At 39.0% G+C, this 68,375-nt stretch overlaps 3 protein-coding genes and 4 non-coding genes across 10 annotated transcripts in view; 4 read left to right on the top strand and 3 right to left on the bottom strand.

Moving 5' to 3' along the window:
* Positions 1-8,425: 8,425 nt before the first annotated feature.
* Positions 8,426-8,498, top strand: Trnar-acg (transfer RNA arginine (anticodon ACG)). The gene has a single exon. It is a non-coding gene; the product is annotated as a tRNA-Arg (tRNA).
* Positions 8,499-8,983: 485 nt separating this feature from the next.
* Positions 8,984-9,056, top strand: Trnar-acg (transfer RNA arginine (anticodon ACG)). Its single transcript has one exon. It is a non-coding gene; the product is annotated as a tRNA-Arg (tRNA).
* A 498-nt stretch (positions 9,057-9,554) lies between these two features.
* Positions 9,555-9,627, top strand: Trnar-acg (transfer RNA arginine (anticodon ACG)). The gene has a single exon. It is a non-coding gene; the product is annotated as a tRNA-Arg (tRNA).
* A 1,001-nt stretch (positions 9,628-10,628) lies between these two features.
* On the bottom strand, positions 10,629-29,625 carry LOC144655532 (aldehyde dehydrogenase, mitochondrial-like). The gene is made up of 14 exons (XM_078515773.1): positions 29,494-29,625; positions 28,877-29,005; positions 26,382-26,420; positions 25,135-25,239; positions 20,185-20,325; positions 19,273-19,402; positions 18,332-18,522; positions 16,755-16,868; positions 14,406-14,693; positions 13,138-13,302; positions 12,322-12,479; positions 11,999-12,073; positions 11,462-11,501; positions 10,629-10,879 (listed from the first exon to the last, which is right to left on the bottom strand). Exons 2-14 carry the CDS (start codon positions 28,979-28,981, stop codon positions 10,847-10,849), a joined length of 1,584 nt encoding a protein of 527 aa, XP_078371899.1. The 5' UTR covers positions 28,982-29,005; positions 29,494-29,625; the 3' UTR covers positions 10,629-10,846.
* A 1,406-nt stretch (positions 29,626-31,031) lies between these two features.
* On the bottom strand, positions 31,032-48,896 carry LOC144655531 (aldehyde dehydrogenase, mitochondrial-like). 2 transcript variants are annotated; one of them, XM_078515771.1, is made up of 14 exons: positions 48,874-48,896; positions 45,755-45,883; positions 43,021-43,059; positions 42,330-42,434; positions 41,441-41,581; positions 40,218-40,347; positions 38,542-38,732; positions 37,667-37,780; positions 36,744-37,031; positions 36,233-36,397; positions 35,574-35,731; positions 34,503-34,577; positions 32,636-32,675; positions 31,032-31,791 (listed from the first exon to the last, which is right to left on the bottom strand). In XM_078515771.1, the coding sequence occupies exons 2-14, from the start codon at positions 45,857-45,859 to the stop codon at positions 31,759-31,761; spliced, it is 1,584 nt and encodes a 527-aa protein (XP_078371897.1). In that variant the 5' UTR covers positions 45,860-45,883; positions 48,874-48,896; the 3' UTR covers positions 31,032-31,758. The 2 variants fall into 2 exon arrangements, with proteins under 2 accessions (XP_078371897.1, XP_078371896.1); XM_078515770.1 differs by lacking the exon at positions 48,874-48,896 and adding an exon at positions 46,370-46,445.
* Positions 32,367-32,440, top strand: Trnas-acu (transfer RNA serine (anticodon ACU)). The gene has a single exon. It is a non-coding gene; the product is annotated as a tRNA-Ser (tRNA).
* A 1,429-nt stretch (positions 48,897-50,325) lies between the features above and the next one.
* The window catches only part of LOC144655533 (coadhesin-like), a 22,428-nt gene continuing 4,378 nt past the window's right edge, over positions 50,326-68,375 (bottom strand). For all 3 annotated transcript variants that reach the window (XM_078515774.1, XM_078515775.1, XM_078515776.1), the window contains 8 exons: positions 66,664-66,956; positions 64,362-64,532; positions 60,331-60,501; positions 59,703-59,873; positions 58,073-58,240; positions 57,402-57,572; positions 54,345-54,518; positions 50,326-52,030 (listed from right to left, as the gene is read on the bottom strand). In XM_078515774.1, the coding sequence (XP_078371900.1) occupies positions 51,753-52,030; positions 54,345-54,518; positions 57,402-57,572; positions 58,073-58,240; positions 59,703-59,873; positions 60,331-60,501; positions 64,362-64,532; positions 66,664-66,937 (1,578 nt within the window). In that variant the 5' untranslated portion in view covers positions 66,938-66,956 and the 3' untranslated portion in view covers positions 50,326-51,752. The remainder of the gene's footprint in view (positions 52,031-54,344; positions 54,519-57,401; positions 57,573-58,072; positions 58,241-59,702; positions 59,874-60,330; positions 60,502-64,361; positions 64,533-66,663; positions 66,957-68,375) is intronic.

Below are 68,375 nucleotides of genomic sequence, written 5' to 3'. Positions count from 1 at the left end.
ATCAGGGTAATGAAAAGAAGAGATGTCTTGTTTAGTTGTTCAAACTGTAAATCATGTTAATAATAAGGCAAAATGGCACTGCTGGCGAATGGGAAAGATTGCGCCAAAAAACGTCTGATATTTAAACAAAAAACTCTGTTGAAAACGTTTTCCAAGCAAATTCGTCAAAAAGAAAATGGTCCATTGAACTACATTAATTATTTAGAATTGTCTTTTCTTGTGCAAAGCAGCGTGTGCCTTGGCCTGCCTTCAAGGGGAGGACTGGGTAAGTTCCCGCGATACTACAATTCTACACTGAAAGCAACGCGCCTGGTTTAGTGAGTTCTGTGCGACCAGCAGACATCCGGCAACAGTTATTTTATTCAGATAGAATTATAGTCCATCGGACCACCTAGCAGATTAAGGAAGCTGTATCATGATAAATTGACAAAGAAGCAAGGATACCCGTGAAGTTTGCCTGCAAGCACTACCATTTCGCCCAGCATTTGCTTATGCACCCTGACTGCTGAAAAGGGAATGCCACTAAAACAGGCATGCCACTAAAACAGAGGGAACAAATATTCTAAATGAACATAATGTGGTTTAAAATCACAATTGCAACTGCGTGACCGGGGATTTGTACTCGGGTCGCGCCGCCGCGATAACAAATCCGGTAATGGCAGGGTAGAGGGCTTGAACCCGGAACCTCATGGGAATAAGTCTGTCTATGCGTACAACCGTGTTACTGATTACGAAAAGCACGTGTAGGAAGACCTGTTCACATTAAACACGCGAAGGGCGTCTCGGGCTTGGCCGGCTTATTCGAGGAAGGAATCGACTTGGCATAAGCATTAACATAAGGAGGGGTTGAATAGGGTTGAGCAAATCGGCCGATCGAAGTTATTTTTTGCCAGATCCGTCAATTCGCCACTATTTTCGTTAATTCAAATCCGAATCTGCATTATAATTACATGAGAACTTTATCTCGAATAGTTTCACTGTAAGGGACAGTATGATCCGAACTTCGTTAAGTATTCACAATCCGAACTTCCTGACTCGAAGATTCCAGAATCCGAGGCAAAATTCCCAGCTAATCCGCGATCAGCTGCATTTTCGAAATCCGCAAATCCGCTCAAAAACGTGCGGAGGATCTTCATTTTTTTTAGGTTGTTTCATATCAACATCCTCCAACAAACCAATCCCTGCTCTGTCAGTTGAGGGATACTTAAGTCCCATCCATTTTCACCTTCTTGGGGGTTGGTCCCAAAGGAACTCAAACTGATAATATTTCAAGATCGATTCCTTTGGGTGCTGATAACAATTCAATTCAATATCAGCTAAACTTGCTAAAGCTGGCGATGACAACTGAAAGGCTGTTAGGTTGTTAGGCTAACAAAAAAACAAGCAGTCAAACGGATGACCGTCCAAATAGTTAAAACACTTTATTCTTATGTTTTCTTGTCCCTTCCAAAAGGATCGTAAGCTTTGATTTTATAATCTTCAAACGTAACGTTTTACGCTTTTTTATCTCATCAATATTGTCTTGATGTTTAAAGCACACGAGAGACCCCAGTTCTGCGGAACAACAATCGCGATCAACGTACAGATTTTCGTGTGTAAAGTATCTTCCGGGCAATGGTTGATCAACTGAAAAGAAGTGCAATACAAGAACAGTGTTTGGACAAAATTTCAACTTGAATCGTACATGCAAGTTTATTTCTTCGTCGTGGACGCAAGCCTTCCTTTGGATGCGATAAGGAAGCGAAGCCATGAGGAACAATGGAAATATGGCACACCAAACGAGCCATCGGTTTGTTTGCAAAAACTGGTTTGGCCTGCAGTGATTGGTGATGTAAAACTCAGTATTCAGCCAGTAAACATGTTTTTTAAACATGTTCCATGTCAGTCTGTCTAGAAGGTCTGAGAAGTTGATTTTCAAGCAAAACTTTTGGCCTACGTTTAGTCTTTCTTCGACTTGACCAACAATTTTGTTAATCTGTTTGGCAATTTCAGGGTCGCTCGGATCCAACAAGAGTACAAAGTCAGTGTCAAAACCGTCGATCAATGCTTCGCCTTGTTGTCGCCTTGATGCACAAAACACTATTGGCTTGGCCAGCATGTCCTTCAAGTCTTCCAGATCGTCTTCGCACTTGATTTTGAAGACTTGTTTGTCTTGCTTCCAAATCGAATTCAAATCGTATACGGGCTGGAACATTTGGTTGCAAGACAGAACAGTCACTACGTTGGGGTTGTAAACAATCCAACCTGGTCTGACTTCAAAATCCAAAAGGAAGCATTCTTGCAATTCCGGTCTGGTGTTCAAAATGTATGGAAACGATGTTATGGGAAACATTAATACTTCCGGTGCGAGAGAATCCATGTCTAACTTGATATGCAGTGGTACTAGATGGACAGCAAGTGGTGCTGGTGCGTGTGGTCTCTTTGACTTGTAAATACCACTGGTATGCAAGGCGTTTTGTAGCAACGGAAATGAATGCCTATAATGGGCTGTGAATGAATGGCCGCATTAGACGCTATTCAAAAACACAGGACAATGACATAAAGTACTTAAGTAATTAAATGCAAACCGTGTGGTCTAATTGATTTTTTAAGTACAGTAATGTAAAGTATACCGTTTTATAAGGACCGTAATGTACTGTGTTTGTATGCGCACAAATTAACCAGATATTTTCGAGGCTTGAATTTTTTTCTTGCAATCAGTATGAATAAGAAATCTACCTCCTTGAAGGTTGCACAAAAGGAAGATTTAAAGGAGAACAATCGAATTTAAAACGTAACAGGCCCTGATTTTACCACAAAAAGACCTTCCCTAATCTTAAGCGCCGCGCCTGAATAAGAACGTATTTGAAGCGACAGAGTGCCGCATAATCGAAAACACTTTCGCCCCGTAGTTTCTTGATTCCGAGGAAACAGAGGGAGGACACACTGACATCTACATTTTAAACTGAGTTTTTTTTTAATTTTGCCATGGCTTTTAGACATGTTAAAAAGAGCCGTTGTGTTTGATTCAAGATGTAGTTTTAAATAAATCTTAACAGCTGTCTTCCCCAAGAAAACGCCGTCCCTTAATCAGTGCACCCATCAAAAAAAGTCGTTCAATCTTACAACAGCGCAATGCCTTCACAAATGAAAAAATGGTTTTGTATAATGTTGGTTTCATCAGAGATAATGCACTTTTCTAGAAAAACCCACTTTGTATGGATATGTATGGATATTGCTAACCATTTGTTTGATTGTCTGACCGTAGATTGATGTCACGATAGATTTTACCGCTGAATCCATTCTTGAAATAGTTACATGTAACAGACCTCAATAAAGAATTTGTCACTTCAGCTGAAGCATTTCTCAAAATATTTTCGAACTTATTGCACAAAAAGAGGTGATCTTGTCACTTGCGAAATCCAAGCCACCCATCTTTGAAGACCATATCGTGATTGCAAATCTGTTGCGAAATTTCATAAAAATGCAAGTCACATACTTCACGTTAGTTCAGTTGACACTACTGCGTGACTATCGAGTCCACAAGCCGTGGAACGCGTGCCAAAATGCCAACCACTTTCTGTTTGCATGTGACTCCATAATCCGCTGACCTGTGGACGCGTGCCAAAGTAGCACCCGGACTCCGACGCGCCATCGAAGAAAGGACTGGGGATGATAGAGTAGCGCTACTGAAACACACTACCAAAGTCAAAAGGTGAGACATTCAGCTCTCTTGCATGCAAAGAAAAGTTCCAAACTCGCGATTTCCAAAGGTCCAATTACTATGACATCTTTTCATTAGCGTTTGTTTAAGTTTTATTTTGTGATGGTTCAACACGTTTTTTCTTTTTTCTTTTTTTTTTTTGGGGGGGGGGGGGGCGAAATCGTGGAATTTAAGTCTCGCGAAATTAAGTTCCCACGAAAATAAGTAACAACGATGCTACACTAAAAACAACGTGCCTGGGATAGTGAGTTCTGTGCGACTAGCTTAGGGCACAACAGTTATTTTTTCAGATAGAATTATAGTCCATCGGACCAAATAGCAGATTTAGGGAGCTGTATCATGATATAGTGAAAAAAAAGCAAGGAGAACAGTGAGGTTTGTCCGCAAGCACTACCATTTCGCCTGGCATTTGCTTATGCACCCTGAATGCTGAAAAGGGAACAAAATAAGAGAAGTAGAAAGTTGCCGTTCCGGCAAAGTGTAAAACAACAAGGGTTTTAAGGTTATTGACCCGAAATAGAACTGAACGTAGATTTTCAATCAAACTTTGCCTACTTGTTGATTACCTGAAGGGGACTTAAATTTTGAAATAGGAAAGTAGGGTCCCCATAAATTATTCGTTTAGGAGCAGGAAGGCCTTTTAAATATCGCATAATTCCTTAAAAGTTCCCTTGCGAGTACTGGCAAAGTACCCAATTCCAGTGATAATTTATTTTTCAAACATAAGAATTGGTCTGTTTTCGTTTCACAGAAAGACCTTGATCGCTACACCCAAAATTTAAGAAAAATTGATAGGTCAGCATACTCGGTTACGAGAAAGAGACGATTGATTTTTCTCGCGGACTAAGCCGCATCGAAAAGAGCCGCCATTTTGTTTATGTACGCGCGTCAGTTACGCGTAAAATTTTGCGCAGTAAGGATGTGCAATGCAATACAGGGCAATGACCTTAAGGTGCACAGTTATTTCTCTGAAACCAAACGAAACAAGTGGTCCCATGCGACCAGACCAGGTCTAGACAAGTGTTTTATTCAACCGACACAATTACCTGTCAAACCGAGCACACACTTAACTGCTAGAAACTTGTTTTTTGTTTGGTTATTTCTAAACACACAATATCTGACAAACTAGCCTAAATTGCAAACTATGCTTTGAGTGAAATGGAAGCAAATCTCAATTCGGTAACAGATTCAGCTTAGAGTGCCAATTTCACTTCACGATCCCTTAGAAATTCGTCAGCAAAACTCTGAAAGTGAAATGAAGAATGAGTCTTGGAAAAAACTGCAACCGTTCAATCTTATATATTTCGTGTTTATCTAATTCGTCTTGCTTTTGAGTTCATAGAAGTACCTCTCGAAACTACGGAATTGTGTTTAACATTATAGCAAAGATATCGTTGACGTCACCTATAGTAATGTGCCAACCAGAGAATATTGGCTAGTAAAACAAAGAGTTCTTTTGTTTAACTTGTTGAACATTTAAATAACAAAGACAATGTCTGTAAACAAATATCTTACCTATAAGGAGCTACGTAACGGACAACACAGTGAATGAATAATACTATTTGCATGAAAATACTAAGCCTTTTGCCAACAATTAACAGTTATTGGACGAAGTTGAACACAGTCTGAAACCCTGAAAGCTTTTAAAAATTGTCGTTCAAATGTTGTCTTAATCTGTATCAGTTGGAACCATTCTTGTTTATTTTTCCCTTTTCTAATACTTCTTTGTTGTTTTTCTATGTTAGAAAACTATTATTTTAAGGTTTCCTTTAATTTGAAAGGAATCAGAAAAATGACTTAATTTACCGCGACATTGTTCCTTTAATTCCAAAAAATTATGGACTGCATCCTGGAAAGGTAGCGCTAACAGTTTTTGTCCAATCAACTCAGGAGATTACTTAACAGTTCATAAGGTAGAGTAAAGACTTGAGTTCTGTTCGTGGACAAGCTCGCAAATTATATTTATGACTTTGCGTCCGATAACGACCAGGCAGTGGCGGACGTCCGGAGAAGAAATGAAGTGCTAAAGGTGCAGAATCTGTCGCTTCCAAGCAAAACTGGATGTTCAAGTCCATTGTTTTGTCCGCACAACGCAGTTTCCTGCAGAGTCGGTAAGGCAGTGCGATCGCGATGCAACATGGGAGAAGAACGCACCACAAGTAAAAAATATCCAGAGTCAAAACAGGATTAGGCGCATGGAAATTAGTCACATGGAAAACGCAATTTAGCCACAAGATGTGCTTCCTGTAATCCAATGGCGAAATTTCGTCAAGCCTTTCTGAAAAGTCTATCGTGAGGAAGAATTTCTTGCGCTTTCGAAGTTGCTTTTCGACGTACTCGGTGATTCTCGAAAGTTCTGCTGCAACTGAGGGATCTGATGGGCTGAAACCGACAATGAAATCCATGTCAAATCCATTTATCATGGCTTCGTCCTCTTGCCTCCTTGTAACGCACATGATTATTGGTTTCGTAAACATCGTTACCAAGCTTTCGTAATCAGCTTTTGTGTCTATTTTGATCGTCTGTTCTTGAGTTCGGCAGATGTGCGGCACCGGATAGATTGAGTCAAACATTTCGTTGCACGATAATACGGTCACTTCGTTGGGATTATAATGAATCCAGCCTGGATTCACTTCGACGTCGAACGCCAGGCTATCTGCGAGGCCAGGTAGTTTTCCTTTATCTACAAGATCGGGCAAAGAAGAGATCGGACAGAAAAACAAGCCAGCGTTACTTGTGTTCATCTTGACAAAAACAATTCCAGTGTAATTTGGTTCTGTTTATGAAATGCATCTTTAGTCATTAGCAATGCTTAGTTTTCCCAGTAGACTCGACCGAACGAATTAAGGATTGCACACAATGGCTGTTTACTACATAACATAATGTGACGTTTTAAAAACCGTTTGATGACAGTTAACGGCTACTCTAAGCGACAATGGCCGTTTGTCTCTCTGTCTGAAGGCATCGAAATTTCTATTTGAAACTTTTCTGATCAGTTATTTCCGCTGATAAAATTGCATCGCAACCAGCTGTTTTTCTGTTTGTGAAATGTAATTATAGTTTCTAGAAGAATACTATTTTCCCAGTGGAGGATAAAGCATTTAAAGACGACAAAAGAAAAATAAGACAAAAGACTTATCGATAAATAACTTTTATACTTGTCTGGTTGAAAAATAAAACGCTCCATAACAAAGGATGTCTACAGACTTTGCGAAAACACACACAAAAGGGTTTCCTTTACAAGGCCTCACAAGGATTCCAAATTCACACTGAGAGACATCGAAACACTCTATGGGCTAAGATGCAGTTGAGTAGTTAAAAAAAATGAAGCTGATCAGAACAGAAAGATTATTGTCATTGTGGTCGTGATAACAATTGTACACTACAAAGCATTTCTTTGTATTGTGTTTTGTAATATTAATCTATTTTAAACACACACGCAAGATGCCAAGATGCTTCGTAATCACCGAAGTGCAAGCATTAACGTAAGTACAAGAAAAAAAAGCCTTTCCTTTTCTCGGTCTTTTCATCAAGCTTCTCGCCGGCCTATGAAAACTGTTTTATTTTTGTTTTATGTAGGACCCAACAATAATAAACATAAAAGCGATGATGACTTATTTAATTTCAGACACTGCTCCTGCATGTGTTACCTTATGCTTAATGATTGTCGATATTTAGTATATACACATTCAGTGATCTTGGTGTTTCAGGCAATCTGATTGGTTCGCTATCTCGGGCTAATGAGCATTATTTACTCCCTACGGAGTGAATAATGCTTGATCCAAACTGAAACAAAATGGCCGGCGTAAACTCGCGTTTCGTCGGCGTTTCTGAATCGCAAATACTAAGAATACAAGAAGATGCTGAACCAAAAAAGACAAAAAAGGCTAAGAAATTTGGCCTGATGGTTTTCAAAGTAAGAGAAGACTACATATTTCGCAATTTGCAGCACAATTTCCACACAACTCGAGTACTAAAACGATAAACAATTGCTTACCGTCAAGTCGCTCTTCGCCCGGAATCGGCAGAAATGAATACCGCAGATTTATCGGCAGCAACATCAAGTGTTATTCAATCAAGATCCTCCACAAATATTCAGGAAAAAGTCTTTGTGCAAGAAAACATCCAGTTTTCACCACAGTTCTGCAGACATTCAGTAAGCTTATAATCCAAACTTTCAGGTGGATCCTTCGCCAACTGCTCTTTCAATTTTCAATTCAAGTGAACTTCAAAAGCTTTGATTCAACGGTCAAAATGTTTTGCAAGCAGGTTTTTGATCAGATTGCAGGTTTGAGTGGTGTTAAAGGACCATTGTGCTAGATTGTGACGAGGATTTTATCGAAGATTAACTAGATCTGCCATGTTTGAAGATTCTGTAAACTGTTTCGCGCATGTCGGTTAGTGCCGCTTATATGTACGTTTTCCACGCATGAATCGAGAGGTCAATTAAATCGACTTTAAATGGTTTCCATCTGAAAACTTTGAGATCGCTTGTTGTTGAGATCACTTCGTGTGTATATACTAAAACAATTATTCTTTGAAATCTCGGTGAATAGCGGCAGAATATTCACCTCGATTTCAAAGAATAATTGTTAAGTATGCTTATGCGTGTGCTAATTAACACCCTGGTGCTAATAATGCTTGGGTCTTGCGCGAAATTCAGGCATAAATGACCCCGTAAATAATAACTGTACAAAATAAAAATTTTGTTGACTCAGCGAAGGCCCCGTGGCCCAATGGATAAGGCATCTGACTACGAATCAGGGGATTCCAGGTTCGAGTCCTGGCGGGGTCGCTAACCTTTTTGACTCTTTATTTGTAAAAGAGCCCATATTGATAGCCGTTTTTCAACAATAAAAAAAAATGGATGAAGCTTGTCTCTGTTGCTTTGTTCGAAATAATAAAGGCGACTGAGGGACATGAAAGCTTTACCACTAGTACAGCCAGATAAGTTGGTAGTTTATCCAAAATTATTTTTTAAATGTATTGTTTGATTCAACCAGCATAAGATTTATACGCTAAAGTTAAACCTGAAACTCAAAAAAAGATCCTAAAAGTTTTGTTTCTTAAGTATTTGTATGGAAAAAATAAACTAAGTTACACATATATATTATACGCAAACTTCTGATTTCGCATTCTCAATTAAAAACCTCACATCCTCCTCTGATCTATGAGAGCAACGATCTCTGTAACCTTCAGACATCGTTACTTTATTCGAGTAGGAAATGTTAGGCTTTCTTTAACGATGGGGACTTTAATATTATGGCGGTTATCAAGAAAGGCCCCGTGGCCCAATGGATAAGGCATCTGACTACGAATCAGGGGATTCCAGGTTCGAGTCCTGGCGGGGTCGCTAACCTTTTTGACTTATAAATTTCGAAAAACGTCAATAGGCCATTTCCGAGTTACCCCTTGCCTCTGCTTCAACACCAGTCTAAGTGAGAAACCATTCATATGAAAATGAGTTTCACCTACAGGGCCATTTTCATGCACGTAGACTCGTTCTGAAACAGAGGGAAGGGTAATTCGGAAATGGCCTATTTATCGCCGTTTTTTCAGCATTTCGAAAAAAGGAGATGAAACTTGTCTTTTTTTGAAAAAAATGTAGGGCGACTGGGACATAAAAACTCAACCACTGGTAGAACCAGATAAGAGGGGAGTGAATAAGTTCGCAGATCGACGGATTTGGTCTTAAAAAGCGAACCGATTGTACATTTTTGAGATACACTGAACGGATTCACGGATTTTGGAAATACAACGGGATAAGTCCGGATTCCGTACTATCTTTAACGAGGGGGGCTTTACCATCTTCAATGATATGGGCTTTAATATCATCGTAGCTATCAAGGAAGGCCCCGTGGCCCAATGGATAAGGCATCTGACTACGAATCAGGGGATTCCAGGTTCGAGTCCTGGCGGGGTCGTGAATTTTTAATCAATTTTAAATGTAAGGGACGGACCATTATTTTCTTGGAGGGGGGGGGATGAAAATTTTTCCTCTGCAAACTTTTTTTTTTAGTTTATGAATCTCTGCCAACTTTTTTTTCGAAATTCTTACTATTTTTTGTTATACATATCGTGTTTGCAAACAATTTATTTTGCCTTTCCAGGCCCTGCAAACAATTTTTTTCAATATTTTTCATCCCCCCCCCCCCTCCAAAAACATAATGGTCCGTCCCTAAGCATATAAAGCCCACCGTTACTTTCGGTCGGTCAAAACTACAGACATTTTTTTCAACAACTTTGATTGCGAAACAAGACTTAAAACGGGATTGCCCAAATCATCTTTACCTTTTCTTTGCCCACCGACTACGAGTGAATTTTCAATTGTTACTTTGAAAGTAGTAAAAATAAAAAAAGAACCACATTGACGTTCTGGTCATTAGATTTCATATAAATGGAAACAGTGTTCACTGCCACTATCTTCTGAGATCGATGAACACGCAAAAATGAACCGCGAGTGTACAGGAAGAGAGCGTGGGTCGAAGGGAAAAAAGGGGGGGGGGGGTGTCTCAATACCCCACCCCTTCCCCATTTCCCTCAAGCTCCACGCTTGCTTCGCTTGCGTCTTCATTTCCATGCCTAGTTCCTATGCCTCTATTTTCGTCGCGGTCAGTCTGTTTCGGGTCACGTGATTCGGGTATGTCACCAAAACGAGTAGTGATGTCTACGATACCGAGAAGGCCTGGGAAAAACGCTGTACAGGAACTACGCAAGCATTGACCCAGGCGAGTGATGAAACCTTGAATGGCAGATAAGAAACCTAGAAAAGGACCCAAAAGCTGAGAACAACTGTTACGTATTACTTTGAGGATCGACTCCGGGGGTAAAAGGATAAACTGCAAAGGTACGTTAATTTTCCTCATTCGAGACTTCATGGGTTCCAATAAACTTCATTAACATGGCGTCACTAATCAAACAAAGATTATCAAAGTTTGCATTTATTGAGTTATTTATTGGGATCCATTTACTGCCTTTTCTTTTAAATCTATACTTAGGTTTGAGTAACTTGAAGTTCCAAGACTGTAATCAAGTATCAATGGCTTTCCTAGTAATGTTGTTTATGAGCACGCAATAACAGGTCTATACCACTACTTGGAAGCTTGTTATTCACCCATGAGTCTTTACTAAGAATGTCACGATCTAAGAGTTCTTTTGCGGCAGCTTGATGGTTATCTGACAAGACAAAAGAAAAAAAAATGTTAAGTCACACGCCTTGTGACATGTAAACTGCGTACAAGACGCGCAATACTTGAGTTGTTTTCTGCACAGGGTTCGTACCCTTTTTTGGATCAAAAATTCAAGTTTTTCAAAGACTTTCAAGCCATAAATTCACTTTTGCAAGGACAGTATACACGATAAACATTTTCTTTCGTGGCGCGACATTTTGCGATATTCTGTTTTGAGTGGCATGCCTGGAAACTAGCAGTATCGAGGCTTAGTTCATGACCACTATAAACATATTTTTCTAATTATTTTTCTTCATCATTATCAACATTTTTGGCTGCTTTTTTCTCTATATTTCTATATGGTAGGGACGATGGGGTGGGGGGGGGGGGGGGTTGTTGACCTTGAAAGGCTCCAATTTTTTTTTTCTCTCTCTCTCTCTGAGTATACTTTTTTAATTCAAGATGCAAATATTCTGAGGGTCTTTTACTGACTTTTCTTGTTTTGATTGTCGGTAAAAGAAAGCAAACAATATTTGGCAACGTATAAAGATAATCATTTGTTACGTGCAACTCCAAGTTTGTCACTTACCGTCTTCACCTCAGAATACTGCTTCAAACCATATTCACCCCTAGTGAAAGATATCAAAAATATTTCAATAAGCTTATGAAGATATCGATGTACCTTGTAACCAACATGATGGAGGTACAGAAGGATTATATTCTGGACATTAGAACAGTCGTTGCTAACAAAACAACGATCACTGTTGTTGTTTGTTTTTTTAATGAAGGAATTCAACAACTGTACATTACAAGTGGCAACAGTATAGTAAAGTGGAAGCCGGTATAAAAAGAGCACTTCATTACTACTGCTACTGCTACTGCTTCTGCTACTGCTACTGCTACTGCTACTGCTACTGCTACTGCTACTGCTACTGCTACTGCTACTGCTACTGCTACTGCTACTGATACTGCTACTGCTACTGCTACTGCTACTGCTACTGCTACTACTGCTGGTGCTACTGCTACTGCTACTGCTACTGCTACTGCTACTGCTACTGCTACTGCTGTTGCTGCTGTTGCTGCTGCTGCTGCTACCGCTACTGCTACTGCTACTGCTACTACTCACTGTTCCCTTCCTGATCCAGACATTTTGAAGCCGCCGAACGGAGCCTGGGAATACAAAACGTCGTAGCAGTTGACCCTAATAAAAGACGAATCAACCAAAAAAAAAATGAATAAATCATCCACTAATTTAAACCGTGTGAAGTGGTAGAGCGTCCGACCGGTGTTCGGAAGGTCTTGGGCTCGACATCTGTTTGGAGAACTCGGAAGTTTTCTTCGAGTAGCTTGTGTTACTGGCAAAATAATATGTTTCATTAACTTTTCCACAAACCACATTTGAAAGATAATTCAAATCAATCTAACTTTCGTAGACAATTCTTCACTCACCATACAGTGCCAGCGCGGATACTCGAGGTGATTGTATTCGCCTTGTCGATATCCTTGGTGAACACAGACGCTGCCAAGCCATATATGGTGTTGTTGGCTCTTTCGATCAGTTCATTCATGTCGTTGAATTTCATGATCTGCATCACAGGTCCGAAAATCTATCGCAAGAAAAGTGAGAACAGTAGAATAAGCACACAACTGTTTATTTTGCAGTAGTCAGAACTGTGTAGCTTTTAGGTTCCTGCACGTTTACGGTCTTGCCTCCTCAACAAGGCACATTTACTTCATGTTCACTCAAACGTCCCGTCTTCCTTGGGAACTTTTTTGCAGCGCTACTTGTTTGAAACCTTTTTAAACACGGCACAGGAAGCACACGTAGTAGTAGTAATCGCTGCCATTTTCTTGTAGTAAACAAGGAAAAGTGAAAGAGGAATATATTGGGGAGGATAAATTGGTGACCAATTCTTTTCACTGAGTATGAAGTCATTAGCGACCTTCAGATCGGAGTACGAGTACGAGATTGAGTACGAGTATGACTTTTCAAACCTAGTACTTATGCTATCGATTGTTACATTTCACGCCAATCTCGTACCGATAGTCTACCGTTTCACCTGGTCAGCAACAGGGCGGATTGAGGGCTCTGGGACGTAACTGGACTGAATTTGAAAGTCGTACTTGTACTCCGATTTGATGGTCCTTTTATTCACTGCCCCGATCCGCCCCTCCCCTTCCTCCTACCTCGCCCTTTCTAGTGGAGTAAGACTACTCTATGGACTGGATGGTTTTTAAAGTCAAATTAAACTGCTGTGGACGTACCTCTTCCTTGGCAATTCTCATGTTATCCTGAACATCAGAGAACACAGTGGGCTGTACGAAGAACCCCTTGTCACCGTGCTGTCCGCCCCCACACACCAGATTAGCTCCCTCCTTGTTTCCACTGTCTATCAGCGACATAACCTTTCCGAACTGCTCCTTGTCCACCTTTGAAAAAACGATAATACTAAAATCCTACAGCGAAAAGATTCCACTTGACAACCACTACAATCAAGCAATACGAAGAAACTGACCGTAGGTGGGCATGAAATAAGGTTAGAAGGGGGAGAAGGGGGCAAGCAGATCCCACAGGAGATTCCAAGGAATAACAAAGTAAGTAGTTTATCCGTTCAAAATTTCGCCACAATAATTTATTCATCCTAGTCCACAACATGCAATTTGCCAAAAAAAGCACTTGTTTCACTAACTACTGGTCCCATACAACGACTCTATGACAACTCTTGAAATATTCTGATCAAATATCTTAATTTGACGATAGGGATTAAAACCTTTTGGGGTTACTCCAACTTAAAAACACAAACGAAATTAAGCTTGAAGGCCCTTCAATAGACGCAGTCAGGTGGAGGGGGGTTGGGGTACGTTAGTTACCTTTTTATAACATGAAATTTTCGCGACAGGTTTAAAATTTCGCGAATGTCGCGATTCCAAAAAAATCGTGTCGCGAACATAACATGACGAAAATTCAGTGACTCACGCTATGTCAATTATCAAGAAATAATAAGTTTAGTACAACTAAAATCAATGTGAATGAATGTTGTCGTCCGAATTGACTCAAGAACAATTCTTCATGTAGGTACAAGCATGACCTACCTGTAGACAGGGTGAGAACTGCTCTGTCGTTGCTTTTGCCGAGATTTAATCCCTTCCTTGCGTTTTTGTTAATTTTGAAGTTATCGTTCCTTTGATGAAGTCGTTTTATGTATTTCAAGGGCATGTTAAATAATATTAGCAAGGAAATGTAAATTGTGTCTTACTAAAAAACGCGAAATTAAAGTGATTCAAAATACAAAATCAGTTTTCGCAAAATCGCGAAATTTAAGTGTCGCGAAATATGCGCACCTCAAAATCGCGAAATTAACGTGTCGCGAAAATTTCATGTAATAAGGTGCTTGTTTAACAAATCCTGAATTATAGGCCCATCTACCTACAGGCAAAAATACATCAAATTATGACCACTGTTAAGTACTGTTATACCGTCTACTGATTCTCTCTCTTATAATAAAATCCGATCAATTATTGATTATAGTCACCTGTGGTCCTTGCTCTGTCTTGAGATCAAAAGGGTTACCAACCACACGGTTCTTGGCCATCTCTGCGCTTCTTTTGACAAACTCATCATAAATCGGTTCTTCCACAAAAATGCGGCTCCCGGCGCAACAACACTGGCCCTGATTGAAGAAAAGGCCAAAGTGACTCATGTTGATAGCATGGTCGAGATCAGAATCGGCAAAGACAATGTTTGGGCTCTTTCCTCCAAGCTCCAAGGTGACGTTCTTTAAGTTGCTTCTGCCCGCTGCTTGTTGGATCAAACGTCCAACCTGTGAACAGAAGCAAATAATAACACAAGGGTCTAAGAAACCGTCCATGCTAATGCTCATAAGCAATGTAGACTCAGTTGCAAATAATTAGTAACCCTACATTAGATCTAAGCACGAGTTAGCAGGACGCAGGAGTGGCGCAGTGGTGAGAGCACTCGCCTCCCACCAATGTGGACTGGGTTTCGATTCCCGTACCTGGAATCATGCTGGGGTTAGGTAGGTAGGTAGGTAGGTAGGTAGGTAGGTAGGTAGGTAGGTAGGTAGGTAGGTAGGTAGGTAGGTAGGTAGGTAGGTAGGTAGGTAGGTATTTTATTTAAAGTCGGTAACGTTGGGAGTGGTCGGGGAGTGGTTGCCCAATCTCCCGAGCTAGGGGCTCGTGTTAAAAACGCACGACTACCAATGTGGACTGGGTTTCGATTCGCGTACCTGGAATCATGCTGGGGTTAGGTAGGTAGGTAGGTAGGTAGGTAGGTAGGTAGGTAGGTAGGTAGGTAGATAGGTAGGTAGGTAGGTAGGTAGGTAGGTAGGTAGGTAGGTAGGTAGGTAGGTAGGTAGGTAGGTAGGTAGGTAGGTAGGTAGGTAGGTATTTTATTTAAAGTCGGTAACGTTGGGAGTGGTCGGGGAGTGGTTGCCCAATCTCCCGAGCTAGGGGCTCGTGTTAAAAACGCACGACTACCAATGTGGACTGGGTTTCGATTCGCGTACCTGGAATCATGCTGGGGTTAGGTAGGTAGGTAGGTAGGTAGGTAGGTAGGTAGGTAGGTAGGTAGGTAGGTAGGTAGGTAGGTAGGTAGGTAGGTAGGTAGGTAGGTAGGTATTTTATTTAAAGTCGGTAACGTTGGGAGTGGTCGGGGAGTGGTTGCCCAATCTCCCGAGCTAGGGGCTCGTGTTAAAAACGCACGACTACCAATGTGGACTGGGTTTCGATTCGCGTACCTGGAATCATGCTGGGGTTAGGTAGGTAGGTAGGTAGGTAGGTAGGTAGGTAGGTAGGTAGGTAGGTAGGTAGGTAGGTAGGTAGGTAGGTAGGTAGGTAGGTATTTTATTTAAAGTCGGTAACGTTGGGAGTGGTTGCCCAATCTCCCGAGCTAGGGGCTCGTGTTAAAAACGCACGACTATTTACAATAAAATTAGTAACATTACTATTACATTAAAATTGAGTTTGTTCTGCTTTGCGTACTTGCTCCAAGGGTTTTCTCTGAGTTCTCTTGTTTTCTTTCCTTCACAGAAGCTAACACTTCTCAATTCCAATTTGATCTAGATCAAAAACCACACTGTGGAAAGGCCATGACAAATTCCCATCCCATCCATCCCATCCCATTCTATTCCGTAAGTTAGCCTCCCACATAATTATAAACTTGAGAGGTAACTGAATGTGTCCTTGATGAGCGCAGAGTGTTTGCGTAGGGTAAGAATGAGTGCGACTAAAAAGGGTTAAAATGGAACGAAATTTAAGGCGAAGAAACCAATTTAACGCTTTCTCCTTTTAAAAACTCGTTGTAACATGCTGTTTCCTTCAACCATGGACTTTTCTAAGAATAAAAGTGTTACGAGTTCTCTTCGATTTCTGTGACTGGTAGGGTCGTTTTGGAGACAGCTTTGATCAAATTAAGCTTTAAGGCCAAACATTAAAGCGCAGTTAATGGAGCGAGACGCTCGTGGCCCCTGCGGGGTCGTTAATGTTTATTTTGATTGTGTAATGTAACGCAATGAAACTGTACGCTTTTCTTGTCTCAAAAGGGCAATGATTACAATGGCCGTTTAGATATAAATGTTGCAACACTGTCTAGCACAATTATATCATGCATTTTGTATGGCTATTCTTGTGAATATCTCTATTCGTGTCTCATTTAAGCCTGCATGAGATCCTTGCTTTCTATGGTACACTATTTGCCATTGGCCTAAATCCAGACAACTGTCTGGCTATAAAAGTTTATGGAATGAACTTTAGCATCATTTGCTAGTTGTATCGCTTTCTTGTGTTACTGTAACCTAGTTCGAAATTTGTAATACCCACCCTCCCTCCCTTTGGAGGCTTGATTGTAATCTACCCAAAGTTACCTCCGTGGAACCCGTAAAAGCAATCTTGTCAACATCCATGTGTTCAGCGACTGCCATTCCAGCTGTAGGTCCATAACCAGGTACAATGTTTACAACACCAGGAGGGAAACCAGCCTGAAAAATAAATACACAGGACATGTTATAAAGCTAGGCAGTTATAATAAACGCTGTTGTCTTTAGGAGTAAAATACCGGTTAAATCCTTTGTGTTGCTGCAAGGTCAGACTCACATTTGCATGAATCAACTATTTGTTAGCCATTTAATTATATAGCTGTCAGTTAATCCTATATTGTCCGCGCAGCTATTTTTCCTTAATTTCTGAGAACTGTCCAATTTGGGATTCAATTTGGATAGTTTCAATTAGGACTTTCAGGTACAATGCACAAACTGTCCAATATAAGAAAAATTGGACAGTTTTGTCCCAGCCAATCAAATTGAAGAAAAAACAACATAAGCAAAAAGCATAGCGTCAGCCCTGTAAACTTGTCGCATTGTTAGTCGACAATGGCGTAATTTTATAAGGCAAGTTTGCTACGTTTTTCCATTCCTTTTGAGCTTTTCAGCAATAGTTACAACAAAGAAAAATTTTCTATGTTTTCAGAAGAGGAGCTAGCTACACTAAGAAGCAAAAACCAAGAGGAAAAACCTCCAATAGTACAAAACTTGGGTAAACGTAAGTCCAGCGAAGCGAAGCAAGAAATCTGTCAGATATTCATCGCCATGAGCTCATGCAATTCTCTGTCATTTTATGCTGAAATTCGAAAAGGAAAAGACGGCGATGAAGTACGAACGAGATAGTGGAAAGGAGTATGTCAGATTCAAGAAGTTGTAAAGCTCTTCGGACACTTTGTTTACGACTTTCATTGAATGATGTAGTGTTTTCACTCACTTTGTAGCAAGCTTCGCAAACTCAGGTGAAAAAAATTGCACTGTTTTGTTTAAGTTTTTGTTGTAAAGACAATGCTTTGAGTGAGTTGCATGTGCTGTGATATGCCTACTATTTTTGAATGTTTTTCCTGTTCTGGACATAAGTTTATTGTTTAACGCTGGACTGACTGACTACAAGCTATATAATTAATATGTAACCGGACTACATGCTTGTCCAATTTGGAAATAATAAGATTCAAAAAATTCCTCTGACAGCCAAATTGGCTGCCCTCGGAATTTTTTCATCAACTTATTTTCAAATTGGACAGCATATAGTCCAATTACGTATACAAATACACACTGCACATAAAGAGGGCATGTTTGATTTAACTTTGAAATTAACTTTTATAGTAAATGGTTTGAACTCAGGAGTATCAGTAGGTCGTATAGTGGGATCGTCCAGGTAAGAGTAGTTCTGAGAAGAACTGTTGTTGGTGGCTGATCATGACGTTTTAACAACCTCAGCGGAAGTCATCTTTAGAGTCAAGATGACTTTTTCTCTGAAGATGACTTCAGTCTGCTCAGGTTGTCGAAACGTCAGTCACCAACAACAGTTATTCTCAGAACTACTCTCACCCGGACGATCACACTATACAACCTACCAAATTAACATTTATTGGGTCGACTGAATGTATTTTTCAGTATTCTACCTCAGCAACGAGTGATGCAACATACAAGGCAGTGAGTGGTGTTTGCTCTGCAGGTTTCATTACTACCACGTTACCAGTAGCGAGGGCGGGGCCAAGCTTCCACGCTTGCATCAAGAGTGGAAAGTTCCAAGGAATAACTTGCCCAACAATACCGATAGGTTCATGGCGGGTATAACATAAGAAATCACCATCTAAAAGAATCATCGCATTAAATCATTGATTAAACTATAATTTGTACAAAAGGTCACAATTAAAACGGTTCAGAGATGCTAACAAAATTAATCGGATTGATTCATTATTCTCCCGCTGTTTTCTGCTCACTCAGCGGCGGATCCAGACCTTCCGGTAACTGGGGATCGATAATCCAGACTCCAAGAATAAGAGGGGGCCCGCTCTCGAAAATATTTTTTTCTCAGCCCTACACGCCTTGGTTTGGCCTGAAAATAAGGTGGGGGCCGGGCCCACCGGACCCTTCCCCTAGCACCGCCACTGTCACTGACAGATTATCAAGAGCATTGCTTTGAAAAGAACTTCGGTAATTTCCAAGACGAGGCTGAGATTTCAGCGAAATTTATAGCAGTAAACAGAGATTTTTTTAATATTTTAACTCCAAAATCGTGCGTTCAAAGAATAGCAAAGACAGAGAATGTCAAGAAATTACCGAAGTTTATCTAATTCTTTAATCGCTTCGACGAAAGAACTTTCTGAAGCATGCTTTGAAAAGAAAACAAATTATTCCTGATTTCTGGATTGCATGTACGTGAAACGGTACATTTTATTGCAATCCTTAAGAGTGACTACTAAAACAATAACGTTAAAGTCAACTCAGCCGTTGCGCCTTTTTGAATTAATGTTTGCTCATAGAAAACCCGGGCTCATAGTATAAAGTAAAAAATGGTACACACAGTACTGATCCAATCACAACAAGAGTCTGCACTAACCTATGGGAATTGTCTTGCCGTGAATTTTGTCAGCCCAGCCAGCATAATAACGGAGGGACTTCTTTGACATTTCCAAGTCAATTGAGAAAGAATCACTGAACGGCTTGCCATTATCCAAAGTCTCCAAACTCTGCAGCCAAAAAAGGAAATAGTATATTGAAGATCTTTGACTACATGTGTATCAGGGCTGTCCAGTCAAGTACTCTGTCAGTTGGAATGTGAGCATGAGCTGTCAGTAGCATATTTTGTATCAGCTAGCCTTAAGATACAGATCCTCTATACTGTTATTTAAACTTTTTTTTTTTGTGCAGCTGGAAGAATCTGACTTCATCTTTATTTCCACTCGGAGATCAGTTCATCTGCGTCATTACATTACCACGACATCACACAACTCCGGAAAATTGACAACAATCATATATCTAAAAACAAATGCTACAATCTGACTTTAAAAAAAGCAGCACATGCAGTTCGGTAGCCTGCAAATACAGCTGCCTCTCCGCGCTCCGACCGCTTGTTCCATAGCGGCCGGAGCACAAAGATGCCGTTGCATTCACAGGCTAGCAAATCAGATTTTCATTCATCGAAACATTTTAACAAACTTTACAATAAAACTGATATGACAAAATACTAATTGAGTTACATGTAGGTTAAGAAGGTATCTAGCCTTGTTCACATGAGCGATGCAAACACAAACGCAGGCCCAATGAAAGCGCATTAGTGGACACTTGTCTGCCATCATGAAAAAAAAAAAAAATGCATGCCGCCCTTTATTTCTTTGGTCTTACTTCACATGTGTAAACATGGCATCTAAGCCCTTGAATTTGCATTTGTGTTTGTGTCATGCGTATGTACATGTGTAAAATAGGCTTAATGTTGTAAAAGGTTTGCTAAATTCCTTTTTAAGACCCTTACTGCAAGATAGGCTTGGTCACGCTCCATCAAGTCTGCCAGTTTGTTCAAAAGTCTCCCTCGTTCTGACGCATCCATTGTTCTCCAAGGACTGCCAAGTTTAAAAGCCTCCTTGGCTGCTTTAACAGCAACATCAACATCGGCCTAAATATCAGATTAAGAATGATGCCAATTAAATTTTAGGGAGACGCAACGGCTCTAGGAGATTCAAAAACCGGAATCGGGAATTTCGTCAGAGATTGTGAATGAAATGAAGAAGTTTTCAACAGCCAATAAAATTTGGCCTTCTTTCTTGGCAGGCTTTAGGTCTTAAGCCCAGTTCAGGGTCTCTGACCAGAAGGATCGTGACCTCTAAGGACAAGATTGAACAATGAATCTAGTGGTCCAGGTTCCAGCCCTGGGCGGGGTACTGTGTTGTGTAAAGGTGTGTAAATGGGTACCGGCAAATTTAATGGTGGGGGGGGGGGGGGGGTAACCCTTAATGGACTAGCATCCCTTCCAGGCGTAGGAGAAGTAGAAATACTCATAGTTGCTTATTGCTACAGAAACTGGGAAAAGCTCTAGGCTAATGGGCCTCTAGACTTGAATGCCAACTTTCCCTTTTCCATCAATTACAGTACAGTAGAATCTTGATTTCTTAAACTAGCTTCAAGAGGGTGATGCTTTTTTGAGCATTCTTAAAGCACAGGAGACCATTATTAAGGTCGCGGGGGATACCTACGTATGAATAAATTCATGAAGCGAAATTTTGCTTGACCTGCACCTTTTAAAACGCTTATTTCTCGGCTGTTATGGGTGCGATTTAGCTCAAATTTTACAGAGACATAAAGAAATGATGAACGATTACGAATGTAATCTTTTATTTGGCAGATTGCACTCAACAGCGATGTTATAGCCACGTTACTGCCAAATTGGGAAGAACATGATTTTGTGGCAGAGTTTGCGGAACGAGTATGAGACAGCGCACTGTGATCTTGTCAAAGATCAATCAGTCAAAGTTTGCCAGCAAGTTATGGAGGTTTAAGGTGATTCCACTGAAATAGAAGGAGTATTAAAAATTTTCTGAAACTTGGTCTAGGTTACAATTATGTTATGAGCATTAAAAAAAATGAAATAAAAAATGGGGGTCACCGCGCTAGTTTTTGTGTAAAATGGATGCGCATTATTAGTAAATATACGACCCGCGAGGTAGATATTAGGAACCCTAGTAATTCGAATGGGGAAACATTGTTTCTAGAAAAAAATTCATTTTTGCATTAAAGTATTAGTCTATTTCAACAAAATAGACTTTGATCTTATATTAAAAACTATTCTTATTGTACAGGAATTAAGATAACGAAAGAAATTAAAGATTTTGCTTTCTGCGCACGTTAACGGCACTACCTCAAAACGTGCTTTTTACGGCATTAAAATTAAAATATCTCAATGTAGAATTTTAAACTTTTCTTTAAATCGCGTTATATTGTAGACAACCGTATGACATTTAAATTAATGCATTAAAAAATGGGGGTCACCGTGCTCGTTTAAGAGACAACGACCATTTCTTTCCCTACCGAGCGTAGGCTGAAGGGAATCTCGTAGTGTTCTGTGTGCGCGCGCGCTCGTGCGCGCCCTAAATGACGCTAAAACGTATGCGCAGCAAGGATGCGCAATGCAATTCCGTGGAATCACCTTAAATGAGCAAATTTGAATTTAATGCCTTCTACCTCTTACTAAAACCGCTCTTTTAAAATTCCGCTTTTGTTATGACACACTACAGAATTCATAGTTTACCTATCTGCAGTGACAAGTAATGAAGTTTTGTATCCGCGCTGTATTCTCTGCCACAAAATTGTCGGAAAAGTTCAAACTTTGAAATTTCCGAAGGTGTCCCGACCAAAACACGATCAGAGATGTAATTGTATGGTAATTATATTCACGCACGCTTTCATGGTGAGAACAATGCGTTTTTAGAAAGGACACGATTGTTTATGCCGAATATTATTGTGATTACTTTGAGTTGCAGAAATATTCAAATCTGAATGAAAACTAACTCATAGACCTCCTATTATACAACGTAAAATGCAGCGCTTTAAATTGGTTAAAATATCAAAGAAACAGGGATATTTTTCAAATCACGCGCACGCGCCCATATCTTTATTCAGTCATAAATATCTCGTAAAGTTGTCGATGTCAGTCGTTGTACGTCGTGCATACGCTTTTAATAAATACATAATGATGAACCTAAGGTGTCCCCCGCGACCTTAAAGCATTATAATGCTTGTAATCAAGCTTTGAAAAGTTGCTTTGCGATTTCATCTCTGTTTTTGTTCAGTAGTAGTCGGTAGAAGCGAGATACGGTAGTCCAAATTTGTTGAATTTTGCCACAGACCACACCGGAAGAGAAGATGTTAGGAGCGTGGTCACGAGCATTTCCCGCCAAGGTCGTTAACTGAGCAATACGATTGGCTGAGTTAAGTCACGTGGGACCGAGTACACGCCATCTCGCAAGCTACGCAAGCGGTGAGTTTGAGTGCTGAAAAACTTCGCTTCACAAACATAAGCTTACGGACTGAAAAAAAAAGTTGTTTCGTTGATTGAACGCTTACATTTCGGCCCTATCGTGAGGAAAAAAAACTTCTTTGTTAGAGTTGTTCAAAGTTGCGTGTTAATTCGAGCCACATCGTGGACAGTCTGCAAGATTTCTTCAAGCCTTCTTCGACTGTACTGTACGCACGCGCACTGAACAACAACAGTTGATGAAGATAAACAGTTTTTAAGGGCCTTGTATTTGATAACGCTTATTACACGAAGTAGACGATTCTTGTCTGCATTTTGAAGTGGCGAGGCCGAAAAAGAACTGCAAAAACGTATGAAAGACTGCGAAAACGACTTCGGCCCAGCAGCACATTTGGTTGACGAAACGGCAGTTCGAGGTATTTTAAAAAAGGTAAGTTCTCGTTTTGTTTGTGTATAAAATGATAGTCCTTTCATAAAATTTCGTTATAGACAAAAACACGTAAAGTTTACATTTATATATCTTCATTTAAACCAAAGTGTGGCGACTTTATGGTAAATTGTCGATGCAGTGCAGTTGTAGATCGATGTTTTAGTGTGTCTTCTTTTCAGTTACCGTAACAGCTCCGTGAATTATGCCAGAATTTCATTTACTTATTATATAAATTATCATGAAATTAAAATCGTTTTTATTTTATGAATATCCACACTTGAATGTTTTGATAGTGATCGAATCTTGCGAAAATTCTTGATAAAATTTCTCTCTTCTTCGCCAAAGTTGGAAAGAAGACACGTTATATAGAACTTTACATGTTAAGTTCGAAATGTGTGGTGGTTAAGTTTTGATTAAATTTGTTGTTAAAGTAGAAATAAAACTTTATTGCGGTTTTCAGTGAAATGCGAACTCTGAAATTCAAAATCCAACTAATGATTGCGTTTTTCGCTGCCGTCAATCATGATTATGGCAACAGCTAGCGAACCATGAAAAACAGAAACAAACAAAATGGATCGAAATCTACCAATCACAGTCGAGAGACGTGACCTTTTGACCCAGGGGAAGTGAGCGTCTGTTTCCCGAGAGGTCCGCAAAGATGATTGACGGCAGCGAAAAGCGTAAACCGTTGGTTGAGGATTAAATTTCAGAGTTCGCATTTCACTGAAAAGCGCAATAATTAATTATAAATACACATAGGGTAACCTTTTAATTCCTTGTTAAGTTATGCACCTATCAATGTTAAGCCCGAGGGGGGGGGGGGTCGGGCAAGGGGTGGGGATTTTGACATTTTCTATAAAAAATAAAAAAATGTCAAATTCCCCACCCCCGGGACAAAATAATTGGTCAAAATCCCCATGAAAGGTGGTCAGATGTCCTTCAAACCTTCTATAAATGACCAAAATCCCTACCCTGGGGGCATCACATACGATCAAAATCCCCACCCTGGGGACAGCGCTCATGATCAAAATCCCGTGGTGCTTTTAAAAGATCAGCTTACATTTAAGTAGAGATTAAGTAAGAATTTTTCTTATTTATATTCTGGCTGAGATATGTATATACAATGGGCGCTACAAGTGTTGAGACACTCTGCACTTTTTGAGTACCTTAGACAAATTTTTGGTGATCATTGTAAGTTGCCAAAATTCATTCCATTAGTCTAGCTTAAAAACCACTGCACAAAATAAATAAAGCACACTGTTTTTAGCTGTTAAGTATTTTTGTTGACAAGTTTTGAAAATGAGACAATTATCCTCCTCAATCTTGCAGAATATCTTCAGATTTGAGCCCAAAGTCTCTCATCCACATTGAGCTTCATATCCCAAATTATTATTCAACAAATGTGCACCTTGCCCATACATGGTCGAAATGTTAAGAATTAAAAAATAATATGGTTGTATCTGACCTTTAAAATGTTAAAATTAAATTTTCGGCAACTTTTCTGTTGCCTTCATCAGAACTGATAAGAATGAATGTTATACAGTACATATATAATAAATAACAATTTGTTATTTATTATATATGTACTGAGATTTACTCACTGAAAAGTCGCAAAGTAAATTTTTTTCGGAAACCAATGTAAACCAATTAAATGATGCGTAGCCGTTATCCCTCATCTGTACAATTTAACAGATATTCTGTGACATAGGTGGGTTGCCAAGAATGGGGAAAGAATTGCAAAGTACTGCATAACCACAGTTAATCTAGCAGCGAAATGTTTTTTGTTGAAAAATTGTCGAATAATCTGCTCAATCTTGCAAGATATTGTCTGATTTTAGCAACTTGGCCTATGGCCTCATCGGCTAATTGTATCAGGCGATAATGCAGGATAAATCATAATTGTTAATTATTTCGTTATTCGAGGCATTTATCGACTACATTTATTTCCCAGACTACCTTTTAAGGCATAGTTATGTATGCCTTTGGGCAACCTTTCTCAAAACAGCAGTATACAAGTGGGGTACCTTGTCTCCTTCAGCCACATCACATATTTTTTCTCCTGTTGCTGGGTTAAATGTGGGGAATGTCTTGCCACTGACAGAGTCCACAAACTTGTTGTTGATAAAAACCTACACATGGAAAATATCAGTAATGTAACGTTACAGACACAACAGAGTAACTGCACTGATTTCTTCTCTATTGGTAAGTACTTTTGTTTATTTTAAGCTGATTATTTGTTTGCTGATCAGAATTTATAAAAAATTGTACTCTGAAATATTGTAACGAGAGAGGAGTGCTGGGTGGGGGCCTGAAAGACTTAACTTCTTGTTTGGAAATTTTTGGCAGGAAATTTTGTCTGAAAATTTTTCACCACGGCATTGCAAGAAATCTAAAGTCTCTATCAATTAATGAAAAATACATAAATTATAGGTCCTCATTAAAATCATATACTCGTTGCTAGGGATTCCAGAAAATATCCATACCCAACCATGGTTGACGTCCATATTTCACCCCCCCCCCCCCTTGTCTTCGGAAATTCCAAAATGCACAAAATGCATTATCTCCCCATGTGCTCAGAATTCCATAATTATTATTATCGTTATAAATCGTTAATCCCCCCTCCCAATCGGAATCTCAGCCGTTTTTTTTTGGTCAAGCCATACACTGGGGGGGGGGGGGGGACAAATACGGCCAATTTGGTGTATTTAACGCTTCATTATTTCCAAAGACTCCACTGTCATTAGTGACCCCTTATACTCTACAGTAAGTACCCAAAATGACGTCGAGTAGTAGCTCTTGCAAGGTCTCACAAGAACAATATAACAAATAACAGGAGTAATGCCCCAAGCCCCAAAGTAATAGCAACTGCTACACTACAGGGTCTGCAGAATCACAAGCTTAATTATGAGAGCTGCTACATTTCTGCTAAAATAAAACAATTATGAAAAAAATATGCATGTAATTGACCTCTCCCCGAATGGGGCTTTTCAGGGCCAATGTAAACTAACTCTGAAATAAATATTGTTAATGAATGAAACATGATTAAGAATCCCAACTGGCAGGAGGCAGACCAGTTGGCTATTTACAAGCGTAGCTGACAAGTTGAATTCGGGGCTACCGAAAACAACACCAGCTAGTGGTCAGAACGGGACTTGAACCCGTGACCTCCGGATTTCAAGTCCGGCACTCTAACCACTCAACGCTGCCTCCCTAAAAATGAAGTCAACAATTTATAAAGTATACCAATGCAAAGAACTCCAAAATAATCTACCTGGTTGTATCTCACTTCGGGGCTGTCATCAATCTTTACCTGTAAAATCAACAAAGCCATTACTTTGTATTAAATTAAAATAATTTTAGGTGCCACAGTGACAATCTTTTTTCTTTGTGTGTGTGTGTGTGTGGGGGGGGGGGGGGGGAAGGGGCCAAAGGTGCAAAAATAATCCAATTAAAAGAAAAAAGTATGGTAGAATCCTGATTTCTTGAACATCTAGCGGAAACAAAATTGCTTTGAGAAATCAAGAGGTTCAGGAAACTAGAAATTAGTAACCTTCCTGGCTTAGCAACAAATTGGTAGTTAACAAGGACCCCCTTAATATCAACATGTTTAAGTAGCCAATTTATAAAATTATGCAAAACCTCATCTTTTTGGAGGGCTTGGAAAGTGTAAACACATTTCAACATACGATAATGGTTTGATTTAGCGCCCGGGGTGCTTATTTACTTTTGGAACCTCAAGGGAGGGGGCTTATTCGAAACAGGGCGCTTATTCAGGACAGGGCACTTATTTATTTTTTGAGAAACCACCAAATGTTCAAACCAAAACTTTAATAAATATTAAAATAACTAACAATAACAGAACTGTAACAGTAACCAATTGTTGAAATTTCATTTACTTTGGAAAGAATTGTTCCTTTTTGCAGTTAACATATACATGTACGGTAGGGTGAATGTTCATAAGTTTAATTTGACGACAATGACTTCAGTAGAGGCAGTTATCCACAATAGAGGCACTTATTAGATAGGGGCGCTTATAAGAATGGGGACGCTTATTAGAATGGGGGCGCTTATTGGAATAGGGGCGCTCAATAACAAAAACACATTCAAAGGGGGGCGCTTATTCGGAAGGGGGCGCTTATTGGAAGGAGGGCGCTAAATCGAACCATTCCGGTAAAGGTTTTCATGACTTTTGCGTGACATCATGGTTCAGTGCCTCCGCCCATTCCCATGCAGGCAACAATCAAGAATAGAAATATTCATTTAATAACAGATAGAAATATTAACTAATTATGTGTTTTCATTCTTGTTGCCAACCAATTTGACAGAACACCTGTTGATTCAGTTGGAAGGTTATAATTGTGCAATTTGTCACACACAACTGATTACATTCAAGCATGTACAAACAGAACAATTGTAACCTCCTAAAAAATTATCACATGATCTGAATTGGGTGGCAACAACGATGTAAACATTGTTAGCCGACTTTGTCTTTCTAAGCTAAAGCTATCTATTTGTATGGAGTTTTGTGAAAAAATGTGAAATTGATGCCAGGCAATTCTACAAAATAGATTAAAGGCTCATCACATCTCACCGGAAAACTACTTTCAAGATAGTCTTAAATTTGATCATTGTCTACATCTCGATGGCTGCAACAAAGCATTAAATTTATTATAATTATATAATGATTCACGCCGATTAATATGCAAACAGTGTGTAAATTTTACTTTTTTCAACAAGAAATATCTCTTTTATTATTTAACATCTTCCTCTCGTATTTGCTACATGTTACTTTATACCACAGTAGCTACTAATCTGTGGTATTTACAAATTGTACCAAGCCAAATTAAATTTTCGTGACCGGATGAAAAAAAATAAAACGCTTGCAATTGAAAGGTTAGGCCCGGGTCGCACTTGAGACAAACATTTGAAATGTTGCAAGATGTTGAGGACAATGTTTGTCTCGGAACTTGTCCGAGACAATTTGAATTGTTGTATTTAGGGTCGCACTTGGACACACAAAATTACCCGTCACTTGATACTGTGTTAATTTCGCAGCAAAAATAACATTCAAAAGGGAGAGACAAACCGGTCGCATTGAATCAAATCAACGCAATTTTTTGTTTCTATCTTCTTAATGCGAGCGTTCGTAACGATGAGGAAGCTCATATAAAAGAAAGCGTGCCGCCGTATAAAGCGGAAAGTTTGATGAGCAACTTGGTGTGCATCATGATTCGGACTGCGGCTACAGAACAGTTGCCCTAGCCTACATGTATACCGATATTTTCTTTCATTTGAATTATCTTGGCGAGGGCTCTTTTCCCAAATAACGAAAATATTCGGTCGAAAACCGCTTGAATTCGTATTCATCAGACTAGACAGTAAAATGTGAAGCGAACAATTTTTTAAGGATCACTGAACTGATTGACACTTTTGTCACAAGAAAAACAATTTTTGTTTGTGTTCGTAAAAAGTCCTGCGTTGAGGCAGGACGACGGCTTCTTTGAAGATTTGTCTCCGTGGACAAGTTTTTGTCCGCGTAGGGACAAGTAGGTCGCACTTGGCGTGGTCAACTGATGACAGGAATCTGACAGTTTTTTTGGTTATCAAAATAAACTTGTCCCGATTTTGTCCCAAGTGCGACCCGGGCCTTAATTGCATTTCATTCAAGGTGAAGTCCTTTCCAGCTATATTCTTACGAATTATCATCCCCGTGTAACATGAAATACGGCTACAATCATGCAAAATAAAGATGAAAGATTACATTACCTCTGCCAGCGTGGCATAAGAGAATCTGCTAATTGAACTTGATGGAAGAAATCGCCTCCGGGCAACAACTCGAGACAGCGACCGCAGAGGAAGACGAAAGGCCATGGTCAAAATTCAAAGAAGCTATTCCTGTGGCGAGAGACGATTAAAAAAAACTGAAACTTAGATCAGATATATTAACCTTTAAATTAGCTAACTCTAAACGGATTAGCAAGTTCCGTGGTAGAACATTAGCCTACTGTACATGAGGGGACTCTGTTCGATTGGGTTCCGGACAATCTCAGTGCGAGCCAGCGTCAGTCATGCGAGCTATTTCGGTTAGCCTAAATAACACATTGGTTAGCCTTTCATAATAGCACTCCAGTTAGCCTACAGTTAGCTTAGGTACTTGCGGTCAATACTCGACTTGTTTGTACAATATCTAAATTGTAGACTTGAAGTTTTAATAACAGCGCTAGCGTGACCCAGCAAATTAAAATATTCTTTCAACTGGCTCTCCGGCATCCATGATATTATAACATGCCTTTGTGGGGCAGTGTGTTCTAAAACGAAACAGCAAGTTCTAGCAAAGGTAGAAAAGAACTTGTAACTAGATAAAAGATATTTAATTTCCGTACCTTCCAAGTTGATCCCTCGATCTGTTATTGTACCGCTTTGTTCCGTCACTAACCTTGTTCCCAGGGTTTTTTGGTAGTTAGTGCTGTAACTTGAGATGTCATTCCCTCCCTCCCTCCCCCACCATACCCTACCCGCACCCTTCCCCTTTGCACAATGACCACAATGCAATGCGTCGTAATCAACAAAGTGGCTAGGAGCTCGAATAGAAACGTCGAACTGGCAAATAATAACATTTCCAAGAACAAATCATTTACTCAGTTCAATACATCCAATAAAAGGAAGAAAGAAAAAAGAATCGCTTCATCACTTTGACGAAAGTTTTCCACGACTCATTGCGTCAGAGATGGGGGGGGGGGGGAGAGAGCTAAATTTCATCGGGGTGGGCAAATACACTAGGTCTGAAAACCTGTCGTCAAGAACAGGGTTCGTACCCTTTCAAACAAACAATTCCTCAGTACTTTTCCAGGACTTTTCAAGGACTCAGATTGATTTTACCAGGACTCCAAATTCACCGTCGCATTAACCCCCTTTCACTCCCAAGATCACAATATTATTTCTCCTTACTGTCTGTACATTTCTTATAATGTTAGTTCTGAGAATTCAGTTGTTACTTGAGTTTAAATAACGGAACTTTCCAGGAACAAACCCGTACAAACCCGGAGAACTATTTGTGGGATCCTGTTAAATGACAAAATGATTCCATTTTAATTTTAGCTAGACGCAAAGTTGACGTCGGGCATTTGTAATGGTGGGTAACCAGCCTGTCGGTCCAAATATTTTATCGGTCGTGGACTTTTCATTGCCTGAAAAAAACTCCCGTTCTATCAGTGTGTACAAAATGACTCTGACGTCTTAGTACCCACCAAAGGAATGCTCGTTCAAGAGCACTTTGACCTAGGTGAATTATGAAATCTAGAAAAGCAGCTAACAATACTGACTCAAAGCTAAGAACCACTTTTACTGCTACAAGGATCGACTCTGGAGGTGAAATGGTTAACTACCCATGTACTTTTTTATTCGTTGAGTTTCCTTCCTTGGGTTTAGTGGGTTGTGTTTAAACCTACCTTATTATAGAAAATTATATAACGCTCCCAATTATTAAGGTCTTTGAAATTAAGGCGACTTAAATTAACGCGAATTGGCGGGAAATTTATTTTGAATAAAGGAAATTAACGCGAGGGATGGGAAAATGTTTCAATATGAAGAAAGTAAACGGGTCGAAAACGCCATTTTTTACGTCTCTAAAGATATTTTGGCTGCTTTACCGCTCTCCTGAAAGTAAGAATAAACTGAATATATTGCAGAAGACATATTTTTAAGGCTTTTATATTGTTGAAACTGAAAAATGGTGTACAGAGAAGGGAAGGATATTGTTTCAGTCCTAGTTTCTATGTCTACGGACAGTATCCAGTATTTGTATTGGAATTAAACTAAGGTCTTGGAGATCAACGCGAATTTTGATAGTTTGCGTTAATTTCATGGAGCGTTAATTTCCTATAATAAGGTTGTTAACAAAGAGTCACCAAGCAAACAAAGATTATTAAATAACGAAGTTTGCATTTATTATGGGTAAGTGCGATTATTTTATAAATACATTGTTTGCTTCCCTATAGCAAGCATGCTTGTTTTCATTACTGAAATTCTACTATCTAGTAAGCATTCATTACTCTACTTTAAGCTAAGAAGGCCCTGCTATTAAAACGATTATCGTACACAAACTGGTCTGGATACAAAGTAAAACTTGACAGTCATGCACCGTATCGGGCTAATCAAAAACGGTTTAGATTTGAAAGTTTTGAAATGTTTTCAAGAGCCTTCTAATGGGTTTCCTTTTGATCTAACCAGCCAAAACCTTCAACGCTTGAATGGCAGTTGGCATGGCAACAGTTAGATTTCCCGCTGACGTACGTTGCCATGTCAACCGTTCTTGCACTGGCTTGATCGACACAGATTACGAATGGACTTGAAAAATTTGGGATCAATTTTATTTACAGGATGCCAGCTCTTTCCTAAGCGTCTAAAAACATGGTCGGAACATCCTGGTCAAAATTCCTTCTTCAAAAAACCTTTTATTGCTTGGAATCCAATTCCTACCTTTTCACTAACTGAACACGCTTTAAGATACTTAGGTTTTAGCAGCTTGGAGTTTAAGGACTATAATTATTTAGTATAAATTGCCTTTCTAGTAATGTTTTTAGCACGCAATAGGTCCGTATCACTACTTGGAAGCTTTTCATTCTTTTCCTCTCTGAGACTGTCGTTGTCTAAGAGTTCTTTTGTGGGAGCTTGATTGTTACCTGACAGGACAAACAAAAAATATCATTAAAAGATAATCAATGGTAATTATAGAAAACTGTCTCAGCAAACAAGCGCATTTCAGTATTTCGTGGTAATTCGGGAAACATTTTGCACCTACTACCGGCACTCAAATACATTAAAAAAGAATATTTAAAGCTGATTTCCAGTCCGTACTGCGCAGACTCGGGGTTTGAAACGTTACACTTTGGTGACAGCATACATGAAGTTTTTTAGTCCGCCATTACAGTTCGTTTCGTTCAAGGATTTCCGATGAGCTAAAACGTCGGTTTGAAATAGCGTCAAGGTTCTTCTACTCGTTATTATTTGTTCTGCAAGGATATCTGGCGTAAATAATGAAGAAAAACGTAAGTTTGTCGTGGAATTTTTAGTTTTGCTTGTAAACATTCCTTCGTGGTGGGCTCGCATAAACATTGCAGCCGAGATTGCGCAGTACGGACTGGAATTCATCTTTAATATCCTATTTACACGGGTGCCATGCGGTTCTAACTATATCTACATCGCTTGTATACTTACCGCGATTCACTATCTAAATTACCCCGACCTGCTCCCGTCTGGCCTCGTAGCTCAGTCGGTAGAGCGTCGGTAGAACTAATCCGAAGGTCGTGGGTTCAAATCCCACCGAGGTCAAGAATTTTCTTTGCCCGTGGGAACCCTCCCAAATTTCCTTAACTTTGAATGGGTAAATATCCAAGGAGACTTGGTGTATTGGCAGTATTACCAACTATCGGCACTCAAATACATTTAAAAAATATATATAATATCCTATTTACACGGGTGCCACCCGGTTCCCTCTATATCTAAAACATATGTTTTGTTACTTACCGTTTTCACCTCAGAATACTGCTCCAGACCATATTCACCCCTAGTGAAAGATATTAATAAGATTAAAATGAGCTGGAAAAGATATTGATATCGTTGTATCACTAACGTAGTCCAAAATTTGTTAATTTTTGTTTTCAAGGCCATGGAACTACAGAAGGGCAATAATGAATAATCTAGACATTATGCATCAGTCAATTGAAACCCCGGCCCCCCGACCCCCGGGACTTACCGGGGAATTTAACATTTACCAAGTGTTAAAACCCGGGCTATTTCCCCAACCTAGGGGCCTAGACGTCTGTTAAAAACCCCGCATAGCGGGGGCATCCGAATCGACTTTCAGGAAAAAAAAAACGGACAAAAATCTTGATTTCGTGGCCGAAGTTGAAATATCTATTTCTTTCATTTATTGTCCATGTATAGTTACGAGGTCGGAAAGAAACCTGATGTAGTTTGTTTCCGCCAAAAACTTATTAAAAAAATTGTTTTTCGTGGTCAGAGAAACAAAGTTGTCAAATTTAAAACCCATAATTAGCCATTATGAACACACCTGCCGAAAGACCCATAATATCGGGGTGTGATTGCCCTACAGAACGTATTTCAGCTTTTGTTGACCATCTACTTAAGCCGATAGCACAGCGACAAGCTTCATGCGACAGACTTTAATAACTTGATTGAGAAGATTACAGTGCCATGCCCAAACAGCCTAAAAAAAGCTTTCCTTTTCTCATTAACACTGTATGCGAAGCATACGGAGAATTTCATCAAGGAAACCCTCCCGTACAGGGCATTTACCATAGAAGAGGCAAGATCTTGCTAGGGGGAACTGGGGGCATGCCCTTCAGAAAATTTTGAAATCTAGAAGTCCTGAAACTCTTTCTTCAAGATTTTTCTTAAGGTATTTCTTGAGAGAAATAAATCTTTTTTAACTTGGGATCATTTCCCCAACAAAAAAATTTGTTATTAAATTTGGGTTAAAATCTAGACGAGGTAAGTGCCTCGTCTTGCCTCTGGCTAGCTACGGCCCTGCCGTACTCGTTAAGAGAGTTGTTCAGTGTGATCTTTCAAGAAAGCTCGTTCCAATTCAATGGAAAAGATTATCTTTAAGCACATCAAACAGCCATGGGCACGACAATCGCCGCAGTTTCCGCTGTCATCTTCACGGCCAAAATAGAAAACGAAATACTCAGACAAGTAGCAATAAGCCTATCCTTTGGAAACGATTTATTGACGACGGACACAAGAAGTGACAAAATAGAAGAATTTCTTCTAAAGGTAAACAGCTTTCACCCTATGATATGATTCACGGCTGAAATCTCAGAAACAGAAACTACTTTCTTGGAGACGATAGTGTACAAAGATGGCAGATTTCAAGTACAATGAGTCTATTTTTATCGTGTGAACATATTAAATACAAACCCAGGCGTCGCGAAAGGCTTTAAATATCAAGGAAGAAGCGTGGAGACTTTTCAGAAGGGATTCCTCAGAACGAACATTTTGAGAAAAACATTTAGTCCTTTATGTTAAATCCCGGCTGCCGTCCCCGCTTTAAGTGATCGCGTGCTGTTAAATCACCGCTCCATGGCCCCGGTCTACTGACATTTTGTTAAAACCACCGCCCACCGCGGCCAACGCGCCGTTAAAAGTGCGTTAAATCCCGGCTTTGGACGCGTTAAATCCCCGATAAGTCCCGGGGGTCGGGGGGCCGGGGTGTCAATTGACTAATGCATTATGAACAGCCATTGCTAACAAAATAGGTTCTTTTGTTGTTTGTTTTTTTCTCAATGAGAGAATTTAACAACTGTACTTTTCCAGTGCTAATCAAGTAGTGGTAGCGGGTAAAAAAAGGACAACAACTGCTACTACTCACAGTTCCCTTCCTTGTCCAGACATTTTGAAGCCGCCAAACGGAGCTTGAGAATGCAGAACATCGTAGCAGTTAACCCTGAAAAATGAACAAAAAAAGTGATGAAAACGTCAGCAAGTACGTACAAGGTGCAGTGGTAATTTAGTCTGAGTGCTACGAGGCACATTTTCCTTTTTAGCGACACACGATTTGTTTTTTTTTTCACTATTATCGAAATTTTTCAGTTTTCTTCTAAAAGAAAAAAAAAAGGCCTGTCACTACCCAGGATCCAACCCAAAGCCTCTGGCTGATTAACATCCCAGCCTTCACCTCTACATCACCATGTTGATCTGCCCAAAATCCCTGAAAAATTTAACTACATTAGGTGCGGCTTTTCTTTTCACTTCTATAATAGATGAGCCAATCCTCATTCCTAACCTAGGCGTGGATCTAAGTTAGGTCTAACAAAAAAATAAAAACTTTATTCAATCACCTTAGCTAGGCCTAATTTCATCTACTGTAATAATCAGAGCATAGTTTAGACCTAGACCAGGCATGGCGGCATAAGTTAGAGCAGATATGGCATCGTAGAGTGTCCGACTGGTGTACAGAAGGTCACAGGTTAAAAACAAAATTCTTTTTAGTACCGAGTAGTTTGTGTCACTGACCAGATTATATCTTCCTCGACAACTTTTTTGTCACAAAAAAGGAAAAAGGAAAAGTCTGTGTCCGAGCGAAGTAACCCATACAGCCGCTTTCTGTAGCATTAAGCGACTAGGAGTATTGCTACTCCCCCCTGGATGGGATGCTAGTCCATCACAGGGTTACCCCCACCCCCACCCCCCCCCCCCCACCCCCCAAGCAGTAAATTTGCTGGTACCCATTTATACACCTGCGTGGAGAGAGGCACTGTGAGAGTTAAGTGTCTTGCTCAAGAACACAACGCAGTGCCGCGGCCAGGGCTCAAACCCAGGCCGTTCGACACGGAGTCTAGCGCGCTAACCATTAGGCCACGGCGCTCCCTACATTTTGTCACAAAACAGCAGTTAAAAGAAAAATTAGTTCCCCGCTTTGCAAAGGCTATTCTTCACTCACCAAACAGTACCAGCGCGGACACTAGAGGCGATGGTATTCATCTTGTCGATATCCTTGGTGAACACAGACGCTGCCAAACCATATATGGTGTTGTTGGCTCTTTCGATCAGTTCATTCATGTCCTTGAATTTCATGATCTGCATCACAGGTCCGAAAATCTACCAAAAGAAAGGCGAGAACAGTAAAATAAGCTAACAACTGTTTGTTTTAGCCTGCGGAGCAGGCGCCTGTGTATTTTTTGGGCGCGCATTTGGGAAATGCGAAAGGGGCGAGGCGGCCACGCGTCTCTCTTCCCTCACGTGCCTGTCTAGCAATCTCTCGCCTTTCAAATTCCCAAAAAACTATACAGCTCCTGCTGTAAATCCTGGATTTCAATAGCGACAAAATGCTCAGACGCAGTATCTGAATCGAGTACTTTAATTGACCACACACGGCCAGATGTCGTGAATTTTTTCTAGTGCTTATGTGATGTTTCGTTTTCACACGGCATAACGCGAACGCAAGCACAAGCCAAGCACAAAAAAGGAAAAATTCTGATCTTTTTGCTAGCGCTTGCGCTTGTGCTTATGCTTGCGTCAAGGCCGTTTTGACGGTGAAATAAGAGCTGTTATGCTTGCGCTTGTGCTTGCGTCGCTAGTGAAAACAAGGCTTAAACATACCTCTTCTTTGGCAATTCTCATGTCATCCTGAACATCAGCGAACACAGTGGGCTGTATGAAGTATCCCTTGTCCCCATGTTGTGCTCCTCCATATACCAAATTAGCTCCTTCCTTGTTTCCACTGTCTATCAGCGACAAAATCTTTCCGAATTGCTCCTGGTCCACCTTTAGCAAAACGATAATATTACTACTCCACACCGCAATACGCTGACAAGTCAACTTTTGGAATACGGACAAATTCAGACGTACAAGTTGTCTGAATTTGTCCGTCTAGGAAGACGATTTCTCAAGGACGACTTGGTCGTCTAGACGGACAAAAGCCGTCTTAAGTTCACACTAGACGAACAAATCGTCAGACGACTTGTCCGTCTTCTAGTGTGAAAACGACCATTATTCTGAGTATTGCTTTTCGTTTCTGGTCACTCATTCTCCCGGGTGGCTTTTCTTTACAAGACTATTCCTTCGATTTATTAGCGATTTCGCTTCGTACGTTTCATCAAAGAATCGTCACCTGTGGTCCTTGCTCTGTCTTGAGATCAAAAGGGTTACCAACCACACGGTTCTTGGCCCTCTCTGCGCTTCTCTTGACAAACTCATCATAAATCGGTTCTTCCACAAAAGTGCGGCTCCCAGCGCAGCAACACTGACCCTGGTTGAAGAAAAGGGCAAAATGACTCATGCTGATAGCATCGTCCAGATCAGAATCGGCAAAGACAATGTTTGGGCTCTTTCCTCCAAGCTCCAAGGTAACGTTCTTCAAGTTGGTTCTGCCCGCTGCTTGTTGGATAATATGTCCAACCTGTGAACAGAAGCAAATAATAGCAGAAGGGTCTAAGAAACTTTAATGTTCATGGCTAATGTAGTAACCCGGCTAATACAACATAACTTGGAACTCCCACCAATGTGGCCCAGGTTTGATTCCCGGACTCGGGGACAGTCAAATGTTTGTTAAGATAGTCGATAATTGGCTCTCGTTCTTGCCCCGAGTTTATTTGTCCAGGTTCTCTGGTTTTCCTCCCTCAGACCCCAAAATCCAACGCTTTGTAACTGATTCAATTGGGTGAAAAGCCATTTTGTGGAAATGCCACAGCACATTCCCATTTATTTATTTATTTGTTTTAGCCTCCCACAAGGACTTGAGAAAGGAAAGCGAAAATGTTCGTTATGAGCGCAAAGAATGAGTACAACTAAAAAACGAATTGAAATAAAGAAACATTTCAGAAAGCGAAGAAAACCATTTAACGTTCTTCCTTTTGAAAACGTTTTTTCTTTAGAAATCTCTTTGCCTTTTTGTAATGTCCGATTCCTTTCAATCAACTAGGATTTTTTTGTATATATATATATATATATATATATGTTAGAGTGTTAAAAGTTCTCTTCTGTTAGTTGTCATTTTGGTGACAGTTTTTATCGAACTAATCTTCCCATAATTACCTCCGTGGAACCAGTAAAAGCAATCTTGTCAACATCCATGTGTTCAGCGACTGCCATTCCAGCTGTAGGTCCATAACCGGGTACAATGTTTACAACACCTGGAGGAAATCCAGCCTGGAAAACAAAACACAAGATATGTTAGCCCTCTTAACTGTTCATTTTTAAAAAAGGCACCTACATGTATATTGGAGGTAACCATCTCAGTAACATCATTACGAGTTATAAAATCAAACTGTTCAGTGATGCTACAGAGACCTATAGAGCTATATCCTACAAAGCTCCTTATTTCACACGTGTATTCTAGAGATAAAGAACATTAACCCCTATGTAAATTTTGTATCAATTCAGTACTTTGTTTAGGAGATAAAGCATTTTGAATTTTGTGATGTCCCGGATGACAGATATTTTTTCGCATTTTTCAAATTTTCAGGCGTGATAGTAATTTAGAAATAAATCTACTTTAAATTACTGACTGTACAATTCTATGGCCGCCATATTTGTGATCATGCAAAGAGGGACACAAAGGTGGCGGCAGCATACTAAATACTACATCGTTTCCTCAAGATTATTTACGCACATAATAACATCGGTTGTGAAAAACGCTAAAAGAACTATAATTTTAGGCAAAAACATCTACTTGTACTTGATACATTATCCGACAGAATTTTGGTGTTTTGTTATGCAAACAGACAGTTTTTCATAACACTGATGAAAACCATCATTTTTTGTTTTTGTCGTCAGGAGAAAAATATATTAATACGTTAAATCCTTTGTGTTGCTGCAAAGTGTTACCCTATGATTTCAAACATGAGCACAGTTTATCGGAACACTTACATACGCGTTGCATCGATGTTGTGATTTTTTTAAAATCTCACCTCAGCAATGAGTGACGCAACATACAAGGCAGTGAGTGGTGTTTGCTCTGCAGGTTTCATTACTACCACGTTTCCAGTAGCAAGGGCGGGGCCAAGCTTCCACGCTTGCATCAAGAGTGGAAAGTTCCAAGGAATAACTTGACCAACAATACCAATAGGTTCATGTCGGGTATAGCATAAGAAATCACCATCTGAAAAAATCATCACATCTCACATCAATGGTTAACTCCATGCATAGTACAAGGTCGCAGTTTTCAGAGTGCAGAGATGCAAACAAAACAACGAACAAGAGAACGCTTGGTGACAATAAGCAATAAATACTGTCAGTAGAAACTCTGCTGTGTTCTTATAGAAATTGGTGAATCTAATTAATTCATCATTTTACCATATCATCTACATGTATTCACCGACAATTCTTTCACTTTGTATACAGTAACAACCTGCATTTAAGAACCTAACATTTAAGAACCTGTTAGGCTAAAATTTAATTTTTGAGCACCCTTCACATAAGAACCATTTTGGACTAAACTTCTAAAACAGGTTCTTATTTTCAAAAAACGAAAAAATAATATTCTCAAAAATATAGAATTATTGGGAATTATAGTGAAGGTTACAGTATAAGTTTGATTTTAACAGAATCAGATTAAAATAGTATAGTATTTTGCTTACCAAAGCCTCCAAGAATAATGTTATTGGGCATTAAAGTCTAGATCATTTAAAAATTCTACTTTATTTCTTGAGCAAAATTTAAGAACCTAATTAAGAACCTAGTTAGCCTAATTTTACACTAAATACCATTTATATAAGAACCTGTTTAGGCTAACTTGAAAAAACCTAGGTTCTTATACGCGGGTTTTTACTGTATATATTAAATTTTGTAAGGCGCATTTGGTCATATTTAAATGTTAATTTGCGCCATAGAAATATTAACTATTATTATTATTATACTTGAGGCTGAAAACAGTTTCTGCACGCTCTGAGATGAGACAAACAAAATTTAAATGCTGCGCGTGCGCAGTCGATAAAAAAGCTGCGACCGCGCATTTTAATTATTGCATGACAAACCCATCATTAGAATTTTGAAAAATTTTGCAAGGATGTACTTTAGAAAGCAAGAAAACTGTTGATAACAAAAAATCTGAAATTTAACAAAGGAATTTTGAAACATTCTAGACATTACAATAAAACATAAATAACTGCAAAAATAAAAATTCCCTCTGTTAAAACTTTACTACTTCAGTGTTAAAATCTCAGAATTTATCCCAGTTTCAATTGTTGTACAAAAATGATGAAAAAAATATTGACTGAATTTTCTGAATTTGAGCCAAGTTCAACTTTTTTGGTTGATTTTTAATGAACTAGGTTGCCATGGTAATGCAACATTGTCTTACGTGACACACAAAAAAATTCAAATGCAGTAGCTGATCTTGTAAAATGCCAAATTTGAGCCCGTCAACTGCAACGGTTTGGGCGTGTCAGAGCAATATAATTATACAGTAAGTTACGTACTCCAAAGAAAGAAAAACTGTGTTCAGCCACTAGAGCACTCACCCTTGTTTTTTATCATAGATTGTCAACTCTGCCTCACTGGCTGTTTGCTCATAAAATAGCTCAGGTTTACAGTATAATAATTCAAAATAAACACTGTACCAAACACTTCAGAAGTCTGCACTAACCAATAGGAATTGTCTTGCCGTGAATTTTGTCAGCCCATCCAGCATAATATCGGTAGCACTTCTTTGTCATTTCCAAGTCGACTGTGAAAGAATCACTAAACGGCTTGCCATTATCCAAAGTCTCCAAACTCTGCAGCAAAGAAAAAAGATTGAGTCTATTGAGCCTCTTCAATACATGTGTATCAGGGCTATCCAGTCAAGGTATCTGTCAGCTAGAATGTCAACATAAGCCATCGGCCGATCAGTATTTATTTTTATAGTTTATTTACTATTTCTTCAATATAATTTTTTAATTATTATAATTATTTCGTATCACCTTACATGTACATATCAATTCAAACTTTTTTTTTTGTTTCAGCTGGAGTAATCTGACATGATCTTATTTCCACTTGGAGATCAGTTCATCTGCATAATTTACATTACCACCACATCAAACAACTCCATCAAATTGACAACAATCATACTGGTATATCTACCAACAAAATACTGCAAACTGACTTAAAATAAAAAAGAAGTATGTACGTCCCTTTACATACATTGCATATGTATCAGCAGTACATACAAATTCAGATTTTAATTCACCAATGACATGTTAGCAACTTTCCAATAAAGAAAGTAAGAAAAAGTACTTATTGTACATGTATAATCGAGTTACATGTAGACCAAGGACAGTATACAGCTGTTTCCATAGAGGTTCTGAAGTGACACGTTCACGTGACAAGACCGAAAGGTAGACTGGGTATTCACTGGAATTTTGCATACATTGGCCTAGAGGAAATGTACAAGTTCGTATTTTTGCATGTGCAGCAACTCTCTACTTCTACCCATACTACCTTTTGATCTTGTCGCCTGCACTTTTGTGCTTTTTTTTAAACAACCTTTTTTCGAATTAGCTGTATAGCCTGGTTCACACAAGCAATGCAAATTTAAATAATTGCCACCCAATGAAAGTGCAAGGAATATGCAAACTGAAACAAATGTTTAATTGTTGTAAATAGTGTGAAATAATAAATCTCATCTCATGCAAAGCATTACCTGTGTGCCATTTTTGGGAAAAAAATAAAGTGCACCTGACTATCTTAACTGCTTGGTTGCGCTTTACATATCAGCATCGCATTTTTCGTTATTGCATTTGCATTTGTGCTTGCAATATCACACCTGTAAACCACTCCTAAAGGTGTTGTAGGAGAGACTTGCTAAATTCCTTCTGATTAGTCACTTACTGCAAGATAAGCTTGGTCACGCTCAATCAGGTCTGCCAGTTTGTTCAAAAGCCTCCCTCGTTCTGATGCATCCATTGTTCTCCAAGGACTGCCAAGTTTAAAAGCCTCCTTGGATGCTTTAACAGCAACATCAATGTCTGCCTAAATATAAGATTTACAATAATCCGCTTAGTTTTCTGATATTTTAAATCCATGATCAGTGGAATCCTGATTTCTCAAGCCCCTAAAGAGGCCCTGCCAGGGGGGTTCCTGTGTCGCTTGTCTAAATTTAAAAATGTGCCGTATCGCTGTTTTATCGCTCTTCGTGTCGCTGTCGGTAATTAAATTGAAGGAAAATTGCTTCTCCTTGTCAGAATTTAAGTTTTTCCAGAAGGGTTGTCGTTTGTCGCTTGTCACAATGCTGTTGCTACTTTTTGTGCAATGTCGCTTGTCGGAATTTACCCTGGCAGGGCCTCTCTAAAGGGGGTAAAATTGCATAATTTGTTTATTCATACGAGAGTTAAGCAAAGAAATTGGATTCCACTATAAATAAAATAATTTTATTCAACAAATTATCACAATGCCCAAAATGGTCAGAAAGTCATTGTTGTTAGTTAGAACTGCCATCTGTATGTAACAAAATATTCAGGTTGTGTTGCCACAATTTGTCCAAAAATACCTTGAAAAGCGCTACAAAAGCACAATTTTTTGGAAAATTTGTTAAATAAAAACAATTATTTTTTTAGAATATCATCATTGTTAAAACTCTTTCATCCACATTGCACTGCAAACCAAATTATGTAGTCTGAGGCATCACTCAGGTTGTGGGCATTTAGTAATTCCCAGACTACGTTTGGGCATTGACTTTTGAATTAACTTCTCTCTAAACAGCAGTATACGTGTCAAGTACCTTGTCTCCTTCGGCTACTTCACATATTTTCTCTCCTGTTGCTGGGTTGATTGTGGGGAATGTCTTCCCACTGACAGAGTCTACAAACTTGTTGTTGATGAAAACCTGCACATAGATTGATGGTCACAAAAAGATATCAGCAATGTAAGTAAGTGAGGGTAACTAAGTGAGGGTAACAATTGACAAAAATCAAACCGATAAACTTGTGGCCCTCTGAAGAAGTATTAAAAAAAATAAAAATAAAATAACGGAAATATAAGAATGTCAAAAATGTACATGTAAAAATACATAGAATAAAATAAAACTATGTACACAACAGTAAATATTAAATACATTAAATCAATTTAAAATTTGTATTACATAAATGATTGTGTATGGATTTGATTATTTAAAATCTGTTTAAAAAGAGAACGCTTAAAAAATTTAACACTTGAGCTTCGGTTTAGGTCTACGCTAAGCGAGTCCCACTCTTTAATTGTCCTTACACTAAACGTCTTGCCGCCTAATGGGCGATTCCAGAAAATACCCAACCACGGATGGCTCCCATATTTTAGACCATCCCTCCCCCACCCACTTGCCTTAGAAAAAAAAAGTTCCAAAATTCATTACCCTCCCCCCCCCCCCCCACCATGACCTCAGAATTCAATAATCATTAACCCCCTCCCATTCAGAGTTGCACATTTTAACCTACCTGGTTGTATTTTACTTCAGGGCTGTCATCAATCTTTACCTGTAAAATTGACAAAGCCAGAATTTGTATTAGATTAAAATAATTATATCATTATCTTTTTAATTAGATTATAGTTTGTGCCACTAGCTCTGAGGGGAAGGGGGAGGGAAGATGGATCAAGTAAAATAGAAGAAAATCGTACTGTACATTACAGGTTTTCAATGGGTTTCAATGGTGAAAAAAGGTATTCTTCTTTATTGAGCCGTAGTTACTTTGTGCAGAGCCAATAATTAAATGGGTCAAGGAGAAGCTGCACTGGTGCCGCAGAGGTCATGGGTTCGATTCCCATTGAGCCTGAATTTTTTTCAGGCTTGCTTTTCTAAACTGCTTAAGTTGAGAACATTACTGTGATGATCCTTCATTTGCTTAAAATGTATATATCTGCAGTACAAATATATGAATTCATAACGTCATAATATTATAATCGTACTGTACATTACAGGTTTTCAATGGTGAAAAAAGTTATTCTTCTTTTTTTTTGAGCCTGTATAGTTACTTTGTGCAGAGCCAATAGTTGGGTCAAGGAGAAGCTGTCACAACTTCTCACATGAATGGCTTGCTAAAAAATATGCTTCAAGAGAACAATAACACAACATCGCACAACAAGTACAATGCCTCTAGCCTCCGTCCAAAACAATAGCAACTGCTATACTAGAGAACCAGTAGAATTACAAGCTTATGAGAGCTGCAACACGCGGTACTAACTGAGTTTAACCTTGAATTATTGATGTATCATCAGTTAGGTACATGACAAAACTGCACTGCTGTCGTCCAATCCCACTGGTTATAGAAACAATTTTATATTACAGTATTTATATCTTAACACATTTTAGAAAATAGCACAAAGAAAATACGTGCGCTGATTGGTTAAAAATTGTGTTTCTATAACTCGATGGAGACACAGACAGTTGTCGTAGACACGGCAATCAATAATATTCACGGCGCTGAAATAAGCAATGCAAAAATAACAACTAAGAATTGTGTCAAATTTTAATGTCACAGCTGACAAAAACCAGGTTAAGACTAAACAAATATTTGCACACTTGAAAACAAGCGAGTAAGATGTTTACAGAGCCCGCTACACATTCAATATTGGCTGTGAAAAAAATTATCGAAGCGGCTGACCTTCCAAAGAAGTATATGAATTCAATTGGCACAACTTCACTCCATTTTAGGCTTTGCAGCACTTCAGAACTATTCACAGCTCCTTAACAGGACAAGATATTCGTCCAGAATGCCGAGTCAAACTTCTTTTGACATAAAAATAATGCACTTTCACCTCCAAGGTTCGTGTCGCTCGATCGGCAGCGTCAGTCGTCAAACCATTCGGTTACGTTAATGAAGCGAAATAAAACCACAATTCTTGTCAAATTCTTGACTCCTTCCAGCGCTTGACTTCAGTTAAACCATCCGCTAAGTTATTTCTCATAATTACATTAACTTTGAGGCCTGTTTTCTTTGTTTGTTTGGCCAAAAAACGGTGATTTTAGCCTTGAAGCGAATGTTGAACAGTTGATTTATTTCTGTTCATTGACTTCCTTACTATGATTGGTTGATTATGTTTATGACGTAAAACCGCGAGGTGAAGAGAATCTACGTTTTGATGTTAAAGAAAGCGCTAAATATTACTTTGATGTGCGTTATTTTCTTTGTGCTGTTTTCTAAAAGAAATAGAAAACATGTTTTCTGTGTTTCTATCGAGTTATAGAAACACTGGTGAAAGTTTGGGAGAACTCGAAAAAGCTGTGGAAACACTCGTCTATCGACTCGTGTTCCCACAGCATTTCTCGTTCTCCCAAACTTCCACTCGTGTTTCTATAACTCGATAGAAACACGGAACATGTTTTCTATTTCTTAAGCAAAGGAGCTGACATGAGAATTTCGTAACAAACTAATCAATTTATCAAATTATTTCTGAGGAACAACAACTTTATAAATTATTAATAGGATGGCTTGGAAAATGCAAACAATTTCAAATCAGGTTTTTCATGATTTCATGTTTACATTCTCCTTGGCACTCAAATTATTGAGATTAATTCATGATTCTTTTGAGAGGATAAAATGTGCAATTTGTCACACACAACTGAGTACAGACAAAAATGTTTGAACAGAACAATTGTTACCTCCCAAATAAATTATCACATGATCTGAATTTGGTTGGTCACAGGGATGTAAGTTACACGTTAGCTGATTCTGTCTATCCAGCTCTTTATATATGTCAAGTTAAGAAAAAACCTGTGAAACATGATGTCAGGCAATTTATAATCTACAAACAAGATTTATAGAGGCTTATCTCATCCCACTTGAAAACAAATTATAAAGATAATCATGTTGCGTTGCATTTTTTTTTCAAATTCTATAAATACATTCACCCTGTTTAATATGCAAGTTCACAGCGTGTAAATGTTACCCCTTTCATCAACAACAAATATCTTGTTGGTTATTCAACATGTTCCTCTCATACTTACTACAGCGACTTTATGGCAGAGACGCTACCAATCTATAATATTTACAAATTGTATCAAACCGAATATATTTAAAATAAATTTTCGTGACCGAGATGCAAAATTAAGACCGGCTAATGTTAATTGCATTTCATTCAAGGTGAAGTCCTTTGCAGCTATATTCGAACGATTTATCAGCCCCGTTTAACATGAAATACGGCTACAATCATGCAATACAAAGTTTACATTACCTCTGCCAGCGTGGCATAAGAGAACCTGCTGATTTTACCGGATGGAACAAATCGCCTTCGGGCAACAACTCGAGACAGCGACCGAAGAGGAAGACGAAACGCCATGGTGAGAATTCAAAAACGTGATTCCTACGGCGAGACACAATTAAAAAAGCTGAGAGTTAGACCTGATATGTTAACCTTTAAATCAGCTTACTCTAAAGCGGAATACTGTAGCAAGTTCTTGGGAAGAACAAAGCCTACATTTCAGTTTCAGGGTATTTAACGTCATGTAGCTTCGCGACAATCGACGCACAAGCTTATTTCTATTTGGAGCATGACACGTTTACTTTAAATGAGAGCAAGAAAGAAAATTATCGAGTTTCGCCTAATTTTGTAAATAAACACTGGAATTACTCGTATGTACAAAATCTCTGAGCTTAAAAGAAATGACAGCCAGGCGCGTGACTCAGCAAAATATTCTTTTAGCTTTCATCCAAAACTAGCAGTTCAAAGTTAGCCTATAATTCAAAACTACATTCTCTTGTGTAGCAATGAGCTCTAAAACGAAACAACGAATATTAGCAACGGTAGGAAAGATTCTTTAACAAGATAAAGGAGCTTCTTTTTCCGTACCTTCCAAGTTGATCACTCGATCTGTTTGTTCCGCCGGGATCGAACTCAACAACCTTGTTCCCAGGGTCTTCTCGGTTGTTAGTGCCTCCCCCACCCCACCCCCAACTCAACCCCCGCCCCTCTCTTTGTTTTCCAGTTTATAATGCGTCGTTCATTGTTTGATATTAAAAGGTTTGTAAACCTTACTGAAGAAAAGATACTACAAAGACTGCGAACAGTCTTAAACTATGAATAAAAGCACACGGCACCAGGGAAGAATAAAACGGTCCAGAGGGTCCAGCGTTATGAGAAATAAGCCCAGCTATCATTTCAGCCAACGGGATGCAAATGACTTCGGGTATATCAAACCGTGGGCGGTTACCAGCCAACATTTTAGGCCTGCCAACATAACACTTTACCATGTCGAAAAATTTAATTATGATCGATCGAAATATTTCATCAATCGAGAAATTTTCATTGGTTGGATTTTTTTTCGCTCGGGATTTGATACTAAATAAAAAAAGTTAATGCCTGAAACTTCTCTGACAGTGTATCTATATTTAGTGCAGGACCTCTCAGAGGTGACTACTCAGTGAATATTCACAGTAATAAGTGAGTGGTGCAATTTAATAGACTTTTCCATCTGCTAATCTTTTCCATCTGCTATAGAAAGTGACGAAAATACTGTGTCACTTTAAACAGGTTGAGAAGCAAACAGAAGCTCGGGCCTCTATAAATGCTACCCTGCTGTACTCTGTTGCATGGGCGAAGGTTGTCCAGTCCCTGAACTCTCTACCCGCGCTATCAGAAAAGATATTACCAGACATCTCTTTCACCCGCCATCTGAGTTTTGCTGCATTTAAAGAAAGGCTTCGGTGGCCTCAAGACAGGATCACCGTGATTGTAAGGCAGTTTTCTTGCCCTTTCTAGAGAAAAACGAAGTTCTATCGCATCCCGAAAAAGGCGTGAAAAACAGGAAAGGACTGTAAATGCTCCTTGCCTGATGGGCAGATCGTGATCCCATACTACATCCAAATTACCAAACGAAATGCCCTGGGAACGAGGTTGCTCGGTTGCTCGTGTCACAGTAGTATTGCGCGCCGAGTAAACAGAAACGTATTTTCAGTATTCTAGGATTCCAATTCGATCTGACATGATCTGCATGTGTTGATGCACATTGAGTGCATGACATTAACAACTTATTTTTGTGATATTTACCTGTCCGCTTATTATTGTTATTATTTGTTATTATTATTAATGAAAAACATTTCAATACATTTACAAGTTAACACACACACAACTAAAACTAACGTAAAAGCTATAATAGTGGCTTCCAAAATTACTTAAATCTCTTTTTTCACCTTTTAATTTAGGGTACGCTATTGATTTTGCTACTTTTACTTTTTCTTTTATAAGCTCAAGAAAGAGAGAAATATCGGGAGGTTAATTTATGCATAGTTAACGTTTGCACAAAAACATGCTTTTGGCTAGAAGTATAAAATAATTTAAGACATGGGAGCTGAAATTCCCAGGATTGTAACCATACATGATTCCTAATTCTTCAAGCGAAAAATTCTCGTTGTTTTGATTGTACCACCAAAGTAGCACTGAATTCCAGAAGTCTCTTATGTTGGGGCAGTTAACTAACAAGTGTGGCAGCGATTCTATTTCGTTTCAAGATTTTCAACGAGGAGATTCTGAGATCTTCATTTTATGCAGCAAATTCCCGTTAGATGTTATGGTTTATTTGATTTGATTTGATTTGATTTGATTTGACTTGACATTAATTATTATTTTTTTTATTTATAAAACTTTCCTTTATTTTTGCACCAAAGTAGCATAATGTACTCGTGTATAAAGTCAAACGCTGTTGCGTTCAACTTGATTTTTGTTCATTTATTCTCAGAAATGCGCGTTAGATGTTAGTTTTTTCTTGTGATCGATATAATTTTAGAATGTTATGATTGCTCTTATTTGTTAGACGTCCAGTATTTAGGATACTTGAAGTTGGGTGTTTAATATAAGTTTCAATTTCTTGAGCGGCCTCCAATTTGCTATATATTGAGGTATTTTTTTTTTTTTTAATCCTTGTCTTAAAGCAGTGTAAACTATGATCAACTGTACCAGCAATGTATACGAAATGTATAATAAACTTGTTATGCGCAAAATAAAAAGTTCTTTCATTAGTGTCCGATCTCGGGGCAATACAACTGAAAGTTTAAAGATATTTTTTCTTATTGTAAAATCATTCTCAAATATCACTGATTAACTGATGATAATGTTTTAAAATAAGCTCTTCCCCGGTATTGTATTATTTACCAGTCATTTGAAATATTTTCGGTACATTCTAGTCGCGAAAGAAAAATTCGGCATTTTCTAAGCTTAGCAAATAAATCGGGGAGTGACTCATTGACCTTAATTACGAGATGGCATTTAAACACTGAACGTCCAAATCAGCAGTTGTACTCGGCGAATGAAATTAATGAAATAAAACTACTTGTTTCTTCCATGTTTGATATTCCTACCTTTTCCTTGGAACGTGTAATGAACCACAGCGCGATGACAAAAACTACTGACTAACAAAAACGACAGTTGCTCTCTTTTTAAACCCTTAAGGTGTGTTATAATTTATGCGTTTGCGTGCGGTAGTGGTCTTTTGCAGTATGCATGGCAATCGATCCTAATCAGCTAAAAACATTCCTACATGTTAATATCGTGTAAATATTGACAACAAAAACATAACCGATAAAGAACGACGTGACTCACTTAAGTACACAGAGCAGAAGTTTCTTTGACTCTAAACTACCGTATTTTCTCGATTTAATGCCGGGCCCCGAATAAACGCCGGGTCTCCAAAGTGGGAGTCATTAATAAGCCCCTCAAGCATTCAAAATTTCCCCGCCCCGGATTGAAAGATCTAAAAACCGTTAGTTATTAACATCGGGCTTGAATAAACTGAAGAAGTCAAATAAATGCCGGCTTCACCAGGCCAAGATTGAAATAAACGCCGGGGGCGTTTAATCAAGAAAATACCATAAGTACACAGCGTAGGAGTTTCTCAGGCACTTAAAAAATATTGCAGTTAAAACGGTTTAAATTTTTCGAACAATTAAAACGTGACTCTGAACTAAGTACACAGAGCACAAGTTTCTCAGGCACTTAAAAATCGCAGATAAGGTAAGAAACACTATGATATATATACTATAGTGGCGGCTTTGTGAAAGGTCCTCGCCATCTTATTAGTTGTGACCACTTAACAAAAGTGAAGGTTAACTGAGTGGTGCAATTTTCGAGACTTTCCCACGAAAATACTTTGTCACTTAATCTACATTGAGCGACAAAAGTCGTTGAGACAGATGGTTAAAATTAATACTAATTCTAACATTCACATTTACCAACCTTAAATTCGGTACAGCTTATGAACTACTAGTCCTCCCCCTTTTCAATGTTGTACACAAACGAGCGGGAGGGAGGGATAATATCAAAGAGGTGGAGGGTAAATTGTGTCCAAAGAATTAAAAAATTTGGCGCTGTACATGTTGAAAGGCTGGATAGCGCTATCCACCGGATAAATCACCATCCAGTGGATAGGTGGTTGGCAAAACATACTACGCTATCCACTGACTAGTGATTTATCCGGTAAATAACCTTATTCATCCTTTGAACAAAAACTGGGCCCTGTACTCTATTGCTTGGTTGGGGGTAGTCCAGTCCCTAAACTCTCTCTACCCCGCCCTATGAAAGGATAATACCTCACCTCCCCAAGTTTACCCTGACAGGAAGGGGGGAGGGGTGGAGAGAGTTCAGGTACTGGACTAGGAGGGCGGGGATCGATATTGCCTTGGCCCATTGCCTCAGTTGAAGCAGATAACAATATACTACGATCGCGGTATATTTATCGTGAGGAAACGGGTCACACCCCGCGCCGGACACTTCTTCCAAGTCGTTGGAAGAGTCTTAACAACAACAACAACAACAACAACAGCAGCAACAATCTTTATTTAACGCGGTCGGTACGCTTAGCTTAAAAGATAGTATACAGGTACGTCACGAAATAAAAATAAAAATAGAAAAATAAAAAGCTTCGTTAGAATTGTATAAAGTCTTGATAACAATATTTCGTCCAACTAATTAAAAAAATAAAAATTGTCGCACATCCCGCTCAAAGTCTCTCAGTGTTTTTAAATCGTTCTTAAAAGCTGGATATTTTTAATCGTCATAAACCTGTCTGGTATATAAATTTACTGTCTCACAAGGAAAGGTGACACTTTAAAGAGGAGGACCGCAGAAACCATCACTTGTCCAGGTCGACAGCCTTAATACTAAGGGACAGTAGATACGGACTCACAGCGATCTACCTCGACGTTTGTCCCCGGGGGGTACTCTGTATATTTTTGAGTAGGGGTGTGTCGCAGGGACTCTGAAACCTTTACCCTATACCAGACCATGTTCAGCTGATTTTGCAACCTTTACTAGACTATGCACCAACAATCCCTACCCTACCTCAGACTTGCTTTTTTAAGAACTGTATCACTATTTGTGTTTTTAATGAAAAAACAATCCAGTGGAAACCATCTGTCAACAACGTTGCCGCGATGATTTTATTTACGTTTAAGAACGGGTTTTACTCTTCCGAGATTTTTTTTTCCTATTATGGTTTTCAGCAAATGATACCCTATTCTAGACCAAAACTCTTTGATTTCTAAACCCTATCCCACGCAGACTAAACTGCTTCAAAACCATACCTTTCGCAGCGCCCCCCCCCCCCCCCCCCTCGCGGGCGTTTATCATGTGACTTTAACCGCCAAATTTTAATAAACAAAATTTTAATAAACAAAACTTCAAACAACTTCACTTCCTATCTGAGATCCTGATCAGATAGTTGTTATGAGGTGTTAATTTTTCCTTACAATCATGATCAATTGGAATTACATGTTCAAACAAAACTTCAAAGAACTTCACCTCCTATCTGAGATTCTGATCAGATAGTTGTTATGAGGTGTCAATTTTTCCTTACAATCATGATCAATTGGAATTACATATGTTCTGAAAACGAAAACGAAACGCAGAAGAAAATAATACTAGTTCAAAGACTTTAAACATCAAAAGATACAACAAATTTCCCTTCCATGGAAAAACCATTCACAGTCCTTCTCAATACGCAGCCACGGACACTTTCACCTTCGTCGGCGAAATTTATTTTTTTTCCATGGAAGGGAAACTTTTTAATACTAGTTCAAAAATAAATTAATGATATAAAAAAACTGCAATGGAATTGCATTGACCTATGCACATAAGATGTTGTACTAAACTACTTCGACAAATGGCTAAAACTAAATAAGATTATTTTACCGCATCATTTTTGTTGTTACTTCTTTCGATGACAACTCATTAAAAAAAACACTTACATGGAAGCCTCGTACACGTAATAATGGTGCTTTACACCGACACCAAAAATACACCGGGCGGCCTTCGATTCACTGCCAGAGGTAAAATTTTGCGCTCCGTAACAATTGCCAAAGTCCTCCACTGCAAAGAACCTCTTTCGCTTCTTTACTGCTAGATGAGCGCATTTCTTTACAATCTTTTGCATTTGTGACGAAAAGTGACCTAGCCACTGGATCTCGTCGGTGAAGTTTGCCAGGCGATCTGAAGGAAAGCTGTTATAGCAACCAACTCCAGCTTAAATCAAAGGGCACTTAGAGCCAGCTCATTCTTCTGCCTTTTTCGGGGGGGGGGGGGGTAGGGTTTGGGAGTGGTGGTGGGTAATGAAAATGTACTGGTACAGTAAGTCAAGTACAGTCCCTTGTAAAGTCAAAATCCGATACGCATGTGAAAAGAAATGAAATCACAATTTCACATCTTCTTAAAATGGTGCAACGTGAATCAAGTTGCCCAGCTGTTTAGACCTAAGGGACCCTAAACGTATTTTCACGTATTTTAACACGCGCTGACACAAGCGATCAAGTCCATTGAGGCAGCCGGAAGTAATTTTACATGGCCCCATTCCCCGCTACGTAAATGTCCACAAGCAGTTATTTAAAAAAGAAATAGTATTTCGTTTCCGGATCGCGGAACGATAAGCAAAATAAAAATATAAATGATAAGAAGAGAAGATCCTAGGTCGAGAATCAGTATTACGCGGGGAGGAATTGCGAAACAGTGGAGTTTTTGCATGCATGCACATTCCTTTACCCTTCTGTGCCAGCAAACACACGAGACATCCGAAGACATCCAGTCTTGTTTGCTCTTCTTAGCGCTATTATTGATGGAAAATGTACAAAGTCAACAACAACATAGACAGAAAAGCTAGAATATTTACATAACAATTAAACACGGAAAGGGCTTTCACAATATTTTTCACCAATAAATCGCTTTAATCGATCTTAGAAGGATCGCAGTCGTTTGGTATTTCTATTGTGTAATTAAACTGCAAAGCTTTTCGTCTTCTTGACAAATATAATTTCGTTATTTGAAGAACATGTTTTTACTGCTAAAACGTGTGGACATTGTGGTTACGAGCTTTCTTCTGGCTGGATAGTGTGTAAATAGTTCACATCTTCCACGAAGCTCAGATACACATGTGAAAACCTGTCAGCACGCATCTACCGGGCAGTGACAATCATTGTTCATGGATTGAGCAGCGAATGAAATTTGAGAGAAAGATGCGCACGAACACGTCGTGTTAAACGGATGACGTGAGTCACGGGAAATGAGATGACGTGACAAGAGACAAAAACGTGCTGCTCGGATATCGTGTTTTTATCAGTGAGCTTTATAAACGTTAATTAGAACACGTTATATGGCAAGCGTCACTCCATATTGAGATTTCTTCATGGAACTTATTTTTGACTTTTACTAACGGGAGAGGGGTAGTGTATTAAATTTACTTCCGGTTGCCTGGCGGGACTTCATTGCGTGTAACAGCGCACGTTAAAATGAACCTTGATTACGTGTCAGCACATGATAAAATGAACCCCCAGGTTGTCAACATTTCGACTTTTTGATACACGTTTCCCTTTTTAAAAGTTCCGAAATTGTGTTTTGATGTGAATTTATTTATTAAACTATAAAAGGATTTCGTTTCTTTTCACATTAGGGGGGAGGGGTAGCATGTAAAATTACTTCCGTTCTACAACTTCCGTCCACACATTTTTTGTCCACACATTTTTTGCCCACGCGCTGGACGACAACCGCTTCCGTCCACATCTGATCCACTATAATACTCATTCTTTTAGAAAGAGCTAAAAAATAGATATTTGATACTAATTTTGCCACGTGCGCAGATCGTGCATTTCTAAAAAGAGAGTTGACGTAATTTTATTTTTGGTTCATTGTGCACGAACAGAAATGCGTGCAGGGTCGCGTGCGGGTGAACATCAGCTGCGTCACGTCACCAGCTAAAACCAACTCTGCTTCAAACGTACCAAAAAATTCCATTGAATATTTTATTTTTTAGATCGCTCTTTATACTTTCTCTTGGACGTAGACAGATTGGGGTCAGGGTCGAAGACATGTTGAGGGGTCTTAGAAAAGAAAAAAAATGAAAATTTACATTTGATAAATTTTTGTAATAACGACGCGTGCGGGTCGTGCATTACTACAATTAAGAGAGTTGACGTAGCTTTATCTTTGGTTCATTGTAGACAGTTCCGAAATTGTGATTTCATCTAAATTTATTTATTACCCTATACAAGGATTTCATTTCTTTTCACATTTGCATCTGAGCTTTATTGAAGTTATTTTTGACGTTACTAAGGGGGGAAGGGTAGCATGTAAAATTACTTCCGTTCTACAACTTCCGTCCACACAATTTTGGTACACGCACACGCGTGCAAAACAACTTCCGTCAACATCTGTATGACTCTAATACCTCATTCTTGAGAATGAGCTAAAAAGGAGAAAAAAAGGCAATTACAGAATACATTCAGATTTGAGCTGCAGTGCTTTGAATAATAAACTGCTCGGTCGGGATGTTACATCATGTAAAACCTACCTATACAAACTTCACCAGTACTGCAGGGCTTCTTATCCATGTGAATTCCTTCACAAGGACGTCCACCATAGGCCGGTACGGGATTATCACAGTGCCGTTCGCGTAACCTGGCTCCAGCTCCACATGTCACGCTACAATCTGTCCAGTTGCTCCAGTTTGACCAACCACCATGGACTGCGTGACATACAAAAATGTTTGTCAGCTAGAATTTCGGTGTTCATCAGATATATATGTTGGGGTTTAAGGGTAACCCTCGGACGTACAAGGGGGCGGGGGGGGGGGTGGAGGGTGGATATGCCTCCCCCCACATAAGGTTTTTTACAAATTTTGAAAATCAAAGGCTTTTCGAGTAACCTCATGGTAATTCGATGAATGAAGTGTCGACCTTCGCATTTTTGGCTCGTGCTCTCAGGCGTCGTAGCGCTATTCAGTTTTCACCACCAAAATATTTACGTTTGATCCTTTTAAACAATTGGTGAATTTCTTTTCTTTTCTTTTCAGCACGGATAGCGTTATTTTTGAGCAGCGGATAAACTTTGAGAGAAAAATACGCCCGAGCACTTCGTGTTTCTCCTCCAATCAAAAAGATGAAGAACGGATGACGTGTCACGAGGTGACGTGACGCGAAACAAAAACGTGCTGTGGATGTGGTGTTTAAAACTAAAACACAACACATGGCGAACGTAATAATTTTTTATTATGATTTAAGCGTAACTACATTTAGTTCATAGCTGCTATCAGTAATGTCACAATCTCACTTAATTTGTCTTTGAATGTTTTCTTGCGTGAATGGGTCATTGATATATATATTTTTTTCAAATAAGCGTTCAATGATGTTACACAATCTCACTTTAAATTAGCCTGTGTTGCAGGCTAACTTTAAATAGGCCGTTGAATGTTTGCTCGCGTGAATGGGTCATTGATAGGTTTTTTTTCTTCAAATGAGCGTTCGATAAAGTAACACAATTTCACTTTCCAAGGGAAGTACGTCATTGATGGTTCGTGCTCTCAGGCTTCGTAGCGCGAATTCTATTTCATCACAAGAATATTTAAGTGTAACCTTTGATCCATTTTAGCATTAGGTAAATTTGTTTTGAATATGTTTACTTTTCTGTCAGCAGGTTTAGCGTTATTTTGAGTAGCGAATAAAATTTGAGAGACAGATGCGCGTTTCTGCTCGACTCAAAAAGATGAAAAACGGATGACGTGACACGATGATGTGACGCGAAACAAAAACGTGCATGAATGTGTCCATGAATGTTGAGTTTACTAAAACGCGTCACGTGGCAAGCGTAACTGCACGTAGCTTATAGCTGCTATCAGTAATGTCACAATCTCACTTTATTTGCCTTTGCATGTTTTTTACGTGAATGGGTCATTGACAGCGTATGCTCTGAGGCATCGTAGAGTGAATTCTATTCTCTTTTATCACCAGAGGTTAAGTGTAACTGATCCTCGGCTCTTTCGATTTGTTTTGTTCCCTGAAAGAGAGAGACCCTGGGAACGAGGTTGAAGAATAATTTGTTTTTGATTGACATGTGCTGAATGGAGTTTTAAAGAACCTTTCTGTCAGCACGTTTACTGTTAAATGCATGAATTAATTGCGGTTTAATATCAGAATGGAGTGACGGAAATACGTCACTTCGAGAACGAGAATGATCACTACACGTCATCTGCATTACCATTCGGTAAAAAGGGGATTAACTCTACAATGCTGAAACTTTCAGAAGCTGTTCATCCATTCTTTGCAGAAATTTTGATATGTCAACCATATGTCCATGATATTTGATGTTGCCATGGCAACGTCATAACTATAAGCAGGTCTTGCCAAAATCGTCATTTTAAACATTTTTCTTCTTTTTCCCAGTTTTTTGAAACGGAATTGCACGATTTGTTTATTTTTACATTCCATAAGCATTCTGGCTTTATTTTACATCATTTCCGTTATTTTGTGACTTTCTAAGAAAATGTTGAAATCCAAAATGGCGGATCCAAGATGGCGGCTCTAATGACGTCCTTTGACGTCATATGACGTCACAGCCAATTAAAATTATGTCATCTTGTAGAGTTAGCTACGGATTTTTTTTCGCCTTAATATAACGAAAACTCCGGGGAGGGGTTCCATCCACCCACCACCCCCCCCCCCCTTCCCTTGTACGGCGATGCTGGGGGTATGAATTTGCTTGTACGTCCAAGGGTTAACTACGACTTTGTTGCTAAGAAAGGCTTTTAACTATCATATTTTGGAAACCAGACCTCGTAGGGATAAGCTTTTTGCACAGGTTTGTTCTACTGACGTGTCCTTCAAGAATCTCAAATCACGGCCATATTTGACAAGTCTTGTGACCATTACAGAAAAACAAAACGTTAAAACTCTCCAAAATCGCTTGCCGCAATATACAGTCTTTGGCAATCCCTTAGCAACTGCTCTGGATCTGAAGTTAAGAGTCTTCCCTTATTTAATCTATTTCGGTTTAAGTTTATTTAAAACAGTTTATTTTTTTTTTTTCATTGTCTCGTATCATTACCATAATCTAAAACAAAGCGAAATAAAAAAGTAAAACTGTTTTGAAAGATTTTAAACCAAGATAAATTTAAGGCACAACATATATTTTGACGTTAGATAATGGATGTTATAGCTGTCTAAATAAAAGAAATTTAAGTCTTTGGAAAGAGAATTGGGCGCTTTTTAAAGCGTTAGTGCCAAAGGACGTGAAACAAGCGAACGTCTAGAGAGGACGCCTACATGAAGCAGATACTGGACGTGGTTCCAACCAAACAAAAAACAATTCAGTTTTAATCTCCAGTAAAGAAAAACCGTCGATAATGGACACGCCCTCAAACGCTGTTTCTTAGCCGTTCCCTTGCATCATCTTAGATTGTGTTTAGATACTAGAAGATTTATTCCAGATATCGATCGTTAACGTTTCTGCCGCTCGCACAGCCTTCAATTAATTCGCATCGATCTAAATGCTAAATGCTTAAAATAAAGCCATTCGTACTTAACAACTCTCAGTGAATAGCCAGCGACAGACAAGACAAGTTTGAAACGCTCACCTGGGCACTTGTTTACAGCACACTCTTTGGACTCATAATAATGGGAGCCACAGCCACTCCCACCATGAAAGGGAGGTGGGTTTGTGCAGGAACGAGTGCGCTCTCTTACAGCCCCGCCACAGGTTTTGCCACAGGGAGACCAGGAGCTCCAGGCATTCCAGCTGCCGTGCACTGCAACAAAATTTTAAACTGTTAAAGGGGCTATGTCACGGTATTTTAGGTAATTCTATTTATTTTCGTTAATTAAGAGCTCTAAACTTTAAATTGCAGAGCAAAAGTCTTTTATTGGCAAAATTATGGCATAGCGCGCGTGACATAGCCCCTTAAAAGTGTTAACCCCAAAGCGCCCCATATATTAAACATGGAGGCTGTATGCATATTTAACTCACTCACATGATCTTCATCTAGCTTCTAACTAGTTGAAGCTGAGAAATCGCTGTATTTTTATATTGTATTCTGACTGACTCACTGACGAATGGACCGACTGACTGACTGACTGACTGACTGACTGACTGACTGACTGACTGACTGACTGACTGACTGACTGACTGACTGACTGACTGACTGACTGACTGACTGAAGGACGGACAGACGGAGGGACGGACGGGCGGATGGGAGGACGGACGGACGGACGGACGGAACAGATAAACAGAAGGACAGACAGTCCTAACCTGGGCACGTATTTGAGGCACACTCCTTTGACTCATAATGATGAGTGCCACAGCCTTCTCCATAAAAGGGAGGTGGATTTGTACAGGAACGCGTGCGCACCTTCACACCTTTACCACAGATTTTGTCACAGGGAGACCACAAGCTCCAGGCACCCCAGCTACCATGAACTGTCACAGAAATTAAGAAATTCAAGTGTGTCTAACCCAACAGTATAATTAACTTTATCACCAGAAGAAGTCCATAATTATGTACTTCTGGTATCGCTGTTATATTTCTTTCAGCTGGAAGTGATAAATAAATGTTATCATTACAAAAATTCTCACTTCTCACATCATAGTTCTGTAACTGCTCTTATTGACAGTTTAAGATGGAATCCGCCAGGACTCCGAGTAGTTATTGGACAAAATTATGTACCAATATCGTTTACACCTTATTGCAAGCTTTTGTGTTACTGCTTCGAATATCTTATCAAAAGAAATCTTTCTTAACAACACCAAACATCGAAAACCAATTTCGAAGTTCCACTGAATTCCACTGAATGGCTTAAAAGACAATTTTACAAAATGGCTACACGTGAGATTTTGTCTGTAGCTTGTGAACTTTTAAATTCATTTTCCCAGGCTATGATAAGAAATTGTTGTTGTTTGTTATCAAGGATAATCACTTACATCTTTACCTTTTATTAAGGGTAGGAAATAACGCAATAGGATTTTAATTATTCTAGTACCTTATTACATGAAATTTTCGCGACACGTTAATTTCGCGATTTTGAGGTGCACATAATATTTCGCGACATTTAAATTTCGCGATTTTGCGAAAATTTTGTATTTTGAATCACTTTAATTTCGCGTTTTTCACTTTATCAAAGGAACAATAACGTCAAAATTAACAAAAACCTGAAAAACGCAACGGTGGGACTAAATGTCAACAGTAACAACAGAGCAGTTCTCAGTTCATGCTTATACGTGAATTATTGTTCTTGAGTCAATTGACCACAACATTCATTTACATTGAAAATTCCTCCCTTCAGTGGTACTAAACTCGTTCTTTCCTGATTATTGACCTAGTGTGAGTCACTTAATTTTCGCGCCCTGTTATGTTCGCGACACTTATTGTTCGCGTCACTTTAATTTCGCGATTATTTTTTAATTGCGAAATTCGGCGAAATTTAAGTGTCGCGAAAATTTCATGTAATAAGATACTCGATTTTTGTCCAACGTAAATAAATATTACTCGTTTTCCTGGTGGATTCTGTCTTAATTACTTTGTAGGTAAAACTAAAAGTGTTTCCTAACTCAAAATATCGTATCTATGAACCCGTTTAGCAACAAATCTGATGGGAGTAAAAAGATAGCAGACTTCAACTTAAATGGTCAAGTTGACAGATGTATACGATGTGTAACATTTTGAATCTTTTAGGAACTGAAACATAAATTATATATATCATAAATAGAGATCCAAATTGTAATTGTCAGCTGAAAAATTACGGAGCTTTTTATCTCATAGCTGAACTCTGGGATCTGCCAAATTTACTGAGAGCAGAGAAATTTAACTGAAAGCTGAGAAGTCGCCAAAAATGTATCCGATAACTGAGATTTCAGCAGCCTCATCCAGACCCTCTAGACTTACCAGGACACGGACGCAAGTAACACCAACGATTTTTTCGTGCCGCCCCTGGGCAGGTTTTCCCGCCATAACGGGGGGCGGGTCGCGTGCAGTTCCTTAAGCGTTGCTGAATACCAGGTCCACAGGATTTACTGCAGTGAATCCATTCACTCCAACTTGACCAAGCACCGTCAACTGTAAAATAATAATAATAACCATCATCATCATCATCATCATCATCATCATCATCATCATTGTTTTTATTTTAAATACAAATCAGGAGTGATATAAACCAATGGACGATTTGGACTAGGTTTTTTCCTACTAGTGCTGTCAATCAAACACCGATCGTGTGATCACATGTGGATGAGGGAACTACGCGTTTTTTGTTAGTTATGGCAAGTTGCAAAAGGGTTTTGAGCCAATACTAGAGCTAAAAAGACGCAAACGCAAAGCAAACACAAATTACTGTACACAAAAACCGCTCTTAGTCAATGTTAGTGGCGTTTCCTTGACGTGGGCGTTAGGATAGAGCTTATGTTTGTGTTTACAAGTAGTTTTTTGTTTAGTTGTTATACTTACTTAAAGGCGTTTCATACGAGATCTCATAGAAAAAGAAAACATCTTTTTTAAAAAAGCATGTTGTACTTACTTGGACAAGGCTTCAATGCACAGGCCTGTTTCTTTTGCGCGGCTCCATGACAAGGTGTTCCGCCATATTTAGGCTCTGGATTTGTGCAATTGCGTGAAAGGATTTCTGTCCCATTAGCACAAGTAACGTTGCATGGTGTCGACACAAACCAGCTTGACCAACCGCCATCAACTGGATAATTTATACCGTGAATGATGATAAAGTTAGATAGCTTGCTTAGCAGGTGGGATTTCGCTGCGAGGAGAATCGGGATAATCTAAACAACAACCTCCTCCCCAGGGCCAACTCTGCTTTCAACTTGTGTCAGGCCTCTGAACAAAGCAAACGAACGCTAATTCCCGTTAGTAGTCTAAGGCCATGTGTCAGAGACTTCGGTCCAGTGGGCATTCATGAACATTTTAGTTTCTTTGCAAAAACTTACAGTAGAAGTGCTGAATCGAAAGCAAAAGTTGTCTGCAATTATTTCAAAGCCATTAATTTTAAGGCAGATTTTATGCAAATAAGGTATGACATCATTATACAAATGAGGAATGACCAAAAAATGCCTTCACTTTGATTCGGGACTTGTAAAATTAAATAAAATACATTAATGCAGGTGTAAAAACAAATTTTTACTGTTTCAAGACTGAACGAATAGAACGAATATCATAACACGCGATTTAATTTCAGAAATACTGGCTATGCACTTCAGTTTTTTTACTACATATTTTCAATGAATCACCTTTAAATTAACGATTCTAGATTAAGAGGTTTTGAGAGTTTTTTGGCCGATGCTTTTACTTCAGATAGTGTATGGTTATAATCTTGTCTTAATACAGGTAGAAAAGGCATGCATTTTGATGGTCTTTATGTGGTTTAGAACGCAACACCTTATTTGGTTATTCATCCTCTCTCATCAGCGAAAGCACATTTACCTGACGACTACTACTTTACATGCGAAATATCTGGAAAACACCGCAGTGTTATTATCGGGCAAATAACTCAGATACTACGCGCGCTCTGATTGGTCAAATTGGTCAAAAAACCTATGTACTATTGTACTGGGGAACTCCCGCTTCCGGCGTCCCGACATGGCCGCACTACGCTCGACCACGCATAAGTCTATCTGTGGTTAAAACAGAGGATATGATTCTCGTAAATGATCATTAAGAAAATTTACTCAAGGTGGATCACATAAATAAATTTTCCGCCCAGCACAGTTGGAGCGAAGGAACAAGAGAACTGAAACGAAAACGCAGAGACAAAAATATGAGAAGGAACACAATAAACAGGTCCCCTTTCACCGAATCGGAAAAATATAAAAAAGAAAACATGGATATCGTTCCATTCAACATTTACTCGAAAACGCTATTTAAAAGGAATAAAAACTACATCAAATTGGTGGCGTTGAAATCTTTCTTGAATTATTTTGATACGCTGAGTCCTTGTACGCGCTTGAACTATACTTTTAGTTTATGTGCTTTCAGTGCTTTCTGCCAAGTACGTTACTCGGCAAAAATGAAGAAAAATGGAATAAATAAATTCATAAAGCAGAGTTTGCGGAGGTACCTTCGTCAGTCTGTGAAGTTTGTAAACTTTTACTTTTAATTTGCTAGATTTTAATTTCCACGACAAGGAACTTTAAAATCGTTAAAATACACTTTTTCCGTGACAGTTTGCCTTTTTCCTTTCCTTTCTAATGACTTTTAAAGCTTTAAGAGAACTTTAAGCGTTTTTGCCGCGGTCGCGTCAATCCACAGTGATTGGTCTACAACGTCATCCGATAAACTTATATAATGAGAATAAGACTTTTGATCACAAAATATGAATTAGATTCCTATTTCTTTGACGAACGTTTTCCATAGTTATTCCACAAAAGCAATAAACCATACTTTCTAGGGCTTTACTGGCGTAATATAACCACGTGGGATGTTGGGAGAACACTCGACAAGCTTGTAAATCACTCGCCAGCTGACGGCTCGTGATTTACAAGCTTTTCTCGTGTTCTCCCAACATCCGGCCGGCGTGGTTTTATTACGCCAGTAAAGCCCTAGAAAGTGCTGTTTATTGCTTAATAAAATGATACAGAAACTTCTGCTCTTCTAATTCTACTTTGGCCTTTTATGGCCAAAGCCCCTGAGCAATAAAACCTGAGACAATACGTAGATGAACAGCTACCCCCGTAATGAAGCAACTCTACACCAGATGACAAGGCATGCTAATTTAGTTTCATTGGACTGGAAGTCTTGAGACAATCCCAATCGCAGCTTTCCTAGCTCGACATTACACGGCTGGCAACAAGATGGGGGTAGACTACAGCCTGTTCCAACCACACTTCCATCTGCACCAAGGCCGTACTGGAGTTGATAAAGTGTGGATTTAAAGGAACCTGCAACACAATGAGCTGTACGTGCAGGAAGCGCTAGCCCAACCTCAAATGCACAAATACCGTAAAATTCCGGTTATAAGCCCCCCCTCACGGTTAAAGGCCCATCTACCTGGAAACAAAAACATACATCCGATTATAAGCCCCTCCGGATATAAGCCCCCCTCTACCGGATGACAGTACTGAACAGGGCTAAATGTTGCTTTATTATGCGTTTTTCACTTAAAAACGTATTTCGATCAACACGCCCGTGGCTCGTTTCGAAACGCTTTTTTTATTCCGCTTATAAGCCCTCCCGGATATAAGCCCCTCCGCTTATAAGCCCACCCAAAACCCCTTACGAAGTTGTATAAGCCCAGGGCTTATAACCGGAATTTTACGGTATGTGTGGTTCATGTAAAGTGAATGTACGAACAGGAACAGTAACACTTTCAGTTGGGCATGTTACAAGAGATATCAATGTTGATGAGGATCTGCCATATCTAGGCCCGTCAGCTAGTTTGGAACTTAGTGAGTTTGGACATTAAAAGAAGCAAGGAAATGCTTCGCTATGCAAAATCATCTATGCTATGTTAGCATTTCTTAGTGATACATTGGATTTGTACAGAAATTATGACACTTGTTAATTTGAGCCAGAACTCTAAAATTGCGGGAAAAGAATTACAGTAGCTTGACGTGCCCAATAAGTAATGGCCTTAATAGAACAGACTAAAAAGTACACGTATGCAAAGGTTTGTGCATTATGAAAGCATTTTCGGATAGGAAAAAACAAGGCCAGACTTGGGTACCATGTGGTTTTGGGGTCAAAATCTAATTTGCATAAATTAGGCTTAAATGACTTTGAAAAAGATTGCAATCTTTTTTTAGGCTATTTAGCACCTCTTAAACTATAGATTCTGCAAAGAAATTAAAATTTTCGTGAAAGGCCCACGGGATTACACATGGCCTCGGTCTAAAGCTACGGGCTTACAGTTGTTGTAGGTTGTATTGACCATTTTTTGCGTTTTAGTTTATTCCAGTAAAAGAAACAACAATATATGAGTGAGTGTACAGTACAAGTAAAGCTAAATAGTTATTACCACTTAAAAGTGGTATATACATTTTGAGTAAGTTGCAAAGTTTGTTTAATTCCAGTTTGGCCGGTTAACAATTTTCTTATTAACCCTATCCTAGCCCAGGCAAATAAGAAAGAGAATCGCCTAGAGTTAAAAGATGACGTTTTCATGAGATTTTTTTTTCAACTCTCAGGGAACGTGGGCCAACCCATGGAAATTACTCACGACAACTCTCCAGAAAAATGCCGAAATATGGACCATGTTAAGTTTATAACCATGATGGTGAATTAATTGAACAAGACTTGCCATGAGCTTGCGTGATTTTTACACAGGCCGTACGATAGTAGTTTGAACTAGCTTGCGAATTAGCCTAGGAATTTTTACACTCAGTAATAAATTGAATCCGCACCGTGTCATACATTACTACAGATTGTCCGTGCTTGCATGTCTGCGTTGGAACTATGTACCACCATCATTGTAACTGATCAGTATAATGATAAACAGCGAAGTAAAATACGCTTATTAAATCTGTGACCCTTAACTCCGTAATACGGACGCTTTGGTCTGTGTAAGGAGATTCGACTTTCGACTTTATGCGTTTTATTTCTTACCAGGGCACGGTTGCTTGTTGCACTGTTGTTCTTTCGACGATGATCCATAGCAATAACTTCCTCCATAACGTCTTGGTGGATTCGTGCAGGATCGGGAACGTTTTTGAACACCAGTTCCACAGGATTTGTTACATGAGGTCCAGCTATTCCAACTTGACCAGCCACCATTTACTGCATGTGCAAAATATGTAAAGCAGATGGACATGGTTACGAAAAATCGACAGAAAATGTTTTCTTGAAAAATGTTTTCTCTTTTTAACTCGGAAAAGAGTTGTAGTGAGCGAAGTGATTGCACCCCTTCACTCCTTCACTCGTTTCCTGTTAGACATATGCACACAATGCGTGCAAGGGTTAAAAGGCCTCTAGAGAATTAGACCTCTTCTCTGATTTTTTCATCAAATCTTACTGAGAACTGGTTAAAACTCAACAAAATTAGGGGTTAGACTTATAGCCGAGTATTTCCGAAAAAAATCGGTGGTATTAGAAAGAGTTGAATTTGAATGAAATATTCATCTATAAGCCGAGCGATCATCAACAAACGAAAATTAACAAGTTTTTGTAATTTATTCTTGGTCATTACCATTTACTTTTGGTTTTGGTCTACTTGGTTTAATGAAGCAACGTTAGGAATGAAGTTTTTATTCGTCTTTTCTTTGCTATTTAGGTTGGAACTCGTCGTTTATTGGCTCGCTCTGGAGTATTATTTATTTTGTCGGAGTACGTGATCGTCTTTTGAACTGTCGAGAGCATTCGAAATCCCGCATGTCTTAAACAATTTCCCCGCAATCTCTTCTACAAGAATTATTTCTGCCTGGACTGTTTCTGTTCCTTTCCTTCTGTTCCTTTCCTTAAAGTTTAGTTAAATTGCAGAATCACTGCTAACGTGACTTTTCAAGGGAAGAAGGGTCAAGAAGGAATCGATCTTTTGTCTTGACTTGTTGTGGCGACACCACAAACTGGCCAATCAGAAGCGGTCGTTCCTACGGCCTTGGTAAACATTGTAACCCGATCTGACAGAAATCGGCTGGATGTAATATTTTTTGTTCAAAACCAGGAGCCCAAACTTATAATACCACGACTTCTCTGCTAAAAGAAACCATTTCAAAAGAGTGATTGGATTGAGTATACTCGACAAATACCGGTAACAGTACATCGCGTTTCGATTTGATGACATTTAAAGTTCACCCATTTGATCTGCTTGATCTGTTCGCTAGCAACTTGGTGAATTGCGTCCAACTGAAGATTCACTGAATCATCAGGAATCACCCCGTATTGTCTGGCGATTTTGCAGTTGTTCTGAACGGTCTCTACCTCGGCAACAGCTTTCAATTTGAAGGTTTAGTTGTTTGAAAACGAGTAGCTTTTGGCATGATGATCGATAACCGCTTAATTCTTCGTAAGAAGGCGTGATTGTTTGAGATGGGATTCTGAACTCAGGTGAAATTTTTGTCACGCGTGTGTACGGTTTTATTTAATCAATTCATCTTTTATCAGTGATTTGTTGTTTTTCAATTACATAGTTGTGATTTAACGAATATGTTGATTCGCTGCGCGTGGATTGTTTTATAGTTTGAAGGAAAAGTTTAGGGTCTCGGCTTATAGCTGGGATCGGCTTATAAATAAGGTACATGCATGCTTAACTATACTACCAGCCGAAATATTGTATTAATGTCAATTTTCTTGAAATAGACCAAAAATTATTTTTTCTAATGGTATTATTAGCTATTATTATTTTGCCTAACCTTCATAAAACAAAACGAAAAAAAGAAAGAAAGTAAACAATTTGCAACCGATGGGAACTCTATCACTTGGCCTTTCGGCCTGCTCTCCATGAGCAGCTAGATGAGAATCAAACTAAGTGAAGTGAACTGAAGTGTGGAAAGTTTAACATCATTTGTTTTAGCAAATCTTTATTTGTCAGTTTATTGTTTTCGATCCTTGTTTCATAATAAATCTTCCAAGTTTTATAGTGGCTCATAGCCACTTTGATTATTTTCCTTTTTCACTGTATGTAATGCAGCTTTTTGGGCTTTGTTGCTGAAGCTATTCATTCGGCCGGTGGTCACCTCTTGCAGCTGACCAAAAAAAACGAGTCTTTACGTTTGTATAGTTAGGTTAAGTCTCAGAGGCAAACGGAAAACGAAATGATCAATACAATCTGCTGAAAAGGAAACTGCAATACTTACTTCGAAAAACCTTTCTGTCATTAATACACTGACTCGGCAGGACAAGAATAGAATATACTGTTTTGAAGTTAAGAAAAGATTTTCAAATCAAACAGTATGCAGAGATGGCTCCTCACCTGGACAGTAGCGATTGATGCAAGATTGGCTGCCATAGAGAGCATACGGACAGGAACCGCCGCAACTGGCAGAACTGATCACATCGCGTGAACGGCTCTGTCTCCCCCAGCCACAGCTCTGGCTACAAGAACTCCACCAGCTCCAAGAACTCACGTCACAACTTCTTGCTGAGCAACTTCGTCGTCGACGTCGACGCCTCCGCCAAAGACCTTCTGTTTGATCCACCATCACGACAAGGGTGAAAACCAGAAACCACCAAAGCAATTTTGACATTATTGCTTCAATTTTCTCGCTTGATCGATAGAAAACATAAAAAGGAAAGTAAATATGTTTGTGAAACACCAAGGAAAAGGGCCATTTGAGCGTTTGCAACACAGGCTTTGTCAATTACATGTACGATTTGTGAAGTATATTTAGAACGTAAAACGTAAAAGTTTACATGCTTCAGACAAAAGGGAAATAAACGCCTCTCTTTTTTAAATGCTGCATATCTATTGAACGCCACCCCCAGGACCCAGTTAATAGACGCCTCGGGCGTCAATTAAATTATTACGAATTGCTACGAATTATTACGAATTAAATTATTACGAATTGCTAACTAGTTCGAGATAACAGAAGCCGGCTATTCCCTCAACACGAATTATTTTGTTATTATACATTTCCTGAAAGATAACGCTTAGTTTGCAGTTCTTAGCTGAGAGCATAAGTGAGTTACAATAAGGCAAATCCCGGGCGGGGGGGATAGTTCCTAGTAATCGGCCGATGGGTCTGTACCGCTGGATTGACTTTATCATTGCATTTTTGTATTCCTTTTTTTATAAAATTTTATGATCTTTCGATTGTAATTTTCAATACAGTTACTATAATGGGGTTGCACACTCTCGTGATTTTGGGAGTAAGAGAATTCTGGCGAGCCGATACAGGGATTTTTGGTATAGAAAAATAAAATTGGAAGATTTCCGGTAAAAAAATGTTATCGTATTTTGTGACGTTGCCTTAATATTCAACAATCGGCGCTCTTGAAAACAGAACGTTTGAAAATATTTACGGTTAGCAAATGTACGAGAATATTTGTAGAAAAAAAGTTAAGTGCTCTACATTCTGTTTTACAAATGTGTCAATTCGTTTTAGGATGACCAAGTTAAATTGTCTATGAGGTAGATGCATAAAAACCAAAAGTGACTTAGTTGGGATCGCAAAATATCATTGCCACAAAAGTGTTTAAAATGGGGTCTATAATTGACAAAATGATAGACTATAATGGGGTAGGGGCTCTGAAAGGCCAGCGGCACGGCATACAGCAAGAATTGACCCAAATACCCGCTCCATCCCAGGGGCGGGGGGGGGGGGGGGGCGATCGCAAATCGTAATTCAACATAGACAAAAAGGAAATACATGTGTTACACAGAAAAATTAATTTTGTGGGTATTTACCTCATATGATACAAGGTACAATAAGAATTCCGCAGTCAAGCAGCTAATGACAAAAACGGATGCGATAAACCTTTTTTACATAGTCGATACATAGAACAACCCTTACCATTACTGATCGATGAGAAGATAAACTCTTCCAAAAAACATAATCTCGAGGACCCTTGAGTTACACGTCCAAAATTTATCTGTATAATTGTTCTAAGTAACTGACATACTTCCAGTAACGAACGTTATTTGTTTTCCCAGCTCTACTAATTGACTTCAGCTTAATATTTTTG

This window comes from Oculina patagonica, chromosome 5 (assembly GCF_052425735.1).
Source record: "Oculina patagonica isolate OP01 chromosome 5, crgOcupat, whole genome shotgun sequence".
Classification (NCBI taxonomy): domain Eukaryota; kingdom Metazoa; phylum Cnidaria; class Anthozoa; order Scleractinia; family Oculinidae; genus Oculina; species Oculina patagonica.
This window is presented reverse-complemented; position numbering and strand designations above follow the sequence as displayed.

Excerpts from the sequence above, each read along its gene's own strand:
- LOC144655532 (XM_078515773.1), bottom strand. The coding sequence starts at position 28,981 with ATGGCCTTTCGTCTTCCTCTGCGGTCGCTGTCTCGAGTTGTTGCCCGG. Across the intron at positions 26,421-28,876 it reads CTTATGCCACGCTGGCAGAG|GTAAAGATTGATGACAGCCC; the intron begins GTAATGTAATCT and ends TTGATTTTACAG. Across the intron at positions 12,480-13,137 it reads TGAGAATTGCCAAGGAAGAG|ATTTTCGGACCTGTGATGCA; the intron begins GTACGTCCACAG and ends TTCTTGCGATAG.
- LOC144655531 (XM_078515771.1), bottom strand. The coding sequence starts at position 45,859 with ATGGCGTTTCGTCTTCCTCTTCGGTCGCTGTCTCGAGTTGTTGCCCGA. Across the intron at positions 32,676-34,502 it reads TCTGGACAAGGAAGGGAACT|GGGTGAATATGGTCTGGAGC; the intron begins GTGAGTAGTAGC and ends ATCTTTCACTAG. Across the intron at positions 31,792-32,635 it reads AGTATTCTGAGGTGAAAACG|GTAACAATCAAGCTCCCACA; the intron begins GTAAGTAACAAA and ends TTGTCCTGTCAG.